Source organism: Cupressus sempervirens, chromosome 9 (genome assembly GCF_028749045.1).
Source record: "Cupressus sempervirens isolate cs-2001-9-10 chromosome 9, ASM2874904v1, whole genome shotgun sequence".
Taxonomy (NCBI): Eukaryota; Viridiplantae; Streptophyta; class Pinopsida; order Cupressales; family Cupressaceae; genus Cupressus; species Cupressus sempervirens.
In genome coordinates, this window is record NC_143126.1 from 717688974 (window position 1) to 717761062 (window position 72089).

Genomic DNA, 72089 nt, shown 5'->3' on the forward strand with positions numbered 1-72089 from the left:
TAATTAAAATTGAAATCTAAATCAAAGTAGAATATTTTTTTTTGGAAAAAAGGGGTAAAAATTTATTCAAATAAAACCAGATTATAGAAGGCCTTAGGCCCAACCAACCAAAACACCAACCCAAAACCAATTACATTATGTCCTTTTCCACTAATTTCTCGAAAGTCCCACCAAGATCAGCAGGAAGATCATCCCTAATAGAAATATCCCAACTAGCACCCTTCTCTGATGCCCATTTTGCCAAGACATCAGCCACTCCATTCCATTCCCTAGGAATATGACAGAAAGAGATCCCATCCACAAAGCTACTCAAGTGGAGAATCTCTCTAACAATAGAGGCAATTTGCTAGCTAGATTCATCCACTCTTCAGTTATTTATCATATCCACAACAATCTGAGAGTCAGACTCACACACCATTCTCCTCCAACCGAGAGAACAAGCCCGCTCCATAGCCACTTTAATGGCCAAAGCCTCCATCACGTTATTGGATTGAACGCCTTTGTGAATAGAGAATATGAAAATAACATTGCCATCTGCATCTCTCCCAATTCCCCCACTCCAACTAGTCCAAGATTCCCACGGGAGGAGCCATCAATGTTAATCTTTAGGACTGCATCAGGAGGAGGACTCCATCTCCCCACTCTACAAACCTTCCTCTTTCGTGGCTGAGATCTCTTACTGCTACTAGTTCCAAATCCTTTATCCACTAATCCTAAATTCCTGACAATACGAGAATCACCAGGATCCACCGGCTCTAACATATCACATTTAGCAGAGATAGTCTCTTGAAGCCTAGTTAGGATCAACTGCCATAGTTTAGTGGCTCCCAAGATGGAATTACAGAAGATCTAATGGTTATGATCCAACCAAAGATTCTATAGAATGAAAGAAGGTCCAATAGCCCAGGCCACCTGAAGGAATGAAGTTTTCGTAGGGGGTCTGCCAAGGCTATCCCAAAATTCAATAAGAGATTCGACATGAATACAATTATGGCACCACGCCTCCCACCACTTATGCTAGATCTCTCTAGAGAGAGGACATAAGAAGAAAACATGAGAAACATCTTCCCCATCCAACATACATAGGGGACAGAAAGAGGGTCCCTGAAACCCTCTTCGTTGGAGATTATCCCAAGTAAGACACTTATTTTGTGCAACCAACCATAGAAAAAAATTACATTTCAGCCAAGAAAATTTATTCCAGACCTTCCTCCACCAGGGAACCTCCTGAACTACATTACATTGGCTATCTAGCTGAACATATCCCTGGGCCACACTGAACTTACCTTTTGGGCAAGGACCCCAAGCCAGGATGTCTTTGTCTTTAGAAGAGCTGCAAAGCCTAGTAGAGAGAAGATGCGCTACTTCAACCCGAATCTCTGAGGAGCCCCCTGTGGGCCAAATCTATGGATCCTTCCAACTAGCCACCTCCATCAATCCACACCTCCGAACAGTCTTGAAGTGAGCTACCGTGGTCCAACTTGTAGATGAAAAAACCTGAAACAGAGGAAAAAGGTGGGGAAAACTGGAGAGAATAGGAGGGTGGCCATCCCAAGAGTCTTGCCAGAATAACACACTTGACCCCTCATTACAGATCCAGAAAAGGCCATCCTTGATAAGAGGAGCACCCCTTTTAAGGGTGTCCCAAATAAAGGACCCCTTACCATCAAGCTCAAGTCTAGGAATATCCTGGACCTCCACTCCTGGGAAATACTTATGGGTCAGAATCTTGGCCCAATCCCGATCTTGATTCTTGCACCATCTCCAGTATAACTTTGCAGCAAGAGCTTTGACACTGAGAGCCATACATTTAAGGCCTAGACCCCTAGCAAACTTAGGCAAACAAACAGTGTCCGAGTTGACTAAGCTCCATTTAGAGGATTGGAGATTTCTTGACCAAAGGAATTGTCGTGACAAAGCATCAAAATCTTTCAAAACTCCCACGGGAGGTGTTTGCACTAAACACCTGTAAATAGGAAGAGCCTGAATCATAGTCTTGAGCAAGGTAACCCTCCCAACAGATGAGAGCCACCTATGAGTCTAGTGACTCACTCTGCTACAAAATTTGTCAACAAGACCTTGCCAATATTCTTTTTGTTGAGTCCCCAAAGCTAAAGGAACTCTGAGATAGATCAAAGGGAGGGATCCAACTTGAAACTTGAGAATTCTAGCAATCCTAAGCTGAATCGATTGAGGAGTATTAAAGAAATAAATAGAAGATTTACCTTCATTAATTTTTTGTCCAGAAGCTTTTAAATAAGTATCCAAAATCTTTCTAAAGTTTCTTTCCTCATTAGCAGTAGCCAAGCCCATCAGTCCAGTATCATCCACAAATTGAAGGTGCGTATAAGTTGGAATATCATTGCACCACTTCCAACCTTAAATAAGTCCCAGATCAGCTTGAGATTTTATAAATCTACCCAAGCCCTTTGCCATAATGATACATAGATATGGAGAGATAGGATCCCCCTGACAGAGTCCTCGAGAAGCAGAGAATAGGTCAGTAGGTTCTCCATTGATAAGAACTGAAAAGGATGGGGAAGACACACAATTGAAAACCCAATCCACCCAATCCATAGTAAATCCAAAAGCTAGAAGCACATGACCCAAAAAGTCCCAACTAACTTGATCATACGCTTTAGCTAAGTCTAGCTTAATAAACATAGCCTTTTCCTTGGACATGGCCATAGAGTGAATAGCTTCTGAAGCAATAACCACCCCATCAAGAATCTATCTCTCACTAACAAAACCTCCCTGTTCCTCAGAAATCAAAGTGGCAAGAAAAGGCTTAAGCCTCTTAGAAATTAATTTTGTGATGATTTTGTACGTGACATTACATAGAGCAATGGGTATGAACTGATCCAACCTGTTAGCTCCATCAATCTTGGGAATGAGAGCCAAAAAAGTAGCATTCATAGACTTGAGCATTTGTTTATTTTGATATGACTCCTAGACAACATCTAGAAGATCAAATTTAATAATCTCCCAAAACTCCTGGAAAAATTCAATGGGAAACCCATCTGGGCCCGAGGATTTACCTTTCAACATGCCAAAAACCACTTTCTCCAGTTCCTCAACCATAATAGGTTTTAATAGATATCTGTTCATACTGCTGGAAACAAGATGAGGAATACAGTTTAAGATAGCCCTAGTCTCCTCCAAAGAAGCAGGATCTTCCTTAGAGAAGAGTTGAGAGAAGTATCTGATGGCCTCTGAAGCAATCACCTCCTTGGAACATAGCTGATATCCAGAAGTAGACACAAGAGAAGTGATAGAATTCCCAAACCTGCGGGCTTTAACAGTATTGTGGAAGAAAGTAGTGTTTCTATCTCCCTCCTATAACTAGTCCACTCGAGACTTTTGCTTCCAAAATATTTCCTCCTAAAGCTTCCATTCTTCAACTTCCTTTAGAGCTGCGGATTCTTTAGGCATCAAATCTGGAGTCATGCCTAGGTCCCTGATCTGGCGAGTGACATTATCCAATCTAGCTTGAGCATCTCTCAAATGCTCTTGTAGGTTTCCAAAGCACTGTTTATTCCACTGCTTCAACCTGAACTTTACATGCTGAAGTCTCTTCTCAAAGGTGTACATGGAAGTTCCATGCGGAGGCCTACCCTCATACCACTAGGCTAACATAAGATCCTGTAGGGAATGATCCCTCAACCACATTAGCTAAAACTTGAAAGAGGGATTCTTGGAGGTCTTGAAAGGGGTGACAGAGATCCTAATAGGCCAATGATCAAAGCCTCTCCAATCAAGAATTTCTGAACTGGTAGACCATCTACTATGCATCCAATAGCAAGATACCAGGAACCTATCAAGCCTTTCTGAAATAGCCTCTGTCCCACTCCTTCTGTTGTTCCAGGTGAATATACTAGAATTGGGTTTAACATCAATAAGATTCAAAGAACCAATATTATCTCTAAGCACACTAGAAGAAGGACCAAGTCGAGAAATCTCACCCCTCTTCTCCTCTAGACTAATAACAGCATTAAAATCTCCAGCCACAATCTAGGGAAGAAAGGGATCCAGAGAACAGACAAACATAATATGAGACCACATATGAGATTTACCTATCAAATCACTAGGAGCATAAATATTAGAGAATAAGCACCTTTCACCTGTCTCAAAATGAGAAGCCAAAAAGGAGATGGAAGACCTACTCACAATCCACCACAAAGGAGTCACCTTCTTAGGATTCCAGAGACAAGCGAGACCCCTCGAGCTCCCATGAGCACTTCCTCCCTGTAAGCAACCATGGGGCCAAATCTTTGGTCCACAGTTATCCAATTCATCAACTGAAAGCTTAGTTTCCTGAATGAAAATAACATCTGGAGAATGAGACTCTATCAATCTACAAACAAACTTTTGTCTAGGGATGCTGCTCAACCCCCTCACATTCCAAGATAGAATAATCATTTAGAAGACTATGAGAAGTGGGAGTCAATGGGCATCACTAACCCAACCTCAACCAAAGTCTCGCCCATCATCTTAACCTTCTCCCGATCCATCTTCCTTCCACTCTTAGCAGACTTCTATGAGGTCCCCTTTTTAAAAGGCTTCTGTTGTAAACCTAAAGTGGAAGAAGCTTTAGAGCCTTTTGTATTATTAGGCACCCCTTTCTTGCTAGGAAGATTTGTAGCTGTGATACATGGAGCGTCACCGGGATGCGACCCTCCAAGAATATCACAACTAATCTCCTGAACCACTCCATCTAATCCAACTGGTTGGCCTTGTTCTTTCTCAGAAACTTGGACTAGAATCCCTTCCACCTGGAGCTGGGGTGCAAAAAAGGACCCATCACACGGGGGTATCTCAATAGGGATTCCTTCCTCCTGTACCAAATTCTCTAGAACATTAAACCTATTAAAAGTACCATCATTTTGTCTATCCATCCAATTTCTCTTCTGCCCCTTTCCTTTATTACGCGGCTTTACTGGGATAAAACCCTCCTTATCTGTAGAGGGACCATTTGGCATCTGGGCCTTACCCTTGTCTTCCTTAGGAGTTAGTATAGCAGCCATAGATGATTGAGAAATTTTATTCTGAGGGAATTTGCACTGTAGGTGCCCATATTCATGACAAATCGTGCATCTAAAGGGTAAAGTCTCATAGTCCAACTGTTGAACCCATGAAGAAGTGCCCATACAAATTTCCATAGAATCAGGCAGTGAATTATTTAGATCAACTTCCACACAAATTCGAGCATATGAAATTACCTTGCGATCTTGGGTTAGTGTGGCTAACCCAATTGATTTCCCCAGTAGAAGTGATATTGAATGAAGGATGTCCTCTCTCCAAAATTCCAGAGGCAATCAAGGAAGCCAAACCCACACAAGGACTCGAGACGGGATCTCCTCAGCAGAGGTAAATCCAATGTGCCAGGGTTTGAGGAAAAGCCCAACCTAGTTAAAGAAATATGGGCCTCCCTCAAAGACCTTTTTCCTTTCTAACATACTTGAGAAAATAACCAAAAAATAGTTGTTGGCCGCCAGAAGAATTTCCATATCCTGTTCCAAGTTCCAAAATCTGATGCGCCCATGATTTCAGCACAAGAAGAGAAAGCTGGAGACCCAAAAACTTACATATGAGCGCATGCTTGCCCCAATACTCCACATCCTCTGAAATATGTTTCGGTTGAATAATTAACACTGGTTGATCATCAATTCGCTCCAAACATCCATTCTTCTTCTTGATACAGACAGAATCCTTCGATGATGATGGATGCATCCCACACGAAATATTGATAGCCTTGCCTTCAGCCCCTCCCCGCAACAAAAGAGAGGTCTCAGCCATCACCAAATCCTCAGATAGAATTTGAGATGGGACCTCCGATTGCCCCATGAGTAGAGACCAAAATCCAATCACCAATCAAATAAGAGAGTAGCAAGAATCCACCCCCTGCTATTGGCCTCACACCGACTACCCCGGATCAAAGAAGCAGTAGACGCAGGCCCGCCCCTGCCAGCCTCACCGTTGCTCGAGCACATAGACCCCCACCCCTCAACCCTGTCACGGCGCAGCCTGCTCAGTCCACCCCTGCGAAAAAGTTACTCCAAAACTTCAATCTACTCCTATTCAAAAACTCCAATCTAATCCTCCAATAACCTCCACCTCTTCCTTCCTGCAAAAACATAAAATGAAAATGAAATGAGGAGCCTTTGTTTTATAACTTCTGAGAGGCTCCTCATATCCTGCAATAGATGTCTCTTCACATTCCATGAATTTGTTTCAAATTCCCCCACTCCCACAAAAAAAAGCATGAATGTGCATGCAAAATTATATTTAACAAAAAATAAAATCATATTGAAATTATTTTGCCCCTATTTTTTTGGGCCTTATTTTTTGGTCCCTATTTTTTTGGGTCCTACTTTGTCGGGCCCTATTATTTTGGGTCTACTATTTCGGCCTCCATTTGGCTTCCTATTATTTTGGCCAGCTATTATTTTAGGAATTCTTTTTTATTTTATGATTTAATAATTAATATTTAATTTAGAAGTTTGTAACCACTCCTAGTTCTTTTCTATTCACGAAGAATCTTTTTTGGCATATTCTCGTGCTGGGCATTTGTGCTGCAATTGTATAGAACGCCTCTCAGTGTAATTACATTGACATACATAATGACTCTGCCCACTTAGCTGTAGTTTTGCTATTTCTCATTGACTTGGGCAAATATTTTATCGTTCATTAATTACTTTGACAGATGGAATATTTTAACTTCACCATGCAAATACTTTTATCTATGAAATGTGATGTAATGGAAACAATACTAGTATTGCAATGATTAAGTTTATATGGTATATGTTGTATAGTGATTAATAGATCATCTTTAAAACTTGCACAACATTTAAATTAATATATTTAGTGTAATTATTAAATAATCAATTAAAAATTGAAATATGATAGAATATAATATTTTTAAATAATAATAAAAGTCCTTTTAATTTGGATGTTTTATAGATAATGACAATTAGAAAATATTGTGATAATATAATGGATTATAAAATATATTTAATAGATATAGTATTTAAAAAGAATTTAATGATAATAGGTCTTATTTATTTTTATTATTATTAATATTGAAATTATTATTCTATACTCCATTCAAGTGTAGACATTTGGGGAAAGATAAATCTTGAAATTATTAATTTGTACTCCATCCAAGTGTTGGCATTTGGGGAAGAAAACTCCAACTTTAGTTTGAAGCTTTCTTAGAATAGTGTTCATTATAGGTAGGGTATTTTTTAAAAAATCACTATGCCAAATAGAACAATTTCCACAACCAAGATCAAGTTGTTAGTTTCAGATAAAAATTATCATTGGATTTGAATTTTTTATGAACTCAATCAAACCAACAAATCAACAAATAAGTTAAAGGAGAAAGTATTAGAAGAGGAAGTGAAGAATGTTGTTTTCTCTATGAAAGCCTTCAAGGCCTCAGGCTTGGATGGATTCCTGCCAGCCTTCTTCCAACATTTTTAGGAAGTGATAAAAAATGAGCTAATTTGGGCCACTAGAGACATCTTTTGAACTAAGAAATTGCTAAGAAGGATCAATAAAACCTTCTTACTTCTTGTGCCTAAAATTCGATCCACCAAAACTTTAAGTGATTTTAGGTCGATCAGCCTATGCAACACCATTTATAAAGTGTTTTCGAAGGTGTTGGTCAACAGGATTAAACCTTTCCTCAATAAGGTTATCGACAACCCCTAGAAGGGGTTTGTTTTGGGTCGACAAATTCTAGATGCTGGGATTTCCACCCATGAGATCATCCACTCCATGGAGAAGAGTAAAATGTTAGGCATGGCTCTAAAACTTGACATATCTAAAGCATATGACAGAGTCAATTGGACCTTCCTTTATGAAGTACTGCAACAAGTTGGGTTTAGAAGGGATATTGTGAGCCTAATAAAACTATGGTGGAAACCACTCAATTTGAGGTTCTGCTCAATGGGAACCCCTAGGGAAACTTTGAGGTGAGTAGAGGTTTAAGACAGGGGGACCCTCTTTCCCCCTACCTCTTCATCATGGTGGCTGAAGTGTTAGGGAAAGCAATCTGCAGATTGGCTGTGTCAGGTGACTTGAAAGGTATTTAACCAGCTACCACACTAACACTTGAGGTTATCTAACAATTTGTGGATGATACCTTCCTCTTCATTGAGACCTCTATACAAGAAGCTAAAGAATAGAGGAACCTCCTCTCCAACTATGAGAATTGCTCAGGTCAGCAAATTAATCTAGCTAAAAGCAAGATTATTTTTTAACACCCCTGAGGTTTTGTAGGTGAAGATAAAAAATATCCTTGGTTGTCAATTGGAGAACCTCCGGGCACATACCTCGGGCTTCCTCTAACCATGAAAGAGGTCTCAACCAACTATTGGAACAATTTCCTAGAGAGAATGCAAAAGAAGCTTTCTGGGTGGAAGAGAAAGTTGCTTAGCAATGCAGGAAAACTGCAACTCCTAGGTGTAATGCTCCATGGAATTCTTGTCTACTTTCTCCCAATTTTCAAGATCAGCCAGCGCATGGCAGACACACTAGAAAGAGTGCAAAAGAACTTCCTTTGATCTAGTATGAGGGAGAAGAATAAATGGAGTTTGGTGAATTAGGAGACTGTGTACAAACCAAAGGATAAAGGGGAGCTGGGTATAAGAAGAATGACTGATATGAATGTTAGTTTGTGGTGACTGATTAGGAAAGTACTGTACATACTTCATAAAAATTTTTGGGTTGTGGCTGACGTTGTAGCCGACATATGGACGACATGTTGTAACCCTAAAATGACATAAAATACTTGTATAAAAGGGTTTAGGGTTAGGTATTTTCATTATGTTGTGATGCAAAATTGCTTCTTGCGACGGTATTGAGTTGTAAGGGATTACAGATTGTAATCAAGTTGTAATCACTGGATTGTAATAATATCATACTTGCAATTTGGTGGACGTAGCCCAGGGATTGGGTGAACCATGTTAAATCTTGGTGCCTTGTGTTCATTTCTATGTGATCTATTATTTTCTGTTATTGGTTATATTTACATGTAATTTTTATTTATGTTTGTGGTTTTATCCTAACAAGTGGTATCAGAGTGAGGTTGTCTTTCAGTTATCCTCTGTAGGAAAGTCTCACGGTTAAGTGGGAGCGATGGTAGATGAGGGTAAACTAAGGGTTGATAGGTTTAATGGGCAGAACTTCCAGCTATGGAAGATGCAAATGGAAGACTATCTTTATCAAAAGGATTTATGGAAGCTGTTGGAAGGCAAAGCCAAGAATCAGGGATCTATGTCAAATGATGAATGGGATCTTTTGGACAGAAAGGCACTTGGAAGCATTCGGTTATGCCTGACACCATCAGTGGCATTTAATATTACAAAAGTGAAGATGACAGAAGAGTTGATGAAAACCCTGGTGACACTGTATGAAAAGCCCTCCGCTTCAAACAAGGTATTTCTCATGAAGCGTTTATTTAATATGAAAATGGCAGAAGGTAGATCTATTGCAGATCATTTAAACGAGTTTAATACTATTACTAGTTAGTTATCTTCTGTGGGTATCAATTTTGATGAAGAAATTAGGGCTCTCTTGATTTTGTGTTCTTTTCTTGAAATCTGGAATGGCTTGGTAATGGCTGTGAGTAATTTTGTTCCTAGATCTAGTACCCTAAAATATGATGATGTGATTGGTGTCATTTTGAGTGAGGAAATTCGTAGGAAAACCTCAAGTGGATCTACATCAGGAAGTGCTTTGAATACATAAAGCAGGGGCAGAACGACTGAGAGATGAAGTAATTTTGGAAATCATGGGAAATCAAGAGGAAAGTCAAAGGGGAAGAGGTCTCAATCGAGAGGATTGAACGACTGCTGGTAATGTGGGAAACCAGGTCATAAAAAGAAAGATTGTTGGAATCGAAAGAAAAATGAAGGAGATAAATTAGATGGAGACAAGGAGGCAAATGTGGTAAGTAACAAATTCGAAGAGGATGCTTTGCTTCTGTCTTTAGAAAGTGTTGATGATTCACGAGTTTTAGATTTTGGTGCTTTATTTCATGCTACACCTCATAGAGGTTATTTCATTGATTATGTTCAAGGGGATTTTGGGCTTGTTTATTTGGGGGATAATGAACCTTGTCAAATTGTTGGAAAGGGAAAAATTAAGATTAAGTTGCAAAATGGGAATCATTGGCTACTACATGAGGTAAGACATGTTCCAAAGCTGAGTAGGAATTTAATTACAATAGGGCAACTCAGTGATGAGGGTTGTGTAGTTACTTTCAAAAGGTTCCCTTGTAGTAGAAAAATGTGTGAAAGTAGGCACCTTATATATTTGTACAGGTCATATTGTTCCTTCTACTTTAATTGTTTCAGAGAAAAATGAATGTTCAGGAACAATTGCTACAGTTGAGCACGGAGAACAAATAGCTGTTGTAGATTCTGATATAGCACTGTGGCACAACAGACTTGTGCACATGAGTTAGAAAGGTATGAAAGTACTTCATTCAAAGAAAGTTTTACCAGGTCTGAAATGTGTTAATATGGATTTCTGTGAAAGCTGTGTGTATGGAAAACAAAAGAGAGTGAGTTTTGTAAAGATTGGGAAGGAAAACAAAAAGGAGAAATTAGAGCTTGTGCATACAAATGTATGGGGACCAACTTAGGTATCTTCCCTTGGTGTCTCTCATTATTATGTTACATTTATTGATAATGCAACTAGAAAAGTATGGATTTATTTCCTTAGATAGAAATCTGTTGTATTTCAAACTTTTAAGAAATGGAAATGCTTGGTTGAAAATGAGACTGGTAAGAAATTAAAATGTCTCAGATCTAATAATGGTGGTGAGTATTGTAGTCATGAATTTGAAGATTATTGCTCCACTAATGGTATTCATAGATAGAAAACTATTCCAAGGACTCCACGGGAAAATTGAGTGACTGAACGCATGAACAGGACTATAATGGAACATGCAAGGAGCATGAGGTTGCATGCTGGGTTGCCCTTACACATGTGGGTGGAGGCTGTCAATACTACTGTATATTTGATTAATAGAGGTCTCTTTACTCCTTTGGGCTGTGGTATTCTAGAGGAGGCATGGATTGGTAAGAAGGTGAGTTATTCTTTTCTCAAGACCTTCGGTTGTGAAGCTTTTGCTCATATAGACTATGAAAATAGAACCAAGCTAGAAGCTAAATCAAAAAAATGTGTCTTTGTTGGATATGGCATTAATGAATTTGGTTATAGGCTTTGGAATTTTGAAAATCATGAAATTGTAAGAAGCAGGGATGTCGTATTCAATGAGAAAGTGTTGTACAAAGATTTTTTGCAGCAACATGAGAAGAAAGAAGATGATTATGTAGTGTTGGATGATACTCCAAAAGTTGATGTTCCAGCCATTCCTCATGATGTGCAACAATTGCAACAACAAATACCACACACATCGGTGAGTGTTAGACGGTCAACAAGGCAAATTAGACCTCCACAAAGATTTTCTCCCTCTTTGTATTCAATTTTACTTACTGATGTTGGTGAACCTGAATGTTATGATGAAGCTGTGCAGGTGGATACTAAGATTCAGTGGAGGTCTACAATGAAAGATGAAATGGACTCTTTGCTGAAGAATAAGACATGGGATTTATGCAAGTTGCCTGCAAGTAAAAAGGCTTTATAGAATAAGTGGGTTTACAAGTTAAAAGAAGAGCATGGAGGTAAGAAAATATTTAAAGCCAGGTTAGTTGTAAAAGGATTTGCATAGAAAAAAAGAATTGATTTTGATGAGATATTTTCTCCTGTTGTTAAAATGACTTTTATCTGTATTGTTTTAAGTCTAGTGGCTACTGAAGATTTTCATTTAGAGTAGTTGGATGTTAAAAAAACCTTCCTTCATGGTGATTTGGATGAAGAGATATATATGGCTCAGCCATAGGGATTTGCGGTCAAAGGTAAGGAGAACTTAGTTTACAAATTGAAGAAAAGTTTATATGGCTTGAAGCAAGCACCTCGGCAATGGTATTTGAAATTTGATAGTTTTATGCATGAGCATGGTTACAGTAGGTGTCATTTAGATCATTGTGTCTACTTTAAGAGGTTGGATGATGATAGCTACATTATTTTATGCTTATATGTTGATGATATGCTTGTAGTTGGGTCTAACATGGATCATATTAAGGGGCTAAAATGCTAGTTAGCACATGCATTTGTTATGAAGGATTTGGGGGCAACAAAACAAATCCTTGGTATGAAGGTTTTGCAGAGATAAGAAACATAGAACATTGACGTTATCTCAGGCTGATTATGTTGAGAAGGTGTTGCAATGTTTCTCTATGGAGAATGCTAAAGCTGTTAGCACACCTTTACCTGGTCATTTGAAGTTGACTAAGGATATGTGTCCCAAGACACAAGAAGAGGAGGATAAGATGTCCAAGGTACCTTATGCTTCAGCTGTAGGAAGCTTGATGTATGCTATGGTATGTACTAGGCCAGATATTGCACATGCAGTGGGAGTTGTTAGCAAGTATATGAGTCATCCATGAATTGAGCATTGGAATTCAGTCAAATAGATTCTCAAATATTTGAGAGGAACATCCAATAAGTGTTTACACTTTGGGGGCTCTACTACTGATTTACAGGGCTATGTTGACTCATATCTAGCATGGGATATTGATACCAGGAAAAGTACTATAGGTTATGTCTTTATTGTTGGTGGGGCAGCCATGAGCTAGGTTTGAAGGTTAGAAAAGGTTAATGCTTTATCCACTACAGAGGCAAAGTATGTAGCTGCTACAGAGGCAACCAAGGAGATGATATGGCTTTCAGTTCTTCTTGCAAGAATTAGGACATCCTCAGAAGGATAATTATTTGTTCATAGATAGTCAGAGTGCCATTCATCTTGCAAAGAATTCAACTCTACATTCAAAGACCAAATACATACAGTTGTGATACCATTTCATTCGGTTAGTTTTGGAGGATGGACAGTTAAAGCTGGAGAAGATACATACCAATGACAATCTAGTAGATATGTCGACAAAGGTAGTAACAAGAGAGAAGTTGAACTCCTCTTCAGCTTTCGTTGGTCTTCTAGATTGAACATGAATAAAAGAACAACAGAGTTCAGGGTGGTTTGATCCAATGTGAGCCCCATGTGGTAGCGATATTGCTATAGGATTAGTCTCCAAGTGGGAGATTGTTGTTGAGTGTGGAGCTTGATCAGTCCCCAAGTGGGAGATTGTTAGTTTGTGGTGATTGATTAGGAAAGTACTGTACATACTTCATAAATTCTTTGGGGTTCAAGCCATGGCCGACGTTGTAGCCGACATATGGCCAACATGTTGTAACCCTAAAATGACATAAAATACTTGTATAAAAGGGTTTAGGGTTAGGTATTTTCATTATGTTGTGATGCAAAATTGCTTCTTGCGGTGGTATTGAGCTGTAAGGGATTACAGATTGTAATCAGGTTGTAATCACTAGATTGTAATAATATCAGACTTGCACTTTGGTGGACGTAGACCAGGGATTGGGTGAACCACGTTAAATCTTGGTACCTTGTGTTCATTCCTATGTGATCTATTATTTTTTGTTGTTGGTTATATTTGCATGTAGTTTTTATTTTTGTCCGTGGTTTTATCCTAACAATGAATAAGGCTCTACTCACAAAAGTGGGGTAGAGACTAGTGGAAAATGAAATCATTTTGCAGAGAATTATGAAGGCTAAGTACCTTTCCAACACTCACTTTAGATATAACCTCCTCAATAATGATCTTCCTAGTGGGTCTAAGATCTGGAATAGCATCCTCAAAAATAGAGTCCTTCTGAGAAAGGTGTGAGATGGCTTTGGGAATGGGAAAAGAATTAGATTTTGGGAGGATAACTGGATTGGGGGGAAATCTCTCAGTTACAACAAATTCAGTGGCTTTCAGGAACCTCTCAAAAAAATGTTGAGGATGAGAGTGGTGGACTATATTAATGATCATGGGAAATGGAAAGAACTATCCACTTTGGATATACCAAATAGTGAGGACTCCCTGATCAAAGAGCTGGAGGATCTAATCTACCACTATTCACTTCCTATGCATGATAAGAAGGATGAGGTGGTGTGGGATAGGCAGATGAATGCTCAGTTCTCGGTCAAATCAACCTACCATCTCATCTTTAAAAATAATTAGATCACGACAAGCTAGAGAAAGATTTGGATTAGTTAGTTACTGCCAAAAGTGAACTTCTTTGGTGGACGGTGATGCATGGAAAAATCCTTAGAACTAATAAGCTTCAAAGGCAAGGCTTACCAATCACCAATAGATGTTACCTATGCAAAAAGGTAGAGGAATATATAACCCACCTCTTTTTTGAATGCTCCTATACCCTTAAGGTTTAGTCCTACATCTGGAAAAAAATCCCAATTGATTGGGTCATGAATAGAGGAATGGAGCAATTCATGGAGAATTGGAGTTGCCCTTTCTACCATCCCTGCCTCATAATCCTTTGGTTTCTCCTCCCCCCACATGTTTGCTGGGGCATTTGTAAGGAGAGAAACAATAAGGTCTTTCATGAGGAGGAGAGGGGTGAGGGGATAGTGGGACAAATTCTAGGCAAGATCATAATTGAGAATGTTATGATGGCTAAAGTCAGATTGCCATAGGAACCCTCAAGTAGGAAAGAGGAGGATATTGCTGAGAGATGGAATATTCTTCCTAATTTCCATAATTTTGACAAACTTCAAGATGCTTGCTAGAAAAAATAAGTTTTGGAACCCCCCACTGGCCCCACTGTCAAACTTAAGTTTGATGGGGCAACATGTAAGGGGCTTGCGGCAGCAGGAGGTGTGCTATAGGACAAAAAAGGTGATGTGCTAGTTGCCTACTCAGAAATTTTGGGTCGAGGAACCAACAATGTGGTAGAAGCCACTGCATTACTATGGGGGCTAAAAATTGTGGTGGAAATGAAAGTCAAAGGACATTCCATTGAGGGGGACTCTAAACTCATCATTGATTTGGTTTAGGGCTAGGCTCAACCTGGATGGACACTGAGGTGCATCTTGGGGGACATATGGCATTATCTTATGAAACTTGATCATTATGATTTATAGCACACTTATAGGGAAGGCAATGCAGTGGTAGATGTCTTGGCTGGGTGTGGTTTTGATTTTGTGAATATTGAAAGCTGGAGGGGTACGAAATCACTACCCAAGAATGTGCATTCCCTCATTGTAGAGAAACGACCCCACTAAATCAGGTTGGATGACTCTCCAACTTTGGAAAATGGACAATTTTGGCAGGATTGCTATTATTATGATAGCTAAGGTTTCCATAATTTTGACAAGATGGCTCGCAAAGGGAAATAATATTGATTGCATCATGAAAAGGCATGGAAAAAGTGAATTAATAAATGATATGAGCTTTAAAATTAACACCATCATTGTGTGGTGTTATGACATTATTAAGGGAAAAGTTCACATTAATACTACGACCAGATCATTATGGTATTACGTGCGAAATCCTCACACTCCCCCTAATGATACCACTAATTGGCCTATACATTTTATTCACAGGCTCGTGAAGAACAAAAAATGAAAGCTTTCATCCACTAGTTGTTCTATTTTTAGGCCCGCCTTGGTGATTTTGTGGGTGCAAATGAGAATTACTGAGATTGTGGAAGGAGATTTGGTTGATGAGAAAGCTGCCATGGGTGAAGACCTAAATAGGTTGGAGCCCAAAAAAATTGGAGGACTTCTCAAAGAGGCAGGCCACTTGGATTATGCTTAAGGAAGGAGGGTTTGTCCCCTACTTGTAGGTCATGGTAGAGTATGATGAAAATTGTTTGCAATAGTTTATCGCTACATGGAAGGTTAGATGGGTGACCATTAATGACATTTCTTTTCAAGTGAACGAAGAAGCTATTGCTATGGTGACAAGTTTAGAGATGAAGGAAAGGAAATGGTAGAAAATCACAAAGGTGGTGGATGAGGTGAGCCTGTCTAATTTCTTCAGAGAGAATGAGGTGCTTGACAGGTCCCAGGGAGGATTCGAGAAAGACAAAATTTTAGAGCCTTGGGATGATGTCTATTTGATGATAATGAAATATTTGACACTAGAGGGTAGGCACAATATGCATTACTTTTATCATTTCCCCCTGCTTAACTATTTTTGCAATAAGTAATTTGTTAGTACTCCTTTCTTCTTGTTGCATGCCCTTGAGGACATTGTCATTAATGTTAGAGAAAAGAAGAAAAAAGGGGCAAATTTCACCATTCTCCACCAAGGGATCATGTTCTGCCTCTTCGAATTTCACCTAGCCCTCTTCCCTCCTCGTGTGATTGCCATCGATAAAATCTACCCCTTTGGGCCTCCCCTGCATTTGGAATTTACTAGTGGTAGCCAAGGCCCCACTCCTCAGTGCTCACCTGGCCAAACCCCTCCTAAGGGAAGGAAAAACAAAATTCTGACCCTTGAGCTAGAGCCCAATAAAAGAATTAAAATGGACAAGAGGGTGGAGGTTGAAATTGGTGACTTTGATGAGGAAATTTCTGGGGGTAGAAGAAGGTCAAGAAGATTGCTAAGACCCGAGGTTGGTACAAACAAATGGCCAGTCACTCTCAAGAAGAGGAGGAGGATGATACCAACTTTAAGGAGAGTGACAAGAATTCAGGGGATGATATGGATAAGGAGAAAGAGGAGACAAAAAAAGATGTCAAGAAATGGGATGATACCCTTGATGGTACCTGGGACTTTGGGGTAGACAACACTACTAAGGACCCCTCCCCCGACCCACACATGTCTCTGCCACCTTCACCCTATCTTCTATTGTCAACTAGGAGCACCCCAGTATCACCAATGCCTCCCTTGACACTATTTCCTGCTTGATTGGTAAAGAGGGCTAGGAGAGTGTGAAGGTCCATGCTAATATTTTTGATGTGCAGGTTAAGCAGAACCCCCTAGAGAGTTTTAGTAGGACACTAAAGTTAGAAACCAAGGAGAATGAACCTATTACCCATAAGGAACACAAGGAGCTGATGGATAGGTGCATGGCGGTGGAAGAGGGATTCAACCTTTTCTCCAAGTTCACTCTCAAAGTAACGCACGTGATGACTACCACTCTTTAGCTATTGGCTAATAACTCGGAGGAGGAGAACCTTGGAAAGAAGGATGCAAAACTCCTTCACAACTTCCTCGCTGATGACTGGGCCAAGGTTCTCATGGTTGGGAAGGGAAAGAAAAATGAGGCTAGTTAATGGCTTTCTAGTTTTTTTTTTTTGGTACTCTTCTAGTCTCTCCCCATCTGTTGTTGATGGTTTTGTTTTTTATGCTAAACTTGTTTATGGGCTGTAGGTGGTATGATGCAATGAACACATACATGCAGTTTGTTAACTTAAACTCTGTTGGTTTTAAAAGTAGGAATACCAGTAACTCTATATTTTGGTATACTATTTATGATGTTTTTGATATGAACCGTTAGGAGGATTTTTTAATGTAAATAATTATTTATTATTACACTTTCCTTAATTTTACTTAGGTTAAGTGCATTATTTTATTATTTATGATATAAACACCTAGAAGTATCCATAGTTACATGAGTTGTCTTGTTGACAAAATAGGAGTTAGCATCTCATTTAAGCACATGGTGTCTACAACACAAGAGTTTGCATAATCAACTTAGTTGTCATGTAGACAACATAGTTGTTTGCACTCTAATTAAGCACATGGTATTTACAACATCTTTTTACGTGACACACCTATGTAAGCTTATCCTTTCATCATCACACTAATTTCTATACTCAATGGAGGATAATTCCCTCTTAGTGGACATGTGCTTAGTTGTGAGACTTATTATTTTGTCGACTCCTAGTCATTCTAGAGGCCTATAAATACAGGCACTTCTAGTGTGTATGTACATCAATTCATTTTCATATTATTATTTTGATCATACTTTATTGGTTTATATTGTGTTAGTGCTTGAGCTTCTTAATCTTGGTGTGATTTTTTCTTATGGCAAATTCTTACATGGTATCAGAGCTAAGGAGCTTCTCTTCACATAGCCATTGGAGACCATTTTTGCTTCACCTCTCGGAGGACCTCAATTCAAATCTAGAGTATTTATAATCATTGGGAGCATCTAGAGCCAAAATAGACCTCACCATTGCATTTGGAGCATTGATTCAGTGAATTTTGACTATAAATTTGCCTACCCTAGGCTATAGTCAAATTTGAGGCAAATTTTTTTTGCAAACTAGAATCCGAAGCTGATTTGCAGAATTGGTATGATAATTTTTAGATCTGTGTAATTTATTTTTAGATGTACATATTTGTGTCTCTACAATTAGTTTATTTTTTAGATCTATGTTTATTGTTCAAATTTTTTTGGCCTATTAGGCCTGTAGAGAATTTCTTTTTGTAGGCTAACCGGATGGGCTAATCAGGTGGTCAAATCTTGATGCCCACAAAATATTCTCTATATTATTCCTTCTAACCAGTAGTTAGAGTGAACATCCCACGGTCAACCACAAACCACGATCGAAATTTCCTTATAACTAGTGACACAAACCGACAACCGGTAAAATGGAGGCTCACATTTGCGGTGGCTTCTAAGCCACTTGTGGACTCCAACTTTTAAATAAGAAAAAGTGGCACAATGTGGTGTATGTGGGACTAATCCCACAACACCTGCTGGCCTACTCACCACCAACATCACATTTTGCAGACTTTTGGTGCTGACAAACCGACTTTCAGCATCGACCAACTATCTTTTGGTGCCACCAACCTTCACATCCACTGAGACCCAATGATAAAGTTGGCCACTTTGAAGCCACCATGTTTATTTGATGCAGCCCTTGCCATGTCCTACATCCATTTTGGCAGTGATAGGTCCCTCCATCGTACACCACGTCACCTGCATCGCCAACTTAGCTTCGTATGCCATGACTGTGCCACATTAGCAACACGGTAGGAAGATGTCATCTACCACATTAGCTACCCACATGGATCCCAATTAGCTATTTGTATAGTATGGATCTGACACATCAACAATATGACCCTACCATGTCAGCGTACCAGGTGGATTTTTTGTTGATGTCACCTTTTTACGAGCCTAAATTTGATAGTTGTTTGACCTTCACCAGTAGGCCAGATTGCACTACCACAATGCCCATTTAGACATCAAAATTAACATAGTGTTTTACTAAGAAAACCCCTCTCTGTATGCAGTTTTGATTTGACAGTCCAACTTTAAGAGGCCATATCTTAGTCATCCGGACTCCAAATAAGGTGCAATTTTTTTTTTTGGCTAAGATTTCTTGAACCTTTTAGTGGTGCTATTATTTTATGGTTTTGGTGCACAAATTTGTTAGAAATGTTAGTTTTTGGTGACTATAACTATCCAATCTTGCATTTTACAACTTCAAACACTCCTTACGGGCTTATCTAGACACATTTTTAGGTTTTTTTTTTTTTTAAGTGAATAATTTTCTATCTACTTTCCATATATATAATCAAATTTTAGGCTTGTGTGGACAAAAATACAACTTTCAGAAATAAGTCCTTTTTTGCATTATATTACTTTGATAAAACTTCAAAATTGTTGTACATCTAAGCTACATTGCTAATACAAGATTTGAACTCCAAAAGGAGGTTGTAAACAGTAAAATCAAAAGCCCACTTTTGTCCATTTTGACAAGTGGCATATTGTAAACATGCTACATATAAAGTGCCAAAAGCATAATTTTTTTTTCGGGGGGGGGGGGGGGGGGGTGTTTGTGGGGTGTTCTTTAATTGAGTGAATAGGGGGGTGTGTCTTGTCTTCTTGTGTCTCTCTTCTCTCTTGTGCTCTTTTAATTTTTTGCATCATGGGTTCACCTAAAACTCCACTTTTAACTTTACACATTTATACTACATGGAAAGATATTGTATGGAGTAGACTAATGGAAAAAAGTTTAAATCTATATGTAGATGGTACAATTGTAAAACCCCTTGATGCTATTGCACTAGTTGATTGGCAAGTTAAAGACAACCAGGCTTTAGGAATTATTAGGAGTTGTGTTCATAGAGATCTCTTCTTCCACATTTCTAGCTTTAATGATGCCAAGGGTGCTTGGGAGAAACTTCAAGGGTTGTATGGTAAGGTGGATGAGGAAAAGGGAGTCTAGATTAAGGATGATCTACTTCTATTGGATCTTAAGAATTTTGACACAAGTCAAGACTATGTCAACAAATCCAATGAATTGAGAGCACTACTTAAGGATTGTGGTAATCCCATGAAGGATGATAGATTGATTCATCACATCTTGAAGAGGCTACCTTCAAAGTATGCATCTTTTGTTTTGAGTTACAACACTCACAGGTTGACCACGGGAAGTGACTTCATTAAACCTTCATTTGATGCATTTGCAGAAATGTTGATGTTGGAACACTCCAAGTTGATAGATATGAGAATTCTCAAGTCATCCATGTCTATAGCATTGGTGGCTAGTAATGAGAACCAATAAAATCAAGGTGGGAAAAGTTTCGCCAATAGCAAGAAAAAGTAGTGGAAGCAAAAATCACAATCATAGACACAACAATCTTCCTCCTCAAAATAAGGCAATTCTTCTTCCAACAAGAAGGGATAAAACAACAAGAAGGATAATTTTGTGCATATTGAAAGAAACCAATTCATGATGAGCATCATTATAAGACTAAGATAATAGATGAGTTGGAAAACTTACTTAGGAAGAACAAAATCAATGTGCCAAATACTTCCAAGGATTCAAATCCATCCAGTTCACAGGGAAAAGGGCAAGCATTTATGGAAACTTCAAGTTCTTCAGTGGAATGGATTCTTGACTCAAGTGCCTCATATCATATGGGTTCTTCAAAAGGACACTTTTCTTCATTGAAGCGATCTAAGGGACCTCACATCTTTGTAGGGAATGATACACAAGTGGAAGTTGAAGGGAAAGGACAAGTTGAGATGAAAAATGGAGAGTTCAAAGACATTCTCTATGTTTCTAACCTTAGCACTAACCTCCTTTCAATTTACCAAATCACTCAGTATGGAGGTGGAAATAAAGTTGAGTTCCTTCCTGATTTAGTAATGGTGCAAAATCCTAAGGATGATTCATTGGTTATAGTGGGTAAAGTTAATCATGACACAAGGCTTTATTATTTTTTCCACTTTGTTCCTAAGTCTCCTTCACATGCCTTGTTGACACATTCATAATCACAAATTAAATTATGGCATGAGCAGTATGGACATCTTGCCTTCTACTATCTTCATCAACTTAGCTCAAAAATATGGTCAAAGGTCTACCTACAATCAAATTTTCTACAAGTGAATGTTCAACTTGTTCAATGGATATGCATCTAGAAGAGAAGATTGACAAAGGGAAGTCTTGGAGAGCATTAGTTGTTCTTGAGTTTGTTCACATGGTTCTAGCAGGCCCTTTTTCAGTGACATCAATTAGCAAGGGTCACTATGTTCTCACTTTCATTGATGACTTTTCACACTACACATGGGTCTACTTTCTTAATCACAAGAATGAAGTGTTTGATAAGTTTCTAGCCTTCAAGAGTCATGTTGAGAAGTAATCGAGTAAAGCCATCAAGGTTCTTTGTAGGGACAATGAAAGTAGACAAAACAGGAGTTAGCATCTCATTTTAGCACATGGTGTCTACAACACAGGAGTTTGCATAATCAACTGAGTTGTCATGTAGAAAACATAATTGTTCACAGTCTAATTAAGCACATGGTGTCTACAACATCTTTTTACGTGACACACCTATGTAAGCTTATCCTCTCATCATCACACAAACTTTTGTTCTCAATGGAGGATAATCCACTCTTAGTGGACATGTGCTTAGTTGTGAGACTTATCACTTTGCTGACTCCTAGTCATTCTAGAGGCCTTTATATATAGGCACTTCTAGTGTGTATGTATATCAATTCATTTTTGTATTGTTATTTTGATCGTACTTTATTGGTCCATATTGTGCTAGTGCTTGAGCTTCTTGTTCTTGGTGTGATTTTGCCCTAAGGAAAATTCTTACAGGATTGTTTGATTATGTGCTGGTTGCTAATAGGTTTTTGATGGCTGTTCCACCACTATTGTAAAGGGCCAACCCCCTAGTTTTTAGTTTCTTTTTTATCAAAAACATAGAAGTGACAACAGAATCAGGCCAAAGAAATGCATCTACAATCTTCCCCCTTCACTTTAAGTCCTTACAACCTTAAAGTCTCTTTGTATTAAAATCATCAGAAATGTGTGAGTATCCCAAGTTAAGAAATTATCAAGGTTACAATGAGAAAGAGCAAGGAAATAGAAAGAATCAAATTATAGTACTTGGGGCTAGTTTATTGTCCTTAACAAGAGATCCAATTAAAGAAAATAGTCACATGCATTAACTACTATTCTTATTTTTGTTGTAAAAAAATAGAATCGATAAAGAGTAAATTCAAATATCAAACCAATATATACCTAATAATCCTAACAAAAAATGCATTTTCCCATCATAAAAAAGTCATAAGAAAGTCAGACTTGACATTTACATTCAAATGCTAGTGTCTCAAATTAGAATCACTTATTTTATTAAACATTATTATAATAATATTTTTTTTTTGATGAATAGTCCTTTTCTAGTAATAATTCATTTACTAAGATTACAATTCACAAAAAAGGGTCAAGGATACAAGATCACCTCGCGAGAGTTCACACGGTCGAAGCCGAAATCATAAACTATTCATAAAAAAAACCTCAGTGCCTGTTGAGGGAGGTGGTTCATCACTATCATGAAAACCCCAATCATCTTTGGGATTGGGGGATGGGTTGGGAATAGTTTAGCTATCAATAGTAGTATTAGTGGCTTGGTCAACATCCTTTATATTTGGCCGTAGCGGTGAAATTGCTAGCTCTAGGTGAAAAGGCCATTTCCTAGAGACTGCTTGCTAAGCACCAGGAGGAGGAGCTGGGGACTAGCCAATGCCACCATGGGGCAAGGAAACCAAGTAGTGTCTCCATCATCATCACCACCATTGGGAGAGTGGTGGCGGGAAGCTTGGGAGTGCATAGTGTGCGAGTGACAGCCTAAGGAGTTGCACTGCTAGTGGCGGCTTCTAGGCATCAAGCTATTAACTGAGGCATCAAGAGGGACCTTAGAAACTATACAAGGGGCATTGCCCTAGTGATTAAGAAACTCTTGCCGATGATCCACCTCCAAGGCCGCTTTGTTTGCTTGAACTTGAATTTGCATTGTTACATTATTACAAATGCACACCTTAGTGAACATAGCAATATTAATATAAAGAAAACTATGAGTGAAAAGGACAACATTTCTATCTTTCCACAGAGTAAACAAAATCTCCATCCTAAAGATATGCTAAATTTGGGTAAATTTCCAAGGGATTCTAGGGGAATCACCCAAGATAACCATGTGCCAAGAAAAGGGTTCAGGCCTAAACGGCTTAAAGAAGTCACAAATTCAGTGCCAGTAATTTTGAGCACATCTAAAAAACCAAAAAATATGCAAGAAAGACTCTAGTTGTCCACATAAAGGTCATCTAGGATCTGGAACCCCAATATGCTTGAGCCAAGCCCCAAGGGGAAAACCTTGAAAAGTCATGCACGAAGAAAAATGGGCAATCTTGCGTTCTATGATAGCACTCCAAGTAGTGTTAAAGCACTTTCTCCATTGAGAAAAAGAAGATTGCAAATGCCATCTCTGATTGAGTGTATCCACCATTGGTAGATGGGGAGAAAGCCACCTATAACCTAGACTTGGTTTGTAACTAGTGAAAGGAGTGGCAGGATACCACTTCCAATCATGCCACCAAGGTCTAGTAGACTAAATACCCACTTTATGAATTAAATGCACTAGAATTAAAGAGAGAAATAAATCAAAAGTCTATCAATCTGAATAGGAAGGCTCGTACTGGACTTGCATATCTTCCCAAGATCTAAAACTTGTGGAAACCCTAGAGAAAAGATCTTTAGGAGTCTTGATACCTCATTTGAAAAAACACAAAGCACTAGCACCTTGAGTCTTGGTAAGGGGAGTACCCTAGATGGCAAATAGGGGAGACCAAAAAATGCTCTGCTGATTCAAAAATAGTCCATTGCGAAACTCATCACCAAACTAGCAAAGCCAAGGCTTGATAGCTTACAAAGCTTTCCATATGCTCTTAATAACAAAAGAGCCCTGTATGAGAATGGGCTTCTCATGATGATAAGGGTGTGCAAGCCAATCCCCTTCCAAGTAGGCTTGTTGATAGGAAATCCAAAAGAAATGCAATGCCAAACCAAAATCTTCCAAGATTCATCTCCAATGATGACATGAATAATCCATTTGGCACACAGAGCAAGGCCTTGCTTCTGTGTGGAAAGTAGATCAAGGCCTCCAAATTATTTTGGGAGACAACAAAAATCCCAAGCAACTCTATGGAAACCATGATGATCAAAATTAGAAGCTTAGAAAAAATCACGGAGCAATCTCTCTAATTTATGATAGGAGGCTTTAGAAGGAGCCTGACAAGATGAATAATAGACATGAGTTGCTACAAGAACCTTTGAGCAAATCTGGAACTTTCCTGCAAGAGAAAGTGGTTTCGTAAGCCAATAATCCAGCTTCTTAGAAATCTTGGCAATCATTGCATTCCATAAATCAACAGGCGACACTTAAAAGGCAAAGGGAATGCCTAGAAAGTGAAAGATCTCCCTGTGAGAAACCCATTTCCATTCAAATTGGCTAAGCCAAGGTGCTGCTGGCAAAAAAGACTGGTGATAACAGAGCATTTTATGCCATTGAATAGTAGAGCCAGAGGCTTGACAAAAAGTGTCAAGGAAAATTAAGACATTTTTGATGTTTTCTTCATCCTCCAAAAGAGTAAGAAAGGAATCATTACCAAAAGGACCATTGACCAACTGGGAAGATGATTTTAGAAAAGAAATGCCATGAACAATCCTGAAGACATAGAATGAGCTAGAAAATAGCCAAACCCTTCAGTAGCAAGAACATAAAGCACTGGAGCTAGAGGGCAACCTTTCTTGATGGAACGAAAAAGCCCAAAGCATCGGATTAGGAGTTATTGATGGTAATGCAAGCTTAGCATCTCCAAAGAGAATTTCCACAAACTATAGGAAATTGGGAGCAAAACCAAGAGCTTGGAGCATAGCCAAGATAAAAGTCCATTCAATGTGGTCATAGGCTTTAGCAAAATCAATCTTCAAAAAATCAACAGGCTGCTTGGACTTGCAAACCTGCTCCATTCCTTCCTAGACAACAATAATATTGTCAGGAATATATCTAGACTTGATAAAGCCAATTTTCTCAAGCCACACAATTAAAGGTAGGCGGTTACGGATTTTGAGAGAGATTGCCTTGGCAATAATCTTATAAGACATGTTCAAAAGGGTAATGGGCCTCTAATTGCAAATATCCTCTTGATCTCTAGCTTTACGTATGAATTTAATGTTTCCTTTGTTGATAATGGCTCCTAAAATTTTAGAATGATAGGCTTCAAGATAAACTTTTTGCAGATTAGGACCAATATACTCCTAGAGGTGTTTGTAAAATTCACAAGGAAACCCATCACACCCGAGGGGTTTATCATCTGCCATGGAGTAAACTACCTCTTTAAGATCTTAGAGGGTAATAAGTTGCTCACAGAAAGCACATTGTTCAACTACTAGGCAGTTTGGAGTAACATAAATACACTTTCTAAGCGCTTCCTCCTAAGCAACCAAATTTCCCTGCAAAGCAAAAACATACTCATAGTGATGAACAAATGCTTGCAGGATGTCAAGGAGACTGGATAGAACAAAAGTGCCTTGTTTGATTTTTTTTATTCCCAAAATTGGTATGACGTCTCAAAGAGCCTGGAAAAATTCCTTTGAAGCAATTTTAATATATATTCTTATAATAAACCATTTCTTTTTATATGTTCTCATAATAAAATGTTATTTCGAAACTCTTGTTTGAGGATTAGTGGAATAGTGAATTTGTTGCCATCAAGAAATCATGACTTAAGGAATGCGACTTAATAAAATTTGTGGAGTTGTTCTAGATTGGATTTTAATTGAATTTGTAGGGACATGAACATTTATTTATAGTACATAAAAACATCAGAATTATTAGAAGCATTTTTTATAAAGAAGATACTAAATCATTAAGATTTGCATTTTCTACATTATTTAATTTATAATCAATAAGTGCTAGTATAGTAATATATATATATTTATTTGGATGTGGCTATTTTTTATGATAAGATGCATTGTTGATCTTTTTCTTGAAATCAAATATTTACAATAGAAAACAATATGAGATATATAAAAAATAGTTATGTTTTAGAAAATCTTATTAAAAAATCAATATTTTATCTTTTTGATGCATTATGTGGGAAGGATAACCTGTGGTTGTTTATGTGTGTACTTCATGCACAACCAAAACACTAACAAACTATAAAAGTAGTAGCAGTGAACATTCATGCCACGAAATCTACCAAGAAAGTATTAGTAGGAAGCACAAAAAATGGAAAGATGTATTACTAGCGAGCATCACATATGGAAAGATGACTACTGTGAATAGTTGTAGTAGATTTCAAAATGTGAAAATTCTATTGTATAGTTACTAATTATTAATCTACTATCTTCTATAGATTATTTGCTCAAAAGAAAATTTTGATTAATAACACAACTGCAACTTCATAATAAAATAATAAAAATATTTTACAATATAAGGAACACAATTTTTTTGAATAAATTGTCCCTAGAAAAATCAACTCCAGTTTTGTAGATGAGGAATTATATTAAACTTCAAGAAATTAAACTACTTACTGTAGACACCTAAAAATCCTTTAGAAAATAATATTTTTATTTTCTGAAAAAAATCCCTGATGACATCATCATTTATTAATTAATTATTTAATTAATTAATTAATTAATTTTTATGCCATTAAATCCCTTTATCTTAATTAAAAATATTTAATTAAGGAATCCCTCCCAAAAATGTTTAAATCTTATTTAAACATTATTTCCTTATTTATTAATTATTTAATTAATAAATTGACCAAAAATCCTAAAATAAATAAATAAATTATTTTTTGCCCAAAAGTTGGCCAATTTCCTTAAGACCAATAACCTCTTCCAAAATCTTCTAATCCTTCTTTAATTTCGATTAAAGGCTAATCCCATCATTTCCTACCCCTAATCCCAACTCAAAATATTTAATTAAGATTAAATATTAATCCTCATGTTTATTAAAAAAGTTTTAATAAATATCTCCTCAACCCAAACCCTTGAAATAAATAAAACTTTATTTATTTTCTAAAAATCTAATTTATCCTCATCCTAAGAAGTTCTAGACTCTTCTAGAAAGTCTTCATCCTCATCCTAGGAAATTCTAGACTATTCTAGAAAGTCTTTATCCTCATCCAAAGTCTAGACTCTTCTAGAAGATGTCTTTAAACCTAATCCTAATCCCCTCCTAACCTTGTCACATTCCCTAAACATGGGTTAAAACTTGCTAACTCAAGCCAAAGTTAGCAAATATCTCCTCCTTCACCCACCCTCATTAATTGCAATCCACTTGCCATCCACTTGCCTATCCCTAAGCTAATCCTAAACCATCCTAATCCATCCTCTAATCATTTGCACAAGCCTAAACAAGCTTAAAATCTTCCTAATCAAGTCCAAGTCGAAATTGCTCTCATCACCCTCAAAATATCTCAACCATAAAACTTTATGAAGTCCACTAGGCCATAAATGACTCTTACAAGCCCTTTTATTGCTCTTACAAGTCATTATGAGGGTCTTTATGAAGATTTTATCCCTTGAGCCTCCTTTGTTGACTCATCCTTCCCCTTTTCTCCATCCTCTCACCATGTGACATGTGTCACTCCTTGATTGGCTATAAGGAAGCACAATCCATGTGCTCTCTTCTCATGCAATCTGAGCCCTCCATGAGCTTTTTCCCATCCTTGCATCTTAGCCCTCAATCCCTCAAGCCTCTTGCCTATAAATTGGATCCTTCCCCTTTGCAAAATAACACAATCCATGAAGTAAAGTTATAATGCTATTTTGAGAGCCAAATCCATACTTAAAGCCATCTATCCACACCAAAAATCCATAATCATCCATTGAAGCCTTTGGAAGCATATTGAGCATACATCCTATCCATTTAGATAAAGCCACTCAACAAGAGAGCTTCTCATTGAGAGAGCCCATTAATGGCTCATATTCTCAATTGAGAGCTCATCTTAGTCTATCTTGAAGTTTATGAATTTTGTTTAGTTTGTAGAAGCTTTATTTAAATTTGGTTTCTATTAGCATACTAACATTTCTCATATACACTTACCTATTTCTGGAAAAGCTTTGACAAATCTTTCAATTTCACTTTGCAAGATTCTACCACTGCTATCCCAAATGCTATCATGACATATTTGTAAGGTGACAATCTTAACAATGGCTTGACCTATTGTTGTGATGGACTATATTAAGTTGTTGTCTTGGAATGAGTTGGAGATCATGATAATGACCTACATTAAGTTATTGTTCCAAAATGTGTTAGAGAACATGATACTACATTTTTTGTTCTTGTGTTCTTATTCTATTATCATGATAGACCACATTAAATTGTTGTCCTAGAATGTGTCTAAGATCATGATAAAAAATGTATCATAACATACTACATTAAGTTGATGTCCCTTATATCATGTTTGTTATCTGATTGACTACATTTAGTTGTTGCCCTAAAGTGTGTCAAATATTAGATAACTCATATCCTTCTAGGATATATAATAATATATTTTTTGGTAGGCATTATGATGTTGATGCTAGTGTTCATATCACAAAATATGATATTGATAAGATTGCTCAAAATCAAATCACCATTTTATGAGATGATTGTATTGATTGAATCCTCCCTTGAGATCATGATACTCATCATGATGGATTACATTAAGTTGTTTTCCTTGAGATCATAACTGTTATTTAATAGACTACATTTAGTTGTTTCACCGGAGTGCATCAAAGATCAAATAACCCATATTCTTCTAGGATATAACATATTCTTTTGGTAGGAATCATGAACATAATTTCAGTGCACATACCAAGAGAATTTAAGTACAATGAATATCATATGATTGATATTTCTTGTTGAATCATACTTTGGATAATATCGAAAGACAACATCTAAGTTGATTGGTATATGTTTCTATCCTTAAATATGCCATTCCAAGAATATCATATTGAGATGATATCTCTCTGAGAGCATAATGTGTTCTATAACAATCCTCCCTAGCTAAGAGGGAGTGTTAATGTTATAGCTATAGTCAAATTGAATTGACTTAGAGGTAATCCTTCTATGGATATTGGTTAATCATTAATTACATAAACCCTCATATATCTACTTAGATATTTATATTGCATATTGTAGATTATAATATATGTAATGTATTATATATGTAATATATTATATATTATATATAGGTGTGTTATATATTAATATTAATATTATCTAATTGTTGATTAATTTATAAATTACCATAGAGACATGTTTTTTATTCTATGCATATTTATATAACATTTAATCTGTATTTAGAACACATAGAAATATGGTAGTGTTACTATATTTGTAGAGATCCCTTTTCCCCTACAACCTCTAGTTTTATTTTTTAGAGTGATCCTTCATCAAGGGTTGGTATTTTTGTGTGTGCAGATCTTGTTAGGCTTGGTAATTCTTTCCCTTCTCTTCCATTATCTTTACTTCTTTTTTGTTTGATTGTCATTCTTTTTCTTGCCTTTCCTTCTATGTGATCAGTGTGTTAGGTTTTCAATCTTATCTTGACGTGTCTTGATTCTTTATTTTGAGCAATGTAGGAGGTCGCTAGTTTCCCTACTGCTCTTTGTTCATCATTTTCATAGGTAGGGTCTATTTTTCCTTTCTTTCCCCATCCTTAATTTTCTTTTTCTTATCATTTTTTATTTTCTTGGTTATGTCGTATAGTTTTATGGTTTTCATTTTTTTCCCTAAGTCTAAGATTTTTTTGGAGCTTCAGTGTTGGTGGGGTTGTTGCACCCTTGACACCCTAATAACCTCAAGGCCCATGGATTCTTGGTTGGAAGGAAATTTTAGTTTAGTCTAAGTCCAACCTCAGATTGGAGCTTCAAAGTTGTTAGGGTTGTTACACCTCTAACACCTTGATAACCTTGTAGGCCCCAATCTCATCAATTAGGGTCTTTTTGTCTAAGTCTTGTACCTTCTTTGAAGTAGTTAGAGTGTTGAAAGGTCTTGGACCTCTGAAAATATGACATCATCATACCCCCATCATTCAATCCTATGTTAAGTTACTAAGTATCATGCATGTTTGGAGGATTCAAGGATGTCAAAGGTCTAATTCTTTGACATGTCTAATGCCTCTAATCTTGCCCATTTAGTTTGTAAAGCTTCTTAAGCGCTAAAACTACTAACACTACAAAATCTTCAGATTTTTCAAGGCTTCACACCCCCAACACCTCCAACATTTCTAATAATTGTAGAAAGGAATTCCATCAAGATGCTTGATTTTTGTGTCTCTTGCACTTGTCACACCTTGTCTCCTCCAACTCCCCAATTTCTCTAAAGTGGGTATTTAAGTTATTCTTCTATGTGTCAGTTTACTATCAAGTTTTCATTATTTCTTTGTTGGGGTTCTTTTATTTCATAGTGTCCTTTCATTCTCATTACTTTACTGATAATTCCCTTTTTGTGTATGATAAAGAATGACATCTTCATCTTCAAAAGACAAGGTTGCTTCATACAAACTTGTGAAATAAAAATATTAAGGTAATCCACAAGAGTTAAAGTTTATTTAGTTCTTTAAATAATGTAAGTGACAACTAAAAGACAACTAAAAAGAGGGGGGGGGGGGGGAGTGGTGGGTGAATCAACACTTAAAAATTTTGCCTCTAAAACATATCACCAACATCCATCTCATAACTTAACATATAAATTGAAATAACTTAATATGCATCACATCCATAACATAAAGTAAATAACACATAAAATAATAAATTGGTTACCCATATACCCTCCAATGAGAAGGTAAAATTGGGGTGGGGATGACACCCACAAATCTTCACTACTATAGTTGTAAAGTGTGGCCAATTATGGCTACAAAGTATTTGATTATAAGCTATGATCTACCCCATGAGGGGTCTACCTTGTTAAAGGCTTACAAAGAATATTAAGTCTCACTTTGTTAAAAGATTTCAACTCACAATTAAGTAAGCACTTAGTTAAGAGATTTACAACAGCTTGTTAGGACTACTCGGTTGAGATATTGTGATGAACCTCCTTATAGCAATATCGTGAGAATGCTCAAAATAACAGAATACAAAGTGATAGCAGAACTCAGAATGAATCTACTGATCGCAGGCCACTTCGAGGGGGTAACCTCCTTTGAGCAAGCTCAATACAATAAATTCGTCCGTGCCCATCAAGGGCCTCAACCTATTCTTATATACTGAGTACAATCTAGAAAAGTAATACTACCTATGCATGTGGGATAATAAAATATACTCACGGGACGACTTACAAAGCATATGCGTCCAACAACACTACTCTAACAAAATAAACAGAAGGAACACACAGGTTCCTAACATCCCCTCTCCCTTAGAAAAAAGCTTTGTCCTCAAAGCTTAAGGTGTGGAAATTGTTGTTGAATCTGAAGAAGGGGTTCCCAGGTAGCATCCTCTGGTTGCATGCCATGCCACTGAATCAAGACCTCAGAGATGGAGCGAGAGCGAAGCTGGCGAGTGCGCTGGTCAATGATTGCCACCGGCTCCAGGATAATGGATCCTTCCGTATCCATTTCAGGGAGAGTAGTTTGTGCTCTGACAGTGGTACCCAGAACTTTCTTTAGACAAGAAACATGAAAGACTGGATGAATGCGGGAAGAAGGAGGAAGTTCCAGTTTATAAGCAACTGAACCAATCTTCTGCAGAACCTTATAAGGCCCATAAAATTTTGGGGCCAGCTTATGACGCCCTTTCAGCTTTAGGGAGGATTGTTTGTATGGCTGTAGACGAAGAAAAACCATATCCCCAACTTGAAATGAGCGCTCAGAACGGTGTTGATCTGCTTGCTGTTTCATCCGATTACGGGCCATGTGAAGATTATCCTGTAAGGTACGAAGAATCTGATCCCTGCTGCGGAGAACTATGTCAACTGCCTGGACTGGTGAGCTGTTGGGAGTGTAGGGAAGGAGCACTGGAGGTGCCTGACCATAGACTGCTTCATATGGAGTCATTTTAGAGGCAGTGTGGTAAGAGGTATTGTACCACCATTCAGCTAAAGGGAGCCACTTGGCCCACTGATGTTGCTGTTCGGAAGTGAAGCAACGAAGATAAGTTTCCAAGCATTTATTGACAATTTCAGTTTGACCATCAGTTTGTGGGTGATAGCCCGAACTCATCTTCAGTTTGGTGCCAGTTTTCTGAAACAGTTCAGTCCAAAAATGACTGGTAAAATTTGCATCACGATCAGAGACAATGGAAGAAGGGAGTCCATGAAGACGAAATATCTGGTCCATGAAGATTTGTGCAACAGAGGAGGCAGTATAGGGGTGGCTGAGGGCACAAAAATGACTATATTTCGAGAGACGATCAACCACAACCAAGATCACTGTCTTGCCACCGGATTTAGGAAGCCCTTCAATGAAATCCATAGAAATATCAGTCCAAATCTGTGTAGGGATGGGCAATGGTTCGAGCAAGCCAGGAAGGAGGGTCGTTTCACCCTTGTGGCGTTGGCAAGTATCACATTCAGCCACCATCTGTTGAATCGTCTGTTTCATCCCTTTCCAAAAGAAGTTTCTCCTTGCTCGCTCATAAGTTTTGAGGAAGCCTGAGTGCCCTGCAGAAGGAGAAGCATGGAGTTCATAAAAAATAGCCTGATGTAGAGCTGGGTTCTGAGGAAGCACTAGCCGACCCTTGTATCGAAGAGAAGCACCATCCCAAGAGTAATGTGGTATAGCAGAAGGATTATTGGCTAGCTGGTGAATGATTTGAGATAAAGAAGAGTCACTGTCATAGCCCTGCTGAACAGACGCTAACCAATTGGGAATGGGCATAGAAATAGCGGAAAGGGAAGCTTGATTATCAAATGTGCGAGAAAGAGCATCTGCCACAATATTCTCCTTACCCTTCTTGTAGGTGATCTCATAATCATACCCCATGAGTTTGCTGACCCATTTCTGTTGTGTAGGAGAGGATACCCGTTGTTCCAGGAAGTATTTCAGACTTTGGTGATCGGTTCTGATGCAAAAATGACTCCCTAAGAGGTATGGCCGCCACTTCTGTACAGCATGCAAAATAGCCATCATTTCTTTTTCATAAGTAGAGAGGGCTAGATTCTTACCAGAGAGGGCTTTGCTAGTGAACGCAATAGGATGGTCATCTTGCAGGAGAACAGCACCCAATCCATTACCACAAGCATCACTCTCAATAGTGAAGGGTTTGGAAAAATCTGGCATTGCGAGAACAGGTGTACTGCACATAGCCTGTTTCAGTTGTTCAAATGCAGTCTCAGCAACAGGGGTCCAGGAGAAGGCATCCTTTTTTAACAGAGCTGTCAATGGTGCTGCAATTTTCCCGTAATCTTTGACAAACTTGCGGTAGTAGCCAGTCAACCCCAAAAAACCCCGAAGGCTCTTGAGAGTTTTAGGATGCGGCCAAGTTTTCATGGCATCTATTTTTGTAGGATCCACCCGCACTCCATGGTGTGCAACAATATGCCCGAGATACTCCACTTCCTCCTGGCCAAACACACATTTAGATAGTTTTGCACAGAGTTGATGATCAAAGAGAAGTTGCAAGACAAGCTCCAGATGATGGAGATGCTCAGCCCAAGTTTTGCTATATATGAGGATATCATCAAAGAAGACCAGAATGAATTTCCGGAGGTATGGTCGAAATATGTTATTCATCACTGCCTGAAATGTTGAAGGAGCATTCGTGAGGCCAAAGGGCATGACTAAAAATTCATAGTGACCATCATGTGTGCGGAAGGCAGTTTTAGGTATATCCTCCTCATGAACCCGAATTTGATGATACCCAGAACGAAGATCTAACTTGGAGAAAAAATGAGCCCCATGAAGTTCATCAAGAAGTTCATCAACAACTGGAATGGGAAACTTGTCCTTTATAGTGAGATGATTAAGTGCATGGAAATCAATGCAGAGTCGCCATGACCCATCTTTTTTGCGAACAAGCAGAACTGGAGAAGAAAAGGAACTGGTACTAGGGCGAATAATACCTTGCTTCAGTAAGTCACGAACAAGTATCTCGATTTCGGTCTTCTGATGAAATGGGTAGCGGTAGGGCCTGATGTTGGGCGGAACACTGCCAGGAAGGAGCTGAATACGGTGGTCCTCTGGACGAGAAGGAGGTAATCCCACAGGTTCAGCAAATACACCAGAATACTTGTCCAAAATGTGTTGGAGATCGGCAGGAGTGCTAGAGACTGCTGATGGCTGCATCTGAATGGAATGGAGCTGAGCGATGACACCATGTGAATTCTTCTTAAGAAGTTTTTCCATACGGTGTGAACTGATGATGCTGAGAGACCCTGGTTGTAAGCCTTTCAAAGTGTGTTGGTGCCCCTCGGCTGAAAACTGCATCCAAAGTTCAGCAAAATCCCAGAGAATGGGGCCAAGAGTGCGTAACCATTGGGCACCCAAAACCACATCACAGCCACCTAAGGGTAAGGCAAACAAGTCAGAGCGCATGTTATAATCGCCAATAGAGAGACGCACATTGCGACATTTCCCTTTACAAGGTAAAGTGCCCCCATTGGCAATCATGACTTCAAAGCTAGAGCAGGGATGGATAAAGCAATCAGCCTGTTTGGCTATTCGTGGATCAATGAAGTTATGAGTGCTACCAGAATCAATGAGTATAGTAAGAGGGATCTTCTTGAAGAAACCCTGGACCCGCATGGTTTGTGGAGTAGTGACTCCTGCCAAAGCATGGACAGATATCTCTGGTGGAGCTTCTGATGAAGGAGGTTCAGGCTGGTGAGGCTCAACCTCATCATCCACTGTTTCCTGAGCATCTACATATTCTTCCAGTTCCGGTGGAGAATCCACATCCAAGAGATAGAGCTTTTGCTGAACACATCTATGGCCCCGAGACCATTTCTCATCACAATTATAACAAAGCCCTTTGTCTCGCCTGACTCGCATCTCTGTTTCAGACAAGTGCTTGATCGGAGTAGTTCTGGGAGCTGGTATGACTGGAGGGTTGTGAGAACCTGTATTTCTGAATGGAACAAAATTAGATCTGGAGCGTTGTAGAGCACTAATCTTGTCTTCCGCTAACTTAGCCAACCCAAGGGCTTCCATCATTGTAGTAGGTCGAAACATTTTGACTTCTGAGCGAAGTGCATCCTTCAGACCACTGACAAAACAACTACGGAAGAATTCATCAGACAAGCCCTCTGTGTGATTAGCTAATTTTTCAAACTCTGTCTGGTATTCTCTTACAGTGCCTGTTTGACGCAGTTTAGTGAGTGCTCCTGTGAAATCATCAAAGGAACTAGGGCCAAAGCGCTCCAAAATGAGGGTGCACAATTCTCTCCACATTGGGCCTACATTAGCCTTGATGTACCAACGGAACCATTGAAGAGCTTCATGTTCCAAATGAAAAGATGCAAGGGGGACTTTGTGGTTATCCAAAGTATTATGCAAGCTGAAATACTGCTCTGCCCTATAGATCCATCCAGTCGGATCAGAACCATCGAAGCGTGGAAAATCAAGCTTTGGTCCACGAAAATTGCCAGAAGAGGACCCAGTATCTCCTGAATGGTTTCGGCTCATGGCTGACTGCTGAAAGTTAAGACCCAGAATTTTGTCATCCAGATCTTGAAGTTTGGTTTTGAGGGATGCCATTTCTTCTTCCATGATTTTTGCTCCTGTACGCGTAACAACCATAAAGCAAGGTTTTTTTTTTTTTTTTTGGAATGGGTAGAAGATGAGAAACAAAAACTTTTTTAGTTACGGCAAACTTGGATTTGGGTAAAACTCAGATAGGAAATGGGTGTTCGACGGGTGGTGGGAGACTATCTAGGGACAAGGGAAACAGAAAAATGAGGGTTTCAAGGGCAGGGAGGCGAAATGAGGCGAACAGTCCAAGAGGGATAAGGGAGCAAAATGAGGAATTGAATCTTGTGGCTCAGTTTGGTGGCGATTGGATGAGAGGTGAAAAAGATAGGGCAAACCCTAAAATTAGATAAATGAGGGATTTAGGGCTTTGATATGTAAAATTTGGGGTTGGGTCGCCAAGGAAGGAAGTATGCGAAATGATATTGCAGACGTTCTGCGGAAGTATGAGCAGAAACAGAAAGCAAACAAGGAAGCTACGACTAAAAAACAGAAAAAATTTTACTCTTTTTTTTTTTCTTTTTTTTTGAACAGTCGACTTAGAAAAATTCACTCACAGACAGAACAACTGAAAAGAGTTATTGCAATAACAAGAGATATTAGAAGTGAGAGGAACCTGAAGGCCACGACAGAGAAAAAAATTTGATGTAATTTCCACCCAGCGAGCCCAAGAGAGTGCTCTGATACCAGATGTGATGAACCTCCTTATAGCAATATCGTGAGAATGCTCGAAATAACAGAATACAAAGTGATAGCAGAACTCAGAATGAATCTACTGATCGCAGGCCACTTCGAGGGGGTAACCTCCTTTGAGCAAGCTCAATACAATAAATTCGTCCGTGCCCATCAAGGGCCTCAACCTATTCTTATATACTGAGTACAATCTAGAAAAGTAATACTACCTATGCATGTGGGATAATAAAATATACTCACGGGATGACTTACAAAGCATATGCGTCCAACAACACTACTCTAACAAAATAAACAGAAGGAACACACAGGTTCCTAACAGATATTTACTCTGCATCACCTGTTAGGATGATTCAACACCTGATCTTTAGTTAGCACCTTTCTACTTGCTATTAGTTCTCCTCTTTTGTGACTAAATCTTGATCCTTTTAATCAAATCTATCCTTTTTAATCCTCTCACTACTTGTCTTTATTCCTCTAGACTAATTCTACTTTTCATAACTCTGTCATAGCCACCATAGCCACCATGAATGCTCTCTCAACACTTAGCATTCATCTTCTCTTGAAATGATAAACTTCTTAGGATTTATCTTTCTTAAATAAATATAGGTGGAGATGGGTTAGGTTGTAATCAACAGTTGTGGTTGATCCTTATTGTCGCCTAATGTTTCCCTTAATCTGATTGGTTTCATGTATGCCATAGGGATTCAAAATATGACTCCATACTTGTATCTTATAATAGTAAATTCATGATTGTATGTTCCAAAAATAGTTTACATAGGATTTTGTGTCATAACAAACAATTATGCCAAAAACTATTCACTCAACATCTAAAGTTTCTAATTGCTCGACCTTCACTGTTCTCTTAATGTTGTAACTCTGCTTCTGTAGAACTCGACACTAACTATTACTCTATACCTAAATCACTCAACATGTATAAAATTATTGACACTTGAGTGACTTAGCACATACCAGTCATATTACTTGACTATATTGTTTGGAAACTTATGCTTGGCATGCTTTGATCACTCAGCGCGCACTAATTGTTTGGTTTGCTATGATCACTTGACATGCACTTGTATCATCTTAAAATGGAAGCACTTCCATGTTAAGAATGTTTAGCCCTCTAAGTAAGTGGTTTGGGGTCATGTCAAGTGCCTTGAATGGGTCTTTGCATGGATCTGATTGTTTCCCCCCTATTTTGCTTCTCTCTCTCTCTCTATTTCTAGCCTATTTTTGATAAACTGCTCTATGAAACTAAGGACTTTGGCCTTTGGGTCAAGGAAAACCTTCTAGGTCAAGGTTGACCTTGACCCTAATCTAAGGCAAGGTTGACCTTGTCCCTAACCACATGTCCTATTTCTAATTTCAGAGAGTTTTGGGATCTCAGGCTTCAGAAAGTTTCTTTTCCCACTTCTGGGCCAGCTGTTTTGGGTTTCAAAATGTTAGATTCTTAAATTACATTTAATCTAGGTCTATTCGTAGGGGTTAAGGTTAAATAAAATTTAATGCTCCTATGTCAACCTTCTCTAGGAGTTAGTGCCCTAGATCTCTATATATAAGGAAACCTTCTTCCCTCATTTTCTCTAAGACATAAGATCAATAATTTCATGAGTGCATCCACTATCTGCAATCTATCTACATGAAGTGAAGTTCTATAAATCATTCAAGCATTCAAGTGTTCAAGCATCCAATTCATCAAGGAGATCCATTGTTAGCCATTGAAGGATTCAATCTCTATGGAGCCCTCTTGTTGAAGATTTATCCATCCACATTCATCCAGGCCTTCTTCTATGCAAAGATACTTTCAAGATTGGTGTTGAAGATCTAATGATATTGATTTGAGACATCCTACATCCATTTCTACATACATTTGGAGCATCTATACTTGTGAATTCAAGGATTCAAATCTTCCACAAGGATTTCCACATATGTAACACCCCACCAAGGTATCCAAAAGAACTAACCTAAAGTTTTACTAAGTTTGCCAAACAATTTTTTTTAAAGAATAGCATGTACAACAATCATAAAGTAGCAGAAGCAATAACATACAATCATACATAAGAAAACATAATAGATTACATTCCTTAAGGATCCCAAGATGTTGAGTCACATTTAATTTTAATTAATACTAAGTCAAATAAATAACACATCCACTTGAAAGAATACTACAAGTCCAATCCGTTTAAATAATATACATTTTTTCCAAATACCACTTGGCAATAAATTTGAAATGCACAATCATTCACTATACATGTCATAGGGTATGAAAGGCTAAAAGAATATACATTTATAAAATAGATTACATCATCCCTTTCGGATCCATGAAATAAGATATAATACAATAAGTAAAATCTTCCATCAAATAGATATAACCTGCCATCATAATACACAAAGATAGAATGAAAAGGAAAATTAGAACAAGGAACTCCAACCACAACATCAACAGATGAATTTCAATGGTAAAAGTAAAAAACACTACCACCTGACCTCATGGAACCCAAAAAGGTTCACTCCCATCGCACTGAGGAGATAGTTTCAAGTCCCAAATAGGATATCGATCCCAAAATCAAAAGTAATATCTAGGTCAAGGAAAACCTTAAAAGTAATCTAACTCAAAGGATTCCAAGATAAATCAACATCTAAACCCAGAGGCAAACAAAGACATGTAGGAAATCTATATTGCTAGTGGGCAAGTGTCATCGCACGAACCAACTCTACGGTTACTCGGCTAGTCTTTTAATCCTATGGCTCCCTAGTGACTCTATACAACACTAGTATCCTTTCATACTGACAAGGCATACTAATGATGCATGGTCACAATCAAGCGTCCTCTCTACTCTCATCCTAGTTTGTACTAGCACTCGAGGCATGGGTGAGGAAAGACAAAGACTCTTATTAGGTTCATTTTACTCTCATTTAGTGTAGTGTTTTCACTTATTAACTACTTACAATGGGTTACCTATCAGCCTTTTTAAGGCCTCAACCTCCATTGTAAGCCACTTCCCAACTTAACATACATATTACCTACTCTAGGCTCATAAAAGTACAATTCAAAGAATCACAGTTTTCAACTCAATTTTATACAAGTGACTGGAAAGCATCAAAAGATAATTCAAAATAACCCCTCAGTCCTTTATAAGAAACTGGAAAGCATCCCAAAAATAATTGATCGAAGACTCATTGGTTAAGTCAAATATGTTATACCATTCACCTCAATTTCACACAAGAACACTAGAATGTAATAACGAACAATGAAATCCAAACTCATCATAGAGCATATCAGACACATCACCATGGTTGAGTTTAAAAGATCGAAATCAAAGCATCATCATAATATCACAAACACAGAACTCCCAAGCCTTTGGTAAATGTCCTAAGACTAGTCAACACTCTATTCAACCCAAACCCAAAACATAAGACAACATACATATAACAGTGTAGTTTCATAGTTTGGTTTAATTTTGAGACACATAGTCTATGTTAACAATATGATTTAAGTTTTCATTTCAATGTAAGTTTTCAAGTGGATGAGATTCATAGTTTACCCTTACAACTTAACCCATTTCTTGTATTTGAACATAAAGCACAATTGCCCTTATTTGATTACAAATAAATATTTTTAAATAATTTAAAGATAATTATTTATTAAATTATTAAAATAATAATTATTAATTATCTAATAAAATAATTATAATTTGATTAAAAATCAAAATCATTAATAATAATAATAAAATAAATTTAAAACTTTATTAGATAATATTTATTATTAATTAAACTAAAGTTAATTAAATTAATTAATCATTAATTAAATTAATAAATAATCATAAAAGTATTCATAAAATTATTAATAAATAATAATTAAAATTAAATTAAATTAAATTTATAAACAATTTTTTAAAAAACATCGCATAATTTAATGCATTTAAGGCCCGCTTAGCCGGCCTTCGAAGGTTGTTGCCATGCGGCCGCAGATTGACTGCTAACGCAAGTAGCAGTATTAATTACTATTGTTGTGTGCAATAGTACAGTCTGTGCACACAGACAGTAATAAGAGCTACGGGGGAGAAAATAAAGGGGAGATGGGGGTTTGGTGGCCCCACATCCTCTCCAATATATATATATATATATATTTTAAATTTCTTTTATATATAAATAAATCATTTTCAAAATAGCCCCCCTCCCAATCACCTTATATATATATATATATATATAACATTGTGAAATTAGTCTAATAGGGAAACCCAGACAAACTAGTCAAATTTTCAATCTAAAATTTCCATTTCTTTTCAAAACCCTTCCTAATTTAAGAACAACTTTTAAATCTACTAAATGAGAGTTCTACTAATTTTCAATCCTCATGTATAAAGAAGAATTTGATATGAATACCAGTAAATTCAAATGAAAGATTGAAAGGTTCATCACAAACAAAATTTGGAAAAAAATAATTCAACAATCATGATGAAGATATGAAATTCAAAGAAACATAATTCATTGGGTGAATAGAAGACGAGGCTCTACCTAGTTATGATGCTAATACATAATCACCCAAAGATTGTGAAAGAATTTCATTCTCTCAAAACCTTCTCTCTGAAAAATCCCTTCTCCAAAATTTTCGGTCCCTGTAAAATGAAATCCCAATCTCTAATATGGAGTTCTCCCCTAAATTTGGGGCACTAATTGTGCAATCACATGAGGAAACTCCTTGATCACAATCTTTTAACTCTTTATTTACTTTTTTGAATATCCATGCACACTTTATGCAATTTAAAAATACCTTTAATATATTAATTTCTCTTTCGATCTTTAATTTATTTTCAAAGCATTTTTTGATAAAATATTTATTAACTTAAGTAATAATAATAATTAGCATTTATTTAAAAAATGATCTCCCAAATATATTATTATTAAATTGAATAAATATTATTACGCTCTATAATTATACTATAATTTCCTCTTTAAATTTAATTCTTTTTTTTATTTAATTAATTTTCTAATTAATTAAATATAATTAAATATTGAAATTATCTTAATAATTTTCCAATAAATTGAATCATTCATTAATCTTTTAGCTTGACTTAATTAACAGAAAAATCATCAAAGACCTACAAGATGAAATATAAAAACCCATCATAAAATACCACATACAAGATCAAACTCAAGGGTTATAATCACGAATTTACATCTTATGATGAATTCAGAAGGATAATCATCTCAGATACTTGTCCTAATTTTTTCTAGGACAATTAGTTTAAAGGTTAGGATTTGGACTTAATAATTTATCTCCCCTCTCTTACTATTGAGATATTACGATAGGGTACGCTCATCCTGGCAATTTAGGGAAGTCAATACTTAGTACCTACAATCCGCATAAAATCCACACATGTACAAACACATATATTCTAAACGGAACAGGCAATGGTAGGAAGTGGTACATCATGTAGATCCCAACTAGCAGGTGACTACAACTCCCTTAACCACATCAGAAATGTCACACATAAAGAAAACATACACGCACACCATACACATGCAGTATGGGGTAAGTATCGATATAAAACATGTACAAATAATCCATCTAACTAATATCATCAAATAATTAAAATCACTATAAATAATCATCATCAAAGTATAATCATGCATACATGAAATAACTAGTACCAAACTAGTCTCATCATATAATCAACTAAGTATGAAAACAAGATCCAATAATCTAGAAAATAATGCTACTAATCATCAAGCATAAACATAAACTAGCCTAAAAGAGTTCGACAACAAAATCAGAAAAGTTAACTAGGAGTAGGCATTACAACATAAGCAAGGTGAATAGTTCCATTTACTTTGTTAATGCATATTATAATTTCAATTATATTTCAAGGTTAATTCCAAACTGGGGTTTGACTGAGACAAACCCCACATCCAATAAACAAAACCATTTTTCTTGCAGATATAGGTGTGGAATAACGAATTGGAGAGCAAATTTGGATACCCTTTTTGTCGAACTTGTGAGATCCATGAACAAAAATTTTGTCAGAGCAGTGCAGGTCAAGGTCAATTTTTTGGGGTCTAATTGTGCCTCGGGGTAAGATTGTGCCCCGCCAATAGGGTCAAGGTCTACCTCCCTTTAAAAAGAAAATATTTTTAGGTTTTCTTTGTCTCAACATTTCCAGTTCAAAATATGTTGTAGATTTTCTATAAATTACATACATTTATCAAAACACAACATTTTCCATATTCAAGGTTAGTATTTGTCTTTTATCTATTTTAAGATTTAAGCACGTACTCCCCCACAATAGAAAGATCATATCACCCCCCTTTCTTCCTATTTTCCATCACTTGATCCATTTCTACATTGAACAATTTTTTGTGTTTAATCAATTTGAATCATTCCTTTTGGAAATTAGGGTTGAGAAGGGATTCCCATTTTCTTTCTATTCATTTTGGTGAACCCGACACGCTTACCCTCTTTTCTTTTGTGGAATTAGATACCCTATTGGTATTATATTTCCTTTCATTTCATTAGGTCTTTTCTTGCATTAAGATTAGATTTAGTTTATGCTCTTAAATTTTTATTTTTATTTTTAAATAAATAAATTTGCAAAATCTCTTTCAAATACAAAAATATTATTGTTTTATAGTTTAGTTTATTTTCTTTGCATTATTTTATGAGCTTTATTACTTCTAGTCCTGCTCCTAATCTTAGAGTTAGACACAGTCATAGACTTATGAGTACCTTTGAACCTAAGTCTTCTTCTCCTTTCCTTAGGATTCCGGATGAAACTTTGATTCTTCTTGATTCTAATCCTCTTATGGAGAAAAAATCTTCTCACTCATCTCATTATGAAGATGATGCTTTAATAGTTTCTCCTGAACAAGTCCAAAAACTTTGAAACGAACTTGATAAAATGGGTAATTGGCTTCTTCAAGAAAACCATAATCATGATTCTATTCAAGCTATAGAGGTTCTTAAGAAAGTTCTTCATGATAGTGAAAAAGGTGTTAATCTCCTGCATGGTATTACTCACCTTGTGCATTCCAACTTTAAACCTTTAGCTCAAGAAGCTCAAGATTTAGGGTTGACTCCTCCTGTCACTAGTGTAGAACTTTCTTATGTTCCTTTCCTAGTGTTCCTACTTACACTCCTTTAGTGACTGTGATAGTTCCTTATATTCCTATGAGTTTTCCTCTATTGTCCCTTCCTACTTCAAAACGTTCTTATCATAATGTTCCTTTTACTTATTCTACTCCTATGCCAACTATAGTTCCTAGTGTTCCTCTAGTTGTGTCTTCTATTCCTACCACTTCTTATGCTTTACCTAGTGTATCTAATGTTGTTATTCCTCCTATTTCTTCTCATGATTCTACAATTATCAATTTGGCTCAAATTGTGTCATCTTTACAACAAAAACTTGCATCCTTGACTCAAAACAAGTTTAGTACCCCTACTTGTGACATGGGAAGTCCTTTGTCTCAGGATATGATCCATACTCTTGTTCCTCAGCAAGCCGAGTTGTCTCATCTTGAGAATTATAATGGTAAGGGAGACCCTATTGTAAAAATTTGGTATAGCTCTAATACCATGTAATAATTTACCTTAGGAAAAAATTCACCCAAGAACTAAGAGCTCAAACACAAGCACAATTGTAGACCAAAAAATGGATATGATCAATTAATCAGACTATGTCCTAACACATTACTTTGTTTAGTATATGATGTACAAACACACTAGGAGTTCCTATATATAAAGGCCTCTTAGGAAGCACCTATAATGTCTCTAGAAGGAACTAGGAGATAAGATATGCATCATGACAACTAAGCACATGCCATATCCATCATTCTAGATGAGTGGATAAGAATGACAAGGTTGTAGACACCATGTGCTTAATTAGTGTGCTAACTCCTATGTTGTAGACACCATGTGCATAAAAGAGGTGTGAACTCCTATGTTGTCAACATGACAACTCACAAGAGTGCAAATACTCGTAGGTGGCTAATAAATAAATAATAAAAATATGCATTAACCTAAGTAAACTTAAGTAAGTGTAAATAGTAAATACGTATTTATACCAACACTCCCCCTTAAGTGTAACTTAGGGGAATGCCCTTAAGCTTAAGAAAACTAGGATGAAGATGCATAATGGGTCCCAGCTACAAGGCCATGTTAGGTACCCATGTAAATAATGAAAATGCAAATCTCTCATAAAGTGGGGAAAGAGGGAAAACCTCATGGGAAAAACCCTCCCCCAAAAAGAGAGATGAAAAGGGATGCATCGATGGATGGAGTAATCAAGACCCCTCATTACGACATACATCAAGTATATACAAGAGAGAAATGAGAAGGACAAAACCCCCTAAGAGGAAAAAGTCTCCCCAAAAAGGAGAAGAAGGAGACGAGGTAGTCTTCCCCCCCCCCCCCTAAAGGTAGTGTGTTGATTAGTGAGAAATGCTCTGACATAGAAGCTGATCCATGACCTTTTAATGATGTTCCTCCCTTTTGGATGAAACAAAGGTAAGGTTAAAAAGGAGATGCGTCCCCTAGATGGAGAAGAAATCTCTAAGATGAACGGTGTGTCTGAAACCTATTCAAGTGTCCCTATGTCAATACTAATGATGGCTTCCTCCAAAACTGCTGAAGAAGAAGTGCAGATCAAACAAGGAGTGATGTAGAACCTATTTCAAGAAACCAACAGTCTTCTCAAATGAAAAAGAGACCTCCTACAGATGATGTACATAAGTATCCACAATCACATCAGCCTGGAAAGACTGATCATGTAGAGAATGGACATGAGGGGCAAAGTGGGCCCTCACAAAAATTGTAGAAGGATCGTCCTTAGCAAAGAGAACCAGTAGATCATCAAAGAAGTCTCCCAAATTTGCTATGTGTGACTCCACAAACAGAGCTGAAATATCTAACAAGAAGTCATCACCTGGAAGACAAAGTGTGCCCTTTAGTGTTGAAGTACATGAATCTGTCATTGTAGAAATGAAATTTGCCTCAAAATGAAGATGAATGTCATTAATAATGTCTCCCACATCTTCAATGTGAGACTCCACAAATAGACCTGCAAGGGCAAGAAGGAAGTCATCACATGAAGGTAGAGTAGGAAGACATAAAGGGTCCTACTGCACTAAATTTGAAGCATCTATGGCTGGAACAGGATCAGTAGGAGCAACATGAGCTAGAGGTGTGATCTCATTTGAAGAGGATGTTGCAACAACTAGAGGTAAAAGATCTTCTAGGAATGGAGGAATGGTTGGATCTCCATAGTGCTCCCAAAGATACATCTAAGTAACATATGGATCAGATGACTTAATGTTAGACATTGTATCCAAAATATCATCAACCATAAAGAGAAAGAGAGTATGCCAAACGATGTGACTCTGGTCAAGATTATACTCAAGATCTGGTGCATAGGGTAGTGCATTATGCTGACTAAGATATCTACCAACAAGTTGACTCCATTCCTAATAGTTGTCTGGGGTCAAAGAAATCAAATTTGCCTCTTCCATGATGGACCAATCAAGATAACCTCCGAAGAATAAGAATAATGAATCAAAGAACCCCCCCCCCCCCCCCAATGTATGATTTAAGCACTTGATAGCCACTTGCCAATTTAGGGTCTATTTCTAAAAGTAGTATTTCTATCTACAGAACCTATAATATGATTATAGATCTAGAAAGTAGACAAAAAAAATGCACTTTCAAAAAAAATGGAACCTAATTTGGAGTCCAGATGAGCCCACACTATGCATTTTAAGTGGCAAAAATCAAGATTTTGGAGTTGCGAAAAAATTTAAGAACAGAGATCTCAAACTACCTATACCAATGTGTAGACCACGAAATTCTACCCCAAAACAAACAAAAAATTGCTCACAAAAAGGAGTCCATATGAGGGAGATATCATTGTTTGAAAATTGTTGCTGCTGTTATTTTTTTGAGTCGTCATTACGCCTCTAAAAATCAAATTGCTCTAGATTTTTTCTCAGATGTTCGATTTGGATGAAACAAAATCTGATTTGGGGGTTTTTTGACCTTCTAAATTTGATGCAAATATCTAATTTTCATAGCAAGCTCCAATTTTCACCTGCAAAAAATCTCTCCTATGGCCCTATGGCCAAAAAAAAATTGAAAATTAATGTAGATCCGAAAAAAATAGCAAAGATGCAGATGAAAAAAATGCAGATTAAAAAATTAAATGTACAGATCTGAAATGATCATACCAATTCTACAAATTGGTCCTTCGGGTGCCAGTTTGCAAAAAAAAATTCCTCTTGGTCGACTTTGGCCAAGAGTAGGTAGCTTTATAGCCAATTTTCACTGAATCAACATTCTGGACGCAATGGTAAGGTTAGATTTAGCTCTAGATGCTCCCAATTTTTGCAGTACTTTGGATTTGGGCTGATGTGCTGAAGCAACAATGGTCTAGCTCTGATACCATGTAAGAATTTGGTCTAGCTCTGATACCATGTAAGAATTTTTCTTAAGGCAAAATTCACTTAGGAACTAAAAACTCAAACACAAGCACAACTGTAGATGAAAAAATGGATATGATCAATTAATCAGAGTATGTCCTAATACATTACGCTATTCAATATATGATGTACAAACACACTAGGAGTGCCTGTATATAAATGCCTCTCAAGAAGCACCTAGAATGTCTCTAGAAGGAACCATGAGATCAGATAAGCATCATGACAACCAAGCACATGCCTTATCCATCATTCTAGATGAGTGGATAAGAATGACAAGGTTGTAGACACCATGTGCATAAAAGAGGTGTGAACTCCTGCGTTGTCAACATGAAAACTCACAAGAGTGCACATACTCCTATGTGGCTAATAAAAATAAAATAAAAATATGCATTAACCTAAGTAAACTTAAGTAAGTGTAAATAGTAAATACATATTTACACCAACACCTATTCATCAAGTTCAAACATTTCAAATCCTTTGTAGTGATTATGCTCATGATCATAATATTTTAGTGAAGTTGTTTGCTCAAACTTTTTGTGACAAGGCCTTACAATGGTTTTGTTCTTTGACTCCTTCTATTACTTCATTTCCTCAACTTGCTAATGCTTTTATTCATCAATTTCAAAACAACATTGGCCCACAAGTGTCTTTGACTAATTTGATGCATTGTAAACAAAACTCTAAGGAAAAATTGACTGAATTTATTGGTAGATTTAAGCATTTGCATGCTCAAATTTTGTATCTTGTTTCTGATATTGATATTCAGTGCATGCTTATTTCAAATTTGCAAAAGGATATTAGAGATAAGATTTTGCTTACTAAATTTACTTATTTTCAACAACTTTGCACAACGCTTCATCATTATCAATTACAAATGATTCAATTTGAGAGTACCATCCAATGGTTCCTGTTCCTATTGATAAAAGTGATGCTTCTCCAAATTCAAATAAAGTTAAAAAATTCAACAATTTTGTCAAGATAAATAAACAAGCAAATGCAGTTGTTGATCAAGTTGTTTTTGCATCTCACAATGCAACTTCTGCATCCACTACTCTTTGATTGAATTATATGTTTACTCCTCTTTCTAAATCTTTATATTCTATTATGAATAGGTTGTTAACTTTTTGGAAATATGAGATAGGCTAAGTTACTAAGATTGGAGGGGTGAATTAGTAACCAATAAAACTTAATCTTAGTTCACCAATGAATCCTTTATTTGTATTCTGATCTAATTGCATGCATGAAAAACTAAAAGCATCAAAAAATTCATAACACTTTGACACACAATATGGTAACCCAAAAACCTTTCAAATAGAAAGTAAAATTGGGGTGGGGATGATACCCAGAAGCTTTAGTACTGTAGTATAAAGTTGGCTTATTAAGGCTTACAATGATCACTTCTAATGATTTTCCCTGTTAGGAGTAATAAGGACTGCTAGGTCCACCTTGCAAAAGGATTTACAAACATACAATGAAGTATGCACTTGGTCAAGAGATTTACGAAGACTATTAAGTGTACCTTGTGAAAAGATTTAATTGTTTCACCTATTAGGATGAACTAGTGGTTGATCTCTGATTTGCAACTTGATTTTCTGAATGAGATTCCTTTGAGTGTAATGATTACCTTGTTGTGATAGATAAATCTTTGTTGCTCCTTATATTGTTGTAGCCTTTACTTTGCACTTCTACTCTTTTATGCTTTGATATCTCTTTGGATGTGATTCAATACATTACATATATACCAATCCAATTTACAATTCAAAAAAGTCAGTTACAATACAAGTTTCATCAAAATGCATATAGTCAGCCCAACTGCAGGTACATAGGTTCTGAAGACAAACTCAATGAGGTTATGAAAATCAGCAACCATTGTCAATGCTCAACATCATCATACACTCAGTAGACATAGAATCTCAACACATACTAATCGCTTCCAAGTAGTCTAAACTCAATCTATACTGGTGACTTGGTGAACACTGTGAAACTTGACATATAAATTGAATCACTTGGTTGACACTACATAGCTCTTTCAACACTAGATTCACATCACTAAAGCTACAAACTTGGTAAGCACTGTAGAACTCAATTTGCACTAAGAAACTTGGTAAACACCATGAAGCTCAGTTTACACTAATAATCAGCAACTTGGTAGAAACTTCTCGGTGCAAACTAAATATTATTCTTAGAACTTGGTAGAAATTGTAGAACTTGGTAGAGCCTGAATTACTTGGTTAACACTGTTAACTGTACAATAAGCTCGGTAGCTACTAGTCATCTAAATAAGCGTGTGTGTCACTAATAAAAAAACTTGACTAAATTATCAACAATCTCCCCCTTTGGCATTAGTAACAAAAACACTTATCAATCAAAAATGAATTCTCAAAAAGTTCAAAACAATCTTTAGTCTCCATCTTGTGTCTTCAACTCGGTGACATACTCTATTTTTGAGATTTTTCAAAATTTCTTTTGTAAGAGATGTTTATCTAAATATCTATACATGTATAATATTATGATGCTCCCCCATATATATATATTCAATATACTTTACATGTAATATACATCTTTTCATCTTCTCCCTTTTTATATCACATCTTCTCCCCCTTTTTGACATAAATGACAAAGGTGTATGTTACATGGTTATTCCAAAATGTGACAAGAAGTCAAAATGTAACTTTATAATTAGTGGCATTGTCTTGTCCTAGTTTTCTTGTAACACATTACTTGCATGCAATGCAATCTAAACTTCTACTGATAATTCCATCATATGATCAACTACAAAGAATTTGTTATGATGGATGAGATTTTTAGCATGTGCAATATGTTTTTGCAATGCATCCATGTTCAGAAAAATCATGCCTTGTATACCTACAAGTTTAGCCCTTATCCTACCTTCTTCTCTTACCAATTTTGCTTGCATATCAGTCAAAAATTTGATCTTTGTGTAATGAGAAGAACTATAGCTTGGATCAAGTGACAACTGGTGTGCACTTGCCTTTAGATCTTTATCTATTTTGGAGATTTTATCTTTGATTTCCTACATGAAGATGGATGTATTACAGAGTTTATAGAATAGAGAAGTGATATTGTTGGCAGAGGTTTCCAAAGAGCTAAGAATAGTAGACAAGTCTACTTGGTATATTGCAATCTTCTATGAAACTAGCTCTAATACTTTGTTTTCAAATTCCTTCTCTGCTCTTTGCAACAATTTCTCTTGTCCATTCAAATATTCATTGAATTTCTAGACCACTTCTACTAATTGAGCCAAAATAGGTTGAGAAGTGTCAACCTCAGTGCTAAGTGCATCTGCAAGAATGTTCTTTTCATCTTCAAGCACTTGATATTCTCTGTTCTTTTCTTCTCTAAGCCTTTATTGCTTAGCTTTCTTCTGCAAAATCTCTCCTACTATATGTATTTGATTAGGATTTAGAGTAGAGATATCTCAATTTGGGATAAATATACCCTCATCAAGATCAATGTCTTCTTCCTTGTCTTTGCATTTTCTAAAAACTCTTGTACTCAATTGAGGCTTTCTCTCAACTGTCTTTATACTTATTATTTACATGCTCAGAATAGTAACAATAGTGGAAATGGAAGGACTGGCAATAAAAGTAGATATTACACTTATTGAAGAAATACCTTTTTGTTGAGTAACCAAAATTGATGAAGGTAGAAGCATTGACTGCTCGGTAGATGAAGTGATGGTCACTTTAGTCAATGAAGTATTGAGCTGAATAGGTGCAAGGATTGGTTGAGTGCTTGGTTTCGCAGTGTTTGACACAACCAACTCAGCAGTAGCTTTTTCTAAGCTTGATGGCCTTAAAGATTTGCTCAAAGAGTGAGGAAGTAAGGCTATAACCACTGTTGTAATCTTCTCAGGGTCAGTCTCCTCAATTCTCTGAATCTCAGGGAGATTCTCCTTGGTGGCTTCTTGTTCTTGTTCCTCATCATCTTTATTCTCATCATTTTTTTCTTCTTCATCTTCTTTGTCCTCTTCTTCCTTGTCATCTTCATCATCATCCTTGTCACTAACATGAACAAAAGTTATTTTGCTTATGAAGATTGTAAATGTTCGTCCATGTATTAGTGGCATTCCTTACCACATGTTCAATATCATTGATCAATATCAGACAAGTGTTAAATTTCAAAGTAATTTTTTTTTCATTCTTCTTGATGGACTCTTTTACTTCTTTGTCACTTAGAATCAGCATGAGTTGCCTCAGAGTCTGCTCATATATGTGCTTGGTAGTTTTCTTGGCATGTTCCCATCTTGGCTTAATTTTCTCCATTAATTCATTGGGAATCTATTTTGCAAGTTGGTCTAGTGAATATTTCAATTTACCTATCTTAGACATAACCATGTCTTCAACTTGCTTTTTCTCTTCTACATTTCTAGTTTCATACCTTAATGATTTAAAATTTTCCATGATGGCTTCAAAATCAATCTCTTCCATTTTCTCATGAAAGTTGGAGGAGGCCGTTTGAAAATCACATCTCCTGCTTCTTCACCCAATTTTAGTTTCTTTCTAGATGCTCTTCTTGTAAACATTGCAATAGATGACTTGACAGGTTTGGTCATGATAACCTTACCTTTCTTCTTGATTGGCTCTTCTTCTTCTTATTTTGTGCACCTTCTACATCATCTTCTATATCATCTCCTTTACCTTCTATCAATAGGAGAGTAGAGCTAGTTTGTCTCAGTTTAGCTATCCTTTTCTTTCCTTTGCTGACAACCTGAGGAAGTTTTATCTCTAATGCAAGTTTGTCTTTGGCTTCATCATATGTACCAAAATATGTATCCTTTGGATGCATAGGTTCATTTAACAATGCCTCAATAATATCCCTGGTGTCATCAATATTGACCTCATAACCTAGAGGCTTGACCCATACAATTCTCAATTTTACTGCTTGTATATACACTTTTTCACAATCTACCATTAAAAAAAAAAAAATCATCCTTGTAGTCTTCTACAAGTTTCTTTGGAATTCTGAATTTGTTATTCATCTTACCCTTGAATGCATCAAAATAGTTGTCCATGATACTAACATAATTTTCACCCATTTCTATTATATACTCATTGATTTGATAAAGAATAGGCACATCTTTTCTCCATACAATTGTACCTTTTGAGGGGAAAAACCTTTGTACAAAGAAAAATAAATAGGTTAAAAGTGAACTAAACTTACAAGGATTTTTCTTTGATGTCATGATGCTTTCCATGTTTTTGTTGAATTGGTTCAACATCAACTCAGTAAGGTCGAAGGACATGTTGTTCTTCACCACCTTGAAAGTGAGATCCACAGCTTCACATGATACACTATTGAGTCAACTAGAGCTATATATCTTGCACGAAATTACATGAATTCCAAACTTTAGCTCCATGTCAACTATACAGCTGATCTTCATGCCTATTCCATCCCATTCGGCAAGGGTTTTCTTCTCCAGTTCTACCCAACTTAAGGTTTTGGTAGTTTTTTCCTTGGTCAACATTAGAAGTCCTATGATTCGATGAATCATTTTCTTCATTATGGGAATAGGCTACTCCAACCATAATTGTTCATTGTGCATGTGGCTAATATGATAAATCTTATCCATTTTATCTGAAATTCTCAGGGCATGTGTGGAATGTGGGTTATACCCTTGGCTTCTAGGTGTTGATGCTCCAGTTAGGATGCAAGTGAATGGGTTAGGATGCAAGTGGAAAGGCTAGGATTAAATAAACCTGAGTTTATTTAAATGAAGGAAAGGAAAATATAATTAAACAAATGCAAATTTATTTAATTAAAGGTAAGGTAATTAAATTTTATAATAAATATTTATTCAATTGGTCATGAAAAGGGGATTTGGACAATTTTAGGTGTATGCATTTTTCCCCTCTTTGATATAGCATTAGTAATGTTATATCAAAGAAGAATAAAATATAGCGGATGGAAGGATAAGACTAGTAGCATGATGCCCCAGTCATGGAAGGGTGAGGAAGGATGACGAGGGTGGAAAGGTATGCCCCCCCGAGAGGATATGTGGGTTAGGAGAACACAGATGTTCTCTCGAAATGGACAGGAGTATGGAAGGGAGTGGAAAATGAAAAGAGTGATAAAGTTATGCTACAATGGTGTGAACAACCTAAGTTTGATATTGTATTCAACACTATGCACCAAGATATGAGGAACCAAGATGATAATGTGTCAAGTACATGAAAAAAAAGAGGTCTAATACAACCATATGCCTTATGAAACCATGATATGGAAGACCATGATTCCTGGGGACAATAGGATGCAAAGACCATGATAAATGAAAAAAATACTAATGCATACAAGTAACAAGCAATCATGCACAAAAAACCAAAAGCAAACCAACATTTTGCCCCTAGTCAAGCTGAAAACCCATGAATGGATTGATTGATGATGATTGATTAAGGATGGAAAAGCTAACGATAAGCGTAATGCACATCCAAGGATTGGGAAGGATTCATCCCATGATAATGTTTGAATATGGTTAATGGATTATCAGCTGATTGGGTCAAATTGATGAATTGATTAAGGATTGATGTACACAATTGCAAGATTAGATTGATTGGATTAGTATTGATTGCATTGTGAGATTTTTTTGATGTTTTGATTTTATGGAGAAGTTGATGAATAGATTGAATTGAAATGAGATTGGAAGAATGATGGTGATAGGATGAAGAATGATTAGAGTAGAATAGAAATTGATTTGATGTGAAAGAATTAGAAGAAGGGAAAATTGATGGAAATAGAGGATAAATGAATTCGATTGAAGTGAGTGGAAGAATTAGATTGAATGTAATATGAACAAATTGGGATAGAAGGGATTGGGACCAATGACAAGGGAGAGCCAAGGCATGGTAAATAGAGGAAAAGCAACATGAGTTGGTGGATGAAAGGAATGGTGAAAGGATATGAGAGGCCAAATGATATGGGATCAAAAAATGTAGAGCCAAGGATCATGTTTCAAAGGAGTCGAAATTCCCCATACAAAGGATGGGAAAATGGAAGAAAATATGGTGGGAAAGGATGCATGAAAATGGAATGATGGTACGAAGGCTAGCATATGGAGGAGAGAAGGCATGTGCTCTGCCAAAGCATGTATGAACCCTAGCTCTGCTCCTATTTTCTTTTTTCTTTTTCTTTTTTGTTTAGATTAACTTTAAAAGTATTGATTTTATTTTTTCAACTTTATTTTTAAAATAAAATTTATCTTTCTAATGCACCATCTAGAATTCATTTTTTTCAAAAACACGAAAAAGTCAAATTTTTTTTTGCCTAATATGCATCTAACCATCAATTTTAACCTCGCAGGTCACTGACATCATCTTTGCATCAGCATTCCACATGCCCTTCTAGGGCATAAGGAGCAGCTTTCCATTTTTTTCTCATAACTTGAGCACACGAACTCCGTTTTCAAAAAATGAAATATCATCAGAAAGCTGATTTCGAGCCCATCATGATGGTGCTAGTTTCATGAAATTTTTATGTTGTTTAGATCTCTTATTTTTCTATCAAAGGCTAAACTTTGTGTTAACCCTTTCATTGCAAGGTTATTTCATGTTTGTCATACATTTTCAATGCCCTAACTTGTGGTTTTGCAGGGATATTTTCTCACTAACCATATTGCTTGCAAGTTTTTCTTTAAGTTTGTTTTGGAATGAACTTGTATGCTTAAATACTCGTCTTTGAATGCATGGCTAAAGCTAAAACAATCAAATTAAATCTTGAATGCCTTAAGGGACAATGGACATGTATGCATAGGGTAGAAAATATTTGGACTTGGTGCTTTAAAAAAATTCATACCCTCTTGAATGCCTTAAGGGACAATGGACATGTATGCATAGGGTAGCAAATATTTGGACTTGGTGTTTAAAAAGAATTCATGCCCTCTTGAATGCCTAAAGGACAATTGACATGTATGTCTAGGCTAGAAAACATTTGGAATTGGTGTTTAAAATGAAGTCACACACTCTTGAATGCCCTAAAAGAAATTGATTTTATTTTTAGCATCTTTCATTTTCAGCATTTCATTTATGCACGCTTGATTTACTTTCTTGTTGATGAATTCATATTTATTATTTATGTTTGTGACATTTCAATTTGGAAAGAACATTGTATGCTATAAAAATGTGTCTTCAAAGTAGATTACAAAACCTAAAGTTTCATTAAGAAAGAATGTGTGTCTTTTAAACCCTGAGGCCACTTACGTATTCTCTCCCCTCGCGCCTTCGAGTGATTTTGGGTGCACAAGAAATAAGTGGTCTTGTTTTTCTTTTTTAGGAGGCCTACTTGGGGATTTCATCACCCCTTGGGATGAGATCAACTCCAATGTTTTAATGGAGTATAAAAATTGGGATGTGAATCGAAAGACACCTCTCTTGGAAGTAAAATCTTGTCACTCTTGGCTAAGCCTCAAAGAAATTTATACCTTTGGGAAGTGAAGGTGGAGATTTGGGTTATCGTCTCCTCTTGGCTATGTGGCATTATTTTTTTTCATCTACAGATTTGGGCATCACATACCTTGTGTATATCAAGGATGCCCTCTAGTTGATCCTTGTACATCCTAGTTGAAACCTCATAGGATTGTTGGTGTGTTTGACATTATTGAGTGTTTGAAACCCTCCCCCGTTGAAGGGGACACACCAGCTACCCTTGTCTTGTATATATTTTCTTGTTTGATTTTACCTCTCAAATTTGAAAAAAAACCAAAAACATCATAAAACTTAAAAATAAAAAAAATTCAAAAAATTCAAAACAACAAAAACAAGTCTTGGTTTAGGTCCTCTTAGTCAAGTTGTCCACATCAATTCCACATCACATCTTCTTTCCATCAAAGTCATCACCCTCATACATCTCTTGTCTTCATCATTCAAACTATTCCTCCATGTCTTAATCATCTCTATTCGTCCACATCATTTACTTGTCTTCCTAATCATTCAATCTAATCCATAATCTTCATCCTAGTCATAATTCATCATCATCCAGATTTAATTTCCTTGGCCAATCTGATCATTCATCCTTAATTCAATCCTTCCAACCATCATTCTTCTAATCCAATTCCTTGTCAAATTCAATCATTTCTAATCAATTCTTAATTCAATACATTTACATCTTCATCCATAATCAATCTTTCTAATTTCATTCATGCCTTCTTCCTAATTCAACTTTGCATCAAATCTTCTACTTTGGACATAGGAGCATTGTCATGAACATTTGACTTTAATTCAAATCCCACATTCACTTGTTTGCAATATCAATAGGGTTTTTATCAAGTCAAATCAAACCCTCATCTAATCAATATCCATAGCAAATCAAATCAATATCAAGTCAAATCCCATTCAAAGAGAATCAACACAAAGTCCAAAATTGCTCCTAGTCCCAAGTTCATATTCCATCCATCATCAAATCTTTCATCACTCTTCGTCTAACATCTATGGATTTGAATTGGCTCAATCAAATGGTTGACGATCTTCAAAGGAAATCTAGAGTTATACCTCCCTTTCAACCTACATATCAAATACATCCTCATAAATTCATATCCAATTCTAATCCATCTCATGTTCATTATTCTTCTACCTTTGACAAGGGAAATCCACCTCATTATCCTACACCCACATACGATTCCATTCATAGCCCACACAATGCCTCAAGCAGAAATGCCATGGCCAAAGAAATTGAGGAACTAAAGAATTTTATCTTGAGCATAGAAAATCAGCAGCAAAAGTCCACCTTCCATGCCATGTGTCCTCTTCCCCCATGTTTCGAAGACTATAGTCCTCATGTCCCATCCAACCCCAAGCCTCCATGCAATTCCCCATACTTTGAGCCTAATATCAAAAACCATCATCCCAATCCCCTACCCGTACTTCCACCTTCACATAATCCTAATCCTCCAAAAACATCATCCCCACCTCGTAATAGGTTTTTCTCACCCAAATTCTTGTCTAAGTACAAAATTCAAAATAAAGTGATCCAATCACCCAAAGTCATACCTCCAATTCCATCTCAAGATCTTATTATCCCTCATAATCCCCCTTGTGAGCATTATCCTCCACATGATCCTATCACACCTATCCAATCCACTCATGAACCCCATATACATGGACTCGCATCTTGTGTTGAAAATGATAAGAATCCCATTGAAGAAATAATGTCTCAAGATGTTGGTACACCTTCCACTCCTTCCAATTCCACAATTCCTCCTTCCAAACCTAAAACTTCCCATCCTCCATATTCCAAGTCCATTTTGGGATCTTATATCCATCATTTGCTTCCTTCCTCACTTCCATCCATTTTAGGTCCCTATGTTCCACAGCTAAACCCTTCATCCCTTCCTTCCATTTTGGGTCCTTACATACATCCATCTACCATGTTCATGTTTTCCACTTCATCCCCTCATGCTCCTAATCAAGATCAAAAAAGTCACACATCCTTGAATTCCTTCCAATGTTCACCATCCATAAGCTCTCCACCCAATTTATCTTCATGCACCCATACCATGGCCAATGGGAGCAAATTGGATGCCAAAGAAAAAGCGAATAAAGCTAAAAATCCACAAAAGCCCAAGGATCAACATGTCCCTTCTAAATGACATGTTCAAGAAAAGAAAAATATGATCCAAAGCAAAAACAAAAGGCCAAAAAGGCTAAAAATAAAAAAATGCAAAGATTATGTGGATTCCAAAGCTACTTAACGTAGCAATGAATCTCAAGGAAAGATTCCAAATGGTATCCAATCTTGCTAATTCAAAGGCTTCCCTCATTCATAAATCATCCAAGCTTCCATCTTCCAAATCCATTTTGGGTCCTTATATACCCAAATCCACCATCCTAAATCCATTGTCTCCTTCATCCATTTTGGGTCCCTATATCCCAAAATCCAAACTTTCTCCTACCTATCCTCCACAATTTCCTCCTTTCCATCACCCTTCAAGGTGTGTGCCAATGACGATCTTTCCACATCCTTCATCCACTCATTCACAAGTCTTCCAACCTAGCATCCCTCAACCATGTCTTCCTACGACCCACTCCATCCCCTTAATCCAAAAAATTTCATAGGTCATTTTCCTCCATTCCCCAATCCACTTCATCCTTATTTTCACTATCCTACCAACATCTATGAGAAAATATTCAAAATCCCTTGAAAATAACAAAAATACAAATAAAAAAATATCAAGGGATACCATCCATATATCTAGATGCTTGAGTCCTCCCTTCATTTTCCTATCATGCATTCATTGTCTTCCAATTCCACTTATCCATCCATTCACTTTTCATCTTCCACTTGCACTCTACACTGGGGGCAAGCTCTAGCCATACCACACTGTCATACATATCTTCCATACTTCCATCTACCGTTCATCATCCTTTTCCATCTTTGATCTTGATTTTCACTTTCCTTTCATCCATCCACGTGCACTTTCCATTTTCCATACATTATCCTACATATTTCCATCTCCTTTCACATATTTGATCTTGACATTCTATCCATATATTGTATCCCATAGTCCTTGTCATGTTCATTCATCCATTTTCCATCCATACTCCTATATACTTCCATCCTCCTTTCATATGTCCTTGATCTTGGTTATCCCATCCATTTCATCCACTTCATATCCACATTTCATCCATACCCTTCATATCATTATCCCTTTTCCATACTCTCCCTCCTATATCCATTATTCATTCCACTTTCATTTCCATGCTCATGATCACTATTAGAGGCACAATACCAAAATGTTCATACATGCTTTGGAAGAGCACATACCTTCTTTTCATCCACATACTAGCCGTCATACCATCTTTCCATTTCATGCATCCTTTCCCACCATATTTCTTTCCCTTTTCCTATCCTTGGTATGGGCCATTTGGACTCCTTCGAAACATGTCCCTTGGCTCCAAATTTTTTGATACCATATCATTTGGCTCCTCATATCCTTTCACCATTGCTTTTATCCACTGATTCACATTGCTTTTCCTCCATTTACCATGCCTTGGCTCTTCCTTGTCATTGGTCCCAATCCATTCTATCCCACATTCATTCATATCACATTTGATCTACTTTTTCCACTCACTTCAATCGAATTCATTTATCCTCTATTTCCATCAATTTTCCCTTCTTCTAATTCTTTCACATCAAATCAATTTCTATTCTACTCTAATCATTCTTCATCCTATCACCATCTTTCTTCCAATCTCATCCATGTTCATTCTTCCACTTGCATTTCAATGTCATCTATTCATCAAATCTCCAAAAAATCAAAAAACCTTAAAAATAAAAATAAAAAATCTCACTATGCAATCAATACTAATTCAATCAATCTAATCCTACAATCTTGTACATCAATCCTTAATCAATTCCTCAATTTGACCCCATCAGCTAATAATCCATTCACCATGTTCAAACATTATCATGGGATGAATCCTTCCCAATCCTTAGATGTGCATTATGCTTATCGTTAGCTTTGTCATCCTTAATCAATCATCTTCAATCAATCCGTTAATTGGTTTTCAGCTTGACTAGGGGCAAAATGTTGGTTTGCTTTTGGTTTGTTGTGCATAATTGCTTGTTACTTGTCTGCATTAGTATTTTCTACATTTATCATGGTCTTTGCATCCTATTGTCCCAGGAATCATGGTCTTTTATATCATGGTTTTATAAGGCATATGGTTGTATTAGACCCTTTTTATCACATACTTGACACATTGCCATCTTGGTTCCTCATATGTTGGTGCATAGTGTTGAATACAATATCAAACTTAGGTTGTTCACGCCATTGCAACATAACTTTATCACTCTTATCATTTTCCACTCCCATCCATTTTGAGAGAACATCTGTGTTCTCCCCACCCGCATGTCCTCTCGAGGGGGCATACCCTTCCACCCTTATCATCCTTCCTCATCCTTCCATGACTGGGGAATCATGCTACTAGTCTTATCCTTCCAGCCACTATATCTTATTTTTCTTTGATATAACGTTACTAATGCTAATCAAAGAGGGGCAAAATGTCGACACCTAAAATTGTCCAAATACCCATTTCATGACCAGTTAAATAAATATTTATTATTCATTTAATTACCCTACCTTTAATTAAATAAATTTTCATTTATTTAATTATATTTGCCTTTCCTTGATTTAAATAAACTAAGGTTTATTTAAATCCTAGCCTTTCCCCTCATCCCTCTTACATCCTAACCCATTCCCTTTAATTAAGTAAAGTACTTCATTTACTTAATTAATCCCCTTCTAATCCCACTTAGAATTAAATATCATATTTAATTCTATTTGAGCACATGGCTCCTAAATTTCATCTTCACCTAACCTCACTTTCCTAACCTAACTCATCCTTCTAAGCCTAGTCACTTCCTTAATCCCACTTACTTTTCCTAATCACCTTGCTAATCCCCTTTTAAACCTAAGTGTGTGCTCACACATGTGTGAGAGATGTTCACACTTTCCACACCCCTCATGCCTTTCACACATCTTGCACACTTTTCCTCTTGCATGAGAGTTAAGATGTCTCACACGTGTGTGAGAGACCATGCTTCTCACACCTCTCACACCTGTCATCGACATGTCACCATCAAAGGTTTCTCACACATGTGTGAGCATCTTCCTCCCCCCTTTGAATGGTCAAAAACCCTAATCCACATGGATTCCACTTGGCCTCCACCTCATGGACACCTCATTGATCCTGAGAGATCCTAGCCCTTCATCTTGCATTGAATCTCAACTGTTTGTTTCATCTCATTTCCTATAAAAGGAGAGCTCTCTCCTCATTTCATACATCTACTATCTAGCCCATTGTTATGCTACAAGAATTGTGAGCAACCACATACCATAAGCAAGGAAATCATCAACCACTTGGTGATTTCATGAGGTTTGCATTAGTATATTAAGCTATTTTGATGTCATGTCTTCATTGTCTACATGTTTTCTTTCATATTTGAGGTTTGCATGATCATGTAGGAATATGCATTAGTTGCTTAGTGTTTATTTAATTTATTACATTTTTATGCAATACAGTTTGCCTTTCAATGTTTAGATCATTCTACAACCTTTCATTTTTTTTATCTTAAATTCATAATTTCTTCATTTACATTAGTAAGTTGATCAATGAAGTCTTCCTGTTGAAGGGATAGATGTTGAATTTCATTATTCTTTCCTTTTAACTCTTCTTATTTTTATTTTTTCTTCCATGACTTCACACAATCTTACTAAATTTCTTGTTCTCTTTTTAGTTTTCTTATTTCTTCTTGAAGTGTACCATTCTTTTCTAATAGTTCTTTGATTGCTTCATTAGCTTCATCTGAACTGCTTTTTGAATGGATATCTTTAATTCTTTCTTCAATGTAGAGTTTTTCATTCATCTGTACTGCATGATCTTTTCTTCTTTTCAAGGATTGAGAGAGTTGCTCATTTTCTTTCTTAAGTTTTTCAATAGCCAATTCCAAATCTAGCTTTTCATTGTCAATAGCCTTATCAAGTCTGAATACCTCCATAGCCTCTAATCTTTTCTCAAGTTGTTGGACATTTTTTTCTAAGAACCACAAAGCTCTAATACCAATTGTTGGAAATATGAGATAGGCTAAGTTACTGAGAGGGGAGGGGTGAATTAGTAACCAATAAGACTTAATCTTAGTTCACCAATTAATCCTTTATTTGTATGTTGATTTAATTGCATGCTTAAAAAATTGAAAGCATTAAAACATTCATAACACTTTAACACACAATATGCTAACCCAAAAACCTTCCAAATAGAAAGTAAAACTGGGGTGGGGATGATACTCACAAGCTTTAGTACTGCAATATAAAGTTGGCATGTTAAGGCTTACAATGATCACTTCTGATGATCTACCCTATTAGGAGCAATAAGGACTGCTAGGTCCACCTTGGAAAAGGATTCACAAACATACAATGAAGTATGCACTTGGTAAAGAGATTTACAAAAGACTGTTAAGTCTACCTTGTGAAAGAATTTAACTGTTCGACCTGTTAGGATGAACTAGTGGTTGATCTTTGATCTGCAACTTGATTTGTTGAATGAGAATCCTTTGAGTGTAATGATCACCTTGCTATGATAGATAAATATTTGTTGCTCCTTATACTTTTGTAGCCTTTTACTTCACACTTCTACTCTTTTATGCTTTGATACCTCTTTGGATGTGATTCAATATATTACATATATACCAATCCAATTTACAATTCAACAAATTTAGCTACAATACAAGTTTCATCAAAATACATAAAGTCAACCCAATTGCAGGAACACAGGTTTTGAAGAAAAACTCGGTGAGGTTCTAACACTTAGCAACCATTGTCAACGCTCAAAATTGTCATGCACTCGGTAGACGTAGAAGCTCGGCTCATACTAATCACTTCCAAGTAGTCTGAACTCAGTCTGTTGTGGTGACTCGATGAACACTGCGAAACTTAGCATATAAATTGAATCACTTGGTTGACACTACATAACTTAGTCAACACTATCACTACGAGCTTAGTATAAATTGAATCACTTGGTTGACACTACATAGCTTAGTCAACACTAGATTCCCATTATTGAAGCTACAAACTCAGTAAGCATTGTAGAACTCAATTTGTACTAAGAAACTCAGTAAACACCATGAAGCTTGGTTTACACTAATAATCAACAACTTGGTAGAAACTTCTCAGTGCGAACTAAATATTGTTCCTAGAACTCAGTAGCAACTATAGAACTTAGTAAAGCCTAAATTACTTGGTTAACACTATTATTTATACAATAAGTTCGGTAGCTACTAGTCATCAAAATGTGTGTGTGTCTGTGTGTGTGTGTCACTAATAAACAAACTTGACTAAAATGTCAACAATTGTTAGTCACTAATATGATTACTTTACCTCCTATTCGTCCTCTTTTACTTACTACAATGGTGGCTAAATCTTTTGATCCAATTTTTTTTCTCAATATCATCGCTAGAATGGTCATGATATTGAGAAATGTTATTCTTTAATATTTATTAACTTAAATAACAATAATATTTAGTATTTATTTAAAAATGCACTCTAAATATATTATTATTACATTAAATAAATATAATCACGTTCTAAATTTAAACTTTATTTAACTTTTTAATATATTTAGAACGTTTAATTTGATAAATATTTATTAACTTAAATAACAATAATATTTAGCATTTATTTAAAAATGAACTCTAAATATATTATTATTATATTAAATAAATATTATCATGTTCTAAATTTTTTCTTAAAACTTTTATCTTCAATTTAATTCTTTATATTTAATTAATTTTTCAATTAATTAAATATAATTAAATATTCAAAAAGTCATAATAATTTTCCATTAAATTAAATTATTAATTTAATCTATTAATTAGACTTAATTAATAGAAATTCATCAAAGACTCACAAAACAACATATGCACAAAATACTCACGGGTTTAAAAAGGGTAGACAGTCTGTTACAAGTCCTCCTTGCAAGACAAGTATTATAGACTTATGGCTAGGATTGGACCTGATCATTATCTTACCATTCTCACCATTTGAGTATTTGTAATAGGGCACGCTCATCTTGGCAATTCAGGGAAGTCGATGCTCGGTACCTGCATCCTGCATAAAAGACGAGCATGTACATGTATATAATATATCTAAACTAAACAGACAATGGCGGGGAGTGATTCATCGTGTAGATCCCGACTAGCAGGTGACTACGACTCCCTCCCTTAATCACATCAAACACGTCAGACAGAAAGATAAAATAAACACGCACACCATACACATGCAAGTATGGGGTAAGTATCGTAAAAATCACAAGTCTAACATCAAATGCGTACATATAATAATGCATCTCTATCAATACAACATAATCATCATTAAAGACATCATGTTAACATTTTTATGAAAGAAACCGCATTTACTAACTAGGATCATTAAAACAACACATGAATGAAATCAACTAAGCAATAATAACTGATACATTTGTAATCAAAGTCATGAAATAATATCATAATATTACAATTCTAGTATCTCTAAAGCTAATCGAAGCATAAAGTCAACCTAAGGAATTTGACAATGATAACAGAAATGCGAACTAGGGGCAGGCACTACATCCACCCCCCCTAGAATTAGGCTTACTCCTGGAAGCCCATTACAAAGAAACATGAATCAACACAAAACTAAGGTCCACGATTGTGGCAATTGGTTGCTCTATGACCATATTGTCCACAAAAGTAGCAATCTCCACTAAAGCCTCCCCGAGCTCCAAGTGCACACAACTGATCACAACTACCAACACTAGCATCCTCACTGAGAGCTCGAGGAACTCGATCCAACCTATTGCGCATACTACGCTTCCAGTTGCGATAGTTCCCTGACTGTGAACCACCACTGTTACCATGGAAGAACTTTCTTCCCGGCTTCTCATGATTACCCTTAGAGAAGTTAGGAGAATTTCTAGAATTTCCAGCCCCTTGAGACTGGTTATCCCTCAATGCTCCTGAATAAAGTGCCCCTCTAGCCTGAACACTAGGTAGGCCACCTTGACTCGAAGTCACACTCACCTCAACCAAAGTAGCTCGCAATATAGCATCCTTAAGGGTTTTAGGTTGGAAAACCTTAACACCCCCAATGATGTTAGCATTAAGCCCTCTAATGAAATGTTGGACCATCAATGGTGAGCTATCACTAACTCCCGCATAAGACATAAGCTCAAAGAACTTACGCTCATACTCCACCACAGTCTTGGTACCCTGTCTCAAGTCATGAAACTCATCTGCCCTCTGAAGTTGCCACTGCTCTGATAGAAATCGCTCACGGAAGTGTTCATGGAACAACTCCCATGTGACAGTTTGCATATTTATCCCAAGTTTCTTCTCTTCTATATTCCACCAATTTGCTGCAAAGAGCTCTAAGTGGGTGATGGCATATCTTGCTTTGACATTGGAGTCAAAGTCTTGCATGGAAAAACATCTATCTAGAGCAATCAACCAATTCTCAGCATCATATCCAATACCTTCTCCATTGAAAGGTTTGATCTTGACCCGTAATAGGTCCTTCATCTGGATTGACTGGCTAGACCGCCTGATGCTCTCTAGGTTCCTCCCTCTAGGACTCATGGACCTATCTCTATCTCCATGCTCTGAATTATGAGCTCTATCCTGCAAAGGTAGGTGTGCTAGGATCTCCTTGACCAAGTCTCTAGTGACCGGTCCTTCTGTCTCAGCATCTTGCTTAACACTATCATCCTCTCTAGCCTCTTCCTAAATAGGGTCCCCCGAATGGACCAAGGAAGGAATACGGGGACTAACTCTCCCACGACTTCTACCACGTCCTGAGCTACGACCCCTAGCAATGGATCTAGAACCAGAAGTCGTCTCTCCTACAACACTCAAACACAGCAATGACATCTAAGAATCCATCATAACCATAGGGTCATAACATACTGACATAAAGCAATAATCCAAAAAGTTTTATAAGTTTTCTAGTTCCATGTTCAGAATTTGTATCCTTTCAGAGTTTGTTTGTTCAACAATTTGGTTTCAAGTTTGATGTCAATATATGTTTGTCGTTTAAAATAAGTTGCAAGTTTACTAATTGCTCAAGTGATGGTGCACATAATGCCCAAAGTTCCCAATGTTGAAACTTGGCTCTGATACCACATGTAACGCCCCGCTCGGGAACCCAAGAGAATTAAACCTAATATGTGACAAAGTTTACTGAACTATTTTTTTTAATTTTTTTATTATTTAATTTTTTTTTTTTTGTTTTGTTGTTATAAATATATATGTTAAGAAACAAATTTCTCCCCAATTTAATTTTAATTTTATATATATATATATATATATATATATATATATATATATAATTTAGTAAAACATTTTTTTTTATAAAATGATTTGTTTAATTTATAAAATTTATATTTATATAAAATTTATTAAATAATTCTCTTCTTAATTTTTTTATTATTAAAATTAAATAATAGTCGTACAACATGAACCCCATCAAACATATATTTAGAATTTTATAAAAATATACTCTTCCAAAAACAAAGTTAATATAAATATTCTCATATATATATATATATATATATATATATATATATATATATATATATATATATATATATATATATATATATATATATATATATATATATATATATATATATCATTTGTAAATGTAATCTGATAGAAAAATTACTATCAACCAATCAAATTTCACATTTAGAATTTTCTTTTCTTTCAAACCCTATGTGATTTAAATTAATTTTCTCTACGATTTTCTTTGTAAATATGAATAATGAGAGACTAATTTCAATCAATCAGATCTGGACAACAATCAAGACGACAACAAAATTTCAACCACCCAAACAAACACGGAGCAAACAAATATTTTTCAATTTGAAAATGCATTCACGGGATTTCAAACCCTACCTTGTACTGATGCTAAACTTTGACAATAAGATGAAATTCCTACGCAAAAATCCTTCAAGCCACGAAAAATTCCTTTCTTTCCCAAACCCTCTGAGTTGCTCTCCAAAACCTGTGTGTGCAATAATGACCCAGAAACTCCTAATATAGAATCTAATTACCTTTTAGGGTTTCTGTCTCCACAACTCTAAATAATAATTACTTTATTTAATTAATTCTTTCATGCACAATTAATTTCCTTTTTAAATTAAAATATTCTTTTTATTATACCTTCATGCACTTTAAGTGAATTGTTAAATTACTTTATTTAACTTTCCACTTTACTTCACTCTAAATTAATTTATTAACTTTAATCTCATGCGCAATAAAATATCTTAATCAAGTTCACATATTTTATCTTTTAAATTAACTTCTTTTATTTTCAACTCATGCATAAATTATGCGAACTATAATCTTTATGATAATTAAATATCTTTTCACTTTTAATTTCATTTTTTTTAGAAACTTAATTGATAAAATATTTATTAACTTAAATAACAATAATATTTAGTATTTATTTAAAAATGCACTCTAAATATATTATTATTACATTAAATAAATATAATCACGTTCTAAATTTAAACTTTATTTAACTTTTTAATATATTTAGAACGTTTAATTTGATAAATATTTATTAACTTAAATAACAATAATATTTAGCATTTATTTAAAAATGAACTCTAAATATATTATTATTAAATTAAATAAATATTATCATGTTCTAAATTTAATCTTAAAACTTTTATCTTCAATTTAATTCTTTATATTTAATTAATTTTTCAATTAATTAAATATAATTAAATATTCAAAAAGTCATAATAATTTTCCATTAAATTAAATTATTAATTTAATCTATTAATTAGACTTAATTAATAGAAATTCATCAAAGACTCACAAAACAACATACGCACAAAATACTCACGGGTTTAAAAAGGGTAGACAGTCTGTTACGAGTCCTCCTTGCAGGACAAGTATTATAGGCTTATGGCTAGGATTGGACCTGACCATTATCTTACCATTCTCACCATTTGATTATTTGTAATAGGGCACGCTCATCTTGGTAATTCAGGGAAGTCGATGCCCGGTACCTGCATCCTGCATAAAAGACGAGCATGTACATGTATATAATATATCTAAACTAAACAGACAATGGCGGGGAGTGATTCATCGTGTAGATCCCGACTAGCAGGTGACTACGACTCCCTCCCTTAACCACATCAAACACGTCAGAAAGAAAGATAAAATAAACACGCACACCATACACATGCAAGTATGGGGTAAGTATCGTAAAAATCACAAGTCTAACATCAAATGCGTACATATAATAATGCATCTCTATCAATACAACATAATCATCATTAAAGACATCATGTTAACATTTTTATGAAGGAAACCACATTTACTAACTAGGATCATTAAAACAACACATGAATGAAATCAACTAAGCAATAATAACTGATACATTTGTAATCAAATTCATGAAATAATATCATAATATTACAATTCTAGTATCTCTAAAGCTAATCGAAGCATAAAGTCAACCTAAGGAATTTGACAATGATAACAGAAATGCAAACTAGGGGCAGGCACTACATCCACCCCCCCTAGAATTAGGCTTACTCCTGGAAGCCCATTACAAAGAAACATGAATCAACACAAAACTAAGGTCCACGATTGTGGAAATTGGTTGCTCTATGACCATATTGTCCACAAAAGTAGCAATCTCCACTAAAGCCTCCCTAAGCTCCAGGTGCACACAACTGATCACAACTACCAACACTAGCATCCTCACTGAGAGCTCGAGGAACTCGATCCAACCTATTGTGCATACTACGCTTCCAGTTGCGATAGTTCCTTGACTGTGAACCACCACTGTTACCATGGAAGAACTTTCTTCCCGGCTTCTCCTGATTACCCTTAGAGAAGTTAGGAGAATTTCTAGAATTTCCAGCCCCTTGAGACTGGTTATCCCTCAATGCTCCTGAATAAAGTGCCCCTCTAGCCTGAACACCAGGTAGGCCACCTTGACCCGAAGTCACACTCACCTCAACCAAAGTAGCTCGCAATATAGCATCCTTAAGGGTTTTAGGTTGGAAAACCTTAACACCCCCAATGATGTTAGCATTAAGCCCTCTAATGAAATTTTGGACCATCAATGGTGAGCTATCACTAACTCCCGCATAAGACATAAGCTCAAAGAACTTACACTCATAATCCACCACAGTCTTGGTACCCTGTCTCAAGTCATGAAACTCATCTGCCCTCTGAAGTTGCCACTGCTCTGATAGAAATCACTCATGAAAGTGTTCGTGGAACAACTCCCATGTGACAGTTTGCATATTTATCCCAAGTTTCTTCTCTTCTATATTCCACCAATTTGCTGCAAAGAGCTCTAAGTGGGTGATGGCATATCTTGCTTTGACATTGGAGTCAAAGTCTTGCATGGAAAAACATCTATCTAGAGCAATCAACCAATTCTCGGCATCATATCCAATACCTTCTCCATTGAAAGGTTTGATCTTGACCCGTAATAGGTCCTTCATCTGGATGGACTAGCTAGACCGCCTGATGCTCTCTAGGTTCCTCCCTCTAGGACTTATGGACCTATCTCTATCTCCATGCTCTGAATTATGAGCTCTATCCTACAAAGGTAGGTGTGCTAGGATCTCCTTGACCAAGTCTCTAGTGATCGGTCCTTCTGTCTCAACATCTTGCTTAACACTATCATCCTCTCTAGCCTCTTCCTGAATAGGGTCCCCCGAATGGACCAAGGAAGGAATACGGGGACTAACTCTCCCACGACTTCTACCACATCCTGAGCTACGACCCCTAGCAATGGATCTAGAACCAGAAGTCGTCTCTCCTACAACACTCAAACACAACAACGACATCTAAGAATCCATCATAACCATAGGGTCATAACATACTGACATAAAGCAATAATCCAAAAAGTTTTATAAGTTTTCTAGTTCCATGTTCAGAATTTGTATCCTTTCAGAGTTTGTTTGTTCAACAATTTGGTTTCAAGTTTGATGTCAATATATGTTTGTCGTTTAAAATAAGTTGCAAGTTTACTAATTGCTCAAGTGATGGCGCACATAATGCCCAAAGTTCCCAATGTTGAAACTTGGCTCTGATACCACATGTAACGCCCCGCTCGGGAACCCAAGAGAATTAAACCTAACATGTTACAATGTTTACTGAACTATTTTTTTTTGAAGTTTAAACAACATCAAGATAACATTAATGTGGAAGCAATAAGAACATACATATCAAATACACATTTGCAATTACAGATACAATTTCAATTCCTCAAGGATTCCTTTACGTTGAGTCACATTTAATAATTTTAAATTAATTAGTTTAAGTTCCAAGTACAATGTCTCATGATCATAAAGAAATAACAGATACATAATTGGATAAGCAAATGCATAAGTATATCTAACACAATGAAAGTACATCCAATAAATAACATCCACTGCACATGTCGCAGGGTATGTGAAAATAGATACAATAAATCAGAATACATGATAACATATATACATCATCTAAAAAGAAGTCTCTAAGATAAGAAATAAGAATGATAAAGGTACATCTTCTACAACGAACATCCAACAGCTAGCAATGTGAAGGGAACCCAAATGGTAAGAAGGCACTACCTCCCGACCGCGTGGTTACCTAGTCAGGCTTCCACTCCCACCATGCAGGGAAGATAATGAATGATCCACAAACGGCTATCAAACTTAAAACATTTCTAGGCAAGGTACCCCTAATAGCCAAAACTACCTCAAAGGTAACACATGCTACTCAAGAAGATAAAATAATCCATAAGGAAACAACACTCAATCCAGTACTAACACCACATAACCAAACATCATACATGAACCAAGTATAAACCAAATACCAAGATCATAAGATAAAGTCAACAAAAGATAATCATCTCAAGTCAAAAGCCACATGTCAAAAGTACAACATTCATGAATCACCAATCATCATCAATGAAAGTAAATAACCACAATAAACAGAATCAATAAGTACACCACCAGAGATACACAAAATCTACAGAGGAGACTCAGGCTACATACTAGGGAGTGTCATCACATGGCTGCTTGAGTTACCCTGGACTAATCTCTTAAGAGACCCCGGACCCTCAAGCGTTGAGTTACCCAGGACTAGTTACTTTGAACCCCGGACCCTCAACATCACACATATGGAAAACTAGAAAGCCCTCTCAAGAAGACGAGGCACTCATCTCATTCCCATCCTTAGTCTATACAAGCACTAAAGGCATGGGTAGATCAAAATCTCTAACTTATCTTTTTAGTGTGTTTTCCCTCCATAATTGATTCTAATGCTTTATCTATTGATACTTTTGATGGTAGTGAGAATAAATCTATTTCTCCTCCTAATAAAAATTTTCAAATCTATATGAATCATTTACCTACACATGATACTAATACTATTGTTCAACCATCTTCTATGGGTGTTTTGTATGATTTGAAGAAGGATGATCTTAATCATGTGGTTAATCAAGTGGAGCATGTGGTTCAATTTATATATCCACCTTAGTCTCAACCTCTGCTTACATCTCAAGTTTTAGCTTCACCTCAACTAAAACCTAAGCCTAAATTAAAACCTCAAACTAAACCTTGACAAAAACCTAAGAAGAAATGAGCTCGGGAACTTTTGATTACCTTTGATGATTTTGAGACTATTAAAGTTCCTGATGGTCCCCTTTATATTTATGCTAAGATTGCTAAGATACCTACTTGTAGTTGTCTTGTTGATCCCACCTCCTTAGTCAATATTATTACAGAAGAAAATATTTTTATGAAAAGTTTGCAACATGATTTTTTTGATAAATCAAATGTATGGATTTAATTATCCATCATTTGGTTCTATTGATTTACCAGTTGAACTTTGTGGAAAGATTGTGAACACCACCTTTGTTGTTATTCATACTTTTGATCAATTTCAAGTTAAGCTTGGTTTACCATGGTTAAATGCCATGCATGTTGTTGCTTACACTATTCATAAATGTCTTAAGTTTGTTTATGATGACGATGTGAAGATGGTTAATCACATCTTATACCATACTTCTAGGTCCAAGGATGATGCTACCATTGAATTATTTTGGCCTTCATTACCTAATTCATGTCCTGCTCAACTTGATCATCTTTTTTGTTCATATCAAGTCTATAAGAAATGAAAGATTCTTGAGTTAAGCTTACCTCCTAAGGATCTTAATCATGGTCTTTTGCCTAAACCTTCCATACCTCCTTTATCTATGGCTTCTACATCTATTAATCCAACTTCTCTTGTTTCTTGTCATTATACTAGTAATCCTATTAATCCTCCTATAGAACCTATGAAGGATCTTGTAATTGTTCCTCCTATTTCTCAACAAATTTCAAGTAAAGTAAAATGTAACCAATCTGCTAAAGAAAACCATAAAAAGAGTCATGCTCAAGCTCAAGCTCATAATTATATTCTTCAAAAATATTTATCTTCTTTGGATACAAGTATGCATGATTTGTTAGAAGAAGTTGTTACTGGTGATGATGTTAAGTTACCTGATTCTAATGATTCCATTCATA